Below are 72,089 nucleotides of genomic sequence, written 5' to 3'. Positions count from 1 at the left end.
AATCATTGGATGCCATGTTTTCCTGTATTGTGGCACAAATGGATGATGGAGTCACCTGAGTTTTGCATTGTATGTTCTTCATGTTGGATTAATCTTCCAAACAGGTTAGATTTTGTAAAAATGATAGTTAGCCAACCTTTTCCTAGTTGGACAGTATGTTGCTGTCCAGCTCGATTCACCTGATCTAATCAAGTTGCTGCATTTTTCAAGAGGGCCCCTGGTTTCCTCGCGGGTTCCTGTGAAACGGTAACTTGTATTTGTGAAGTACATTCATGCTCTGAAAGAGTGAAGGATGATACACAGTTATTTAGAAATTATTAAGAAGCTGCGTACATGGAATACAAGTAATTCAAAATAAATCGTCAAAATTATGGGTACATGTTTAGATGTGCCATCTACCAAAATGTCGTTGTTTGGATGTTTTCAATATCTTTTTTTTTTATTTTTTTGGGTTAGCTTGTTAGTACACACCCATGTCAGTACACACACTCCATGTTAGCCACCCTGCTAGGGATCGATACCAAGACCTCAAGTGTTGAAACGAGGTATCTCCACTCAGTCCGCCAGTTGAGCTATGGATATGTGTAAACATGGGGGGTTTCGAGCGATTGAATAGGCTCCTTGACCGATCAAATGAACTCCGGATTAGATAAATTGGTATATGAACAGTTTTGGACAAGTTTGATAGACCGACTTCGGAGGTCCAAGCAATCCACAAAATTCAAAAAATCTATATTAACTCTCTGGGTATTTTTGAGCATGTTTGATTGATCAAACATTATGGGCTCGATTGATCGAGGGTTGCTCGATCGATGTTAATTGATTGATGCTTTGATTGACAGTGTGCACGATTTTGTGTAATTGCCTGTTTCGTTTCTTATTCCAAACACTATATACATGTGTGTAATACGAGATTAAGGTAGAACCTATAGAGAACAATGAAGGCTAAGTCGATTCTAGGTTTGGAAGGGAGAAAACAAGGGTTTTCGTATCTATAAGTGATTCCTTCTATTGTACTTTCATTTTTATAGCGGATTTGTTTGTCACTTTGTGTTGTAGTTTTTTCCTACAAGAGTTTTTTATATAATTTCGTGTGTTCCTGTGCATGCTTTGTTTGTGTTTATTTCTTGTCCTGTTATTTGAATTTGGGGTTTGCTTCTGTGATTCCCCAACAAGTGATGTTAGAGTTATACGTTGTGATGAATCTGAAACATGACAATAAATAGATATAATGTGAAGTATGAAATAAAGAAATTTACATGAAAAAATAACTTTGAATTATGAAAGATAAAGATGAAAGGCCTTCTAATTCAACGAAAATTGCAACAGACACTACTTAGTATAATAAAGCGTCCTGCGACTATGAGCGATGAAGAGGAAGATCTGGATGAGAGAGTGAAAACCTCAATTTAATTATGTTTGATGGATGACGTCTTTTTATAATGCCCTTGATTAAGAGAGCATCGTAGGGGTTTGAACGAAATTAGAAAGCTTATACACGACAAAATCTCTCAGTAATCATATGTATATGAAAAACAATTCTATAATCTTAAGATGACGGAATGGTCTGATATTAATAAACACATTAGTATGTTTAATCAACTACTTTACAAATTAACGAGGTAGATATGGAGATTGCTAAAGAAGACAAAGCCCCAATCCTATTGAGTTCTCTTCCAAAGTTATACGAGAGTCTCATTGACACTATGTGCCACAGTAGACAATCCATTGATGTCAAAACTGTTATCTCACTCATTTATTCGAAGCAGTTGGGAAAAGAATGACAGTGGTAGTGGTTCTTCTACAAATGTATTGGTATCTAAAGGAAGAAATTCTAAGAGGGATAAGGAAAATTCACATTCTAGGTTCAAGTTTAAGGGTAATGGGAAGATGAAGTACTAAAACCGTAGAAGGATATGGCATATGAAGAAGGATTATCGAAATCCTAAAACTCAAAAAGTAGAGAAGTCAAAAGATTCGCCAAGGGTGGCCAATTCAACAAAATCTGATGTAGATACGAGTGATTGTGATGTGTTGTCGGTGTCTAAGGTCGAATACTTATACGATGAATGTAAGAATTAGTGAATTTTGAACATGGGGGCATCGTAACACATGTGTCCTCATCGGAATTGGTTCACCAATTATAGCGAGTACGAAGATAGCCAGGTGTTTATGGACAATAACATTGCTTGTAAGGTTGTTGGTGTCAGATCGGTGTGCATCAAGATGTTTGATAGGATTGAGCATGTCCTGAAGGATGTGAGACACGTTCCCGATCCAAGGAAGAATCTGATATATTTGTGATCTCTCAATGTACTAAGGTGCAAACTCACTAGGTTTGATTGTGTCCTAAAAGTTTAAAAAGAAACTAATTGTGATAAAGGCACAGTGGAGAAGTAACCTTTATAAGTTGATTGAAAATACCAAAACGAGTGAAGTTGCAACGCGTTTAGCGAAGTCCACATCGGCACGCTTGTGGCATGCATGCCTAGGCTACATGAGCAAGTTTGGTATGAATGTACTTTCTTATTGTTGTTTGATTCATATATTTAACAGTGTTGATTTTAATTTAAGCGAGTATTATATATGATAAACAATCACAATTGTCTTTTAAGTCTAGAAAACATATAGTAAAATTGTGCTTGATTATGTACATTCAAATGTATGGGGGCCGTTGCCCATTGTTTTTGGATGAGGGTCATCATTTTTTGTTTCATTCATATATGACTATTTAAAAAAAGTTTGGGTTTACTTTATGAAGTATAAATCTGATATTTTCACCACCTTCAAGATGTGAAAGATGATGGTGGAAAAGCAGAATGGCGGAAGTTAAAAGTTTTAAGGATAGACAATGGTGGTGAATTCATTTCTAAGGAATTCAATCAGATTTACAAAGATAAAGAGATCGTGAGTCACAATATAGCGAGTCATACACTAGTTTAGAATGGTATAGCAAAACGAATGAATCAGACTCTCTTGTAAAAAGCTTGAAAAATGTTGAGCAATGCTACATTAGGCAATGTGATATGAACTAAGCCTGTCAATATGGCTTATTACTCAATAAATTAATCTTTATTTATATTGATTGGCTATAACTAAGCTTCACATGCATATATATATATATATATATATATATATATATATATATATATATATATATATATATATATATATACACGTACGTACATACGCAGATACAAAGAGAGACAAGAAGTCATCTAAATTGGAAATAGGTAACAGCATTTCAAATATCTGCCTCAGCATACTTTGACCGAGTTCTTTAAATTTGGAGATGGGTAAAAACATTTCAAATATCTGCCCAACATATACAGACCGCCTTTTTTATCCATATTTTTCACGTGTATTATTTATAATAGGAAGTCTCTCCGGCCGCCCCTGCTACCTTACAGCTACTAGCGTTCGGAGTTACAATTGAAAATTGAGAACTAAAATGTGTGGGAACCACCACAATGTCTGTGTCTGATCCATGCCATATATCACTTTTATCAACTCATTTTATGATATGAGCTCAAAATTGAGAAGGATTCAAAGTGCAAGTGGACCACACCACTTGAAATAGGAGAAGTTGAACGCCTACCGTTGATAGTTTGGCAAGGGCTATAGAAGTTTTGGATGAAGTATTTGTATTTGCCCTTCATCCAAGTCGGTTTGACCTTATGAACAGGCTGGATCAGTACTATATATCAGTGTAAGCCTTTGGAAGCTTTCAACTTTCAATGGTGGACACCATATTTTTCCTGTGGTCCAAATGGAGTTATAATTTGCCTTATTTTTTGGGCTCATGCCTTAAAATGATCTGACAAGACGGATGGACAGTGTGGATTATACACATATATCATCCTGGGACCCATAAATTATTGTTCCTCAATCTTTGTACTTTTTAAAAAAGACAATCTGGATAACCAAAGGCGCGAATAGAAGGCTACTTCCTCATCTATCAACCAAACAAACAACCCCTAGATGAGTAATCATTATTTATAAGTTTAATTCATACCGGCCACCTCACATGAGGTTGACATAACGCATGTTTGCAATACTCTGGCACTGATACTAAGAAATAACAATAAAATCTGTGGGGCCCAACGTTATATATGTGTGTGTGATCCACACCGTCCATCCATTTTAGCAGCTCATTGTGGGGCATGAAAAACGAGGTAGGCCAATGGACCACACCACAATAAACAGAGGGAATTGTAGGCCTACCGTTGAAAACTTCTTGAGAGCCATAGACATTTTGGATTAATCTGATAATTGTGTGTTCCTTTCATCAATGTTCGTGTGACCTTATAAACAGGTTGGATGACAGATACACATTCCTATGAGCCGTGAGCCACGTTTTAGCTTCAACAATGGATGTCATTATCCCATGATTCATGTGGTGTGGTCCAATTGAAAAACCAACCTGCCTCATTTTTGGGATTTTGCCTTAAAATGAGCTGGTAAAACGGATGGACATGGTGGATCAGACACGTACATCGGGCCCACAGGTCGGACTGACCATGCACCAAAATCCTTAGCGGTGGAAAAATCCTAACCCTTCAATCGGTGGTAAAAAAAATAGACTGTTAAAAGAAAATATACAGAAACATTTCACCTTCAACATAGTAAATTCCAGCCTGGAGCCTTTTTTCATGTCATCCAAAGGTGAGGTCTTTGACACCTATGGTTTTGTCCATTGAGCCATAGGCTCACTTTACAAATTGAAACCCAAGTGGTCCGGGCCCACCATAAAACCATGAGCCTTCAATAAATATAAAAACGTCCACATACAATGTTTTCTTTTTTCCCAAATGTACCACTTGTGCAGAAACATCCAATTGGTGTGGTGGGCCACCTATGATGATTAATAATTTCCTTGTCTTCACTTATTGGGAAAGGTCATCTCAATGCCCTAACATACACTGAATGTGGAACCAACGGTCTCATGGCTTTCTAAACCTAGCTTATGCAACCAAAGCCTTAGAACATACCATGGCTCGAATTAATTAGGTGGGCCATACTTATCCATCTAGATGATCGGCTATCCATTGATTTTGGGCAGTAGATTGTGTGGTGACCCAACATCACTGGTGACCGGACTCTGTGGGACCCACCATGGTGTGTATGTTTTATCTATGCCGTTCATCCGTTTTTTCAGTTCATTTGAGAGCGTGAGCCCAAAATTGATGCATATCCAAAGCTCAAGTGGACCACACCACAAGAAACAGTGGAGATAAAACGTCCACTGTTGAAATCTTCCTACGGTCCACTTGATGTTTATTTTCTATCTAATTTATTCATAAGGTCACACAGATCTGGATGAAGGGAAAACACAAATATCAGCTTGATCCAAAATTTCAAGCTTTCAACAGTAGGCATTCAATCCCCACTGTTTCCATGGTGTGGTCCACTTGAGTTTTGGGTATGCTTCAATTTTAGTATCATGCACTAAAATGAGCTGGAAAAACGGATGGATGGTGTGGATAAAACACATGCATCGTGGTGGCCCCACCCTCAACAATGCAGCTTACTTGCTGAGTTGTCTACGCTGAAAATGAAGTTTTGTTTGATGAGCCACCTCACCTAACTATAGTTCACCACCATTTTAAAAGAGGCGGTGGAACTTCATTACGCACAAGGTAAGATTTTATGTGAATCAAAACCATCCGAATCGTTGGGCCATCTATCAATGGAGCACAGCCAAAAATTACATTTAGAAAATTATACTTTCCTTATGATCTTACCCTTGAAATTTGTACCATTCAATATTTTACTTCAAAACCGTCCATTTGATGGACATGAATTGGATGTTCTGAATTGCTTGATTGTGTGGCTTTAGAAATATGCTCCATCACGATGTGGCCCACAATCTTAACGGTGTGGATAGCTGTGTCGCAAATGTGACGAGATGAGTCCGTACATTAAAATCACAGTGAATTGTTGATTGAGTAGGAATCAGCAGTGTTTTTGTGGATAGAAATATGCACGCTACTATGTTAGTTTTACACCATTTAAAAAGTCGTGAGGACACATCTACATCGCATGTGGCACTATTGTAAAGCTATCCAGAGTAACATACATTGTAGGTTCCAAAAGCTGCCCATCTTCAAAAGCATGCTGATCAAGCAATCCAAACCATCCAACTAGTGGCTAGCAAATGGATGGTTAAAACTAAACAGTGAACGGTCTAATTTCAAAGGGAAAATCAGATGGTTATATTATCTTCTCATCGCACGATTTTTTGTTGTGCTCCATCCACACAGTTAGGTAAGCTATTTGGATGGTCAGGATTGCCTGTAAAAGATATTCAACATCCACGTTCGAAGTATTACCACCATTTTCTATATATGCAAAACCAATACAGGAGTCTTGCACCAAAAGCAACACGACCCTACTTTCCCAATTCCTCAAATGCCCTTAAGGTAAATGTAAAATCCTTCATATGTCCTAGATCTGTTACCATGTTATAATCATTGCTATCTATTCAAAGGACGTGGTCGTAACAAAACCAACGATTACCATGTCCCTCATCCAAGCCCACTTGCATACCGCCTCCAACCACTTCACTGTCGCTTCTTTGTGGCTGGGATCTGCTAAAATGCACCGTAGGCATATCAGCATATCAAGATAAGGTGAGATCACCATAGGGACGCCAGCATATCAAGATAAGGTCAGATCTCTCTCACGGTTACTCTGACATGTGTAAAGTAGGTATTATTTCATTTGGTTAATAATCTAATATAATATTTTTTTAATGATTACTCTAATATATATTAAATAAATAATGTTTTATTATCGTATATGAAAAGTAAGAAATATCTGACAATACTAAAATGAAAAATGATTTTTGAATATAATAAAAATGAGAGTGTTATAGGTAAAAAGAAAAAAAAAAAAAAACTCTAAATAGAATTCCACGTTAAAAACTAACTTGAGGGTGTGTTTGGATGCACACCTAATTGAACTTTGAAATTTGAATGTCCAATTAATTTTAGATGAAAAAATGAATCCGTCCTCAAATCACAATTATGTTTCTTAGTAGTTTCACCTTGAAAGTAGAGTGATTGCAAGATAGAACTTAGATACTGGTGTAAACGTTGAGGTAATGACAATTCCAACATTTTTAATTGATTTTTCGGCTCAGGTGTAATTACCAAGTAAATGGGTAATAATTATTTACCTAGATAATTACCACATCTTTCCTAATGCTGACTTGACAACTTACTTTTTTTACACTTTAATCGAGAAATTTACAACATTAATGTGGGGCCCATCGTGATGTATGTTACTTATTCATGCCGCTCATTTATTATGCCAGCTGAATTTATGGCATGAGCAAAAAAATGAAGCAAATCCAAAGCTCAAGTAGGCCACACCACAAGAAACAATGGAAATCGAACACCTACCATTAAAAACTTCTTGGGGCCCTTAAAAGTTTTGGATCAAGCTGATATTTGTGTTTTCCCCTTATCCATGTTTGTGTGACCCTATGAACGGGTTAGATGATGAAAAAACCTTAATGTGGGATGATGGACGAATTAAGGCCACTATTTCTTTTCGTGTGGGCCATTCGAGTGATCTATCTGTCTCATTTTTCGGTTTATGTTCCAAAATGTTCTAATGAAATAGATGGATGATGCAGATATATCATATACATTACGGTGGGGTCCACATATTTAAGTCAACACTTCTGTTTCAATTTTGGAGGTGAAATTACTCTCATATTTTCAACCAAGGTGAAAAAGTAATAATCACTTATTTACCATGATATGCATGTATCATGGAAAATCAAACGAACCTGTTTGGATGGTTAAATGACTGCAATTAGAATACCATGGAATTCAAAATTACATTTGAATATCTATAATTGGAATGCATTAAGTAAATGAATTTTAATACTCAAAACTAGTATACATAATAGTTGATGTAATAATTGTAATAAGCCTATTGAAAGATACTTTTACCAAAATAAGGAAAATTTGAACCTCATTGGGCCATAAAAATAGGTTCACTTAAAAAAAAAATTCTACCGTTTCTCTCATTTGCATAAAATTCTCAGCCTTTTGAGATGATTCTAATTCATATGATTTTGCTGCATTCCATCTCACCTTGATTCCAATTACCCTTGTTTAGCATCAACCAAACAACCCTTTTGCCCACTTGCGTTCATTTGCTACCAATTTCAACCATTTATCATCAATCAAATGACCCTTTATTAGAATTTGATTCAGTAATGCATTGAATCACAACCCGCATTGAATGCCTATAGTTTTATGATGTTGACTCAAGAATCATTATGATAGGATGTTCCAAACCATGTCGGCTATAGAAATTGCATTAGTTGAATGGGAACCAATACTAATTTATGTGGAGTCACCATGATTTGTGTGGAATCCAATCTGTGAATCATATTTGCTGTCTCATGTTCACCATACAAACCAAAAATCAGATCAATCCAAAATTCTGGTGGGCCACACTACACAAACCAATGTAAAATCACACCTAAAACCTTTAAATTCTAAGCGGTGTGGCCCATTTGAGTTTTGAAATTGCCTGATTTTGGGGTGCCCCTTCATCTAGGTCTCACTCATCTGATAAGAGAATTGGATGGTATATAAGATTGTGGTGAGCTGCACAAAAATTATAATTGGTGGGCATCCCACAGTAAATGTCAATCATATGTCATGGTGAGCCCTGTTTTGCTCAATGCCACCACGAAGAGAGTGTTCGAGACTCTTTTCCATCCATGGTGGATCCCATCATACTAGTGACCTGTCTAACCAAAATATGGAGCCCACTTGCACAAGATAGATACATCAGAGGCCATTCATGTTTCAATGGATCAGAACGTTATAATTCATCTTTGATGTCATTATATGGCAGAAATGCCAACACATAACTAGTTAGACCTGGCATTTTTGTCCGATCGGCTAAGCATTTAATAAGAAAAAAAAAAAAAAAAGCTCTCTCTCTCTCTCTCACATGTAAATGCTTTTGTATTAAATATTTTAAAACATATGTACTCTGTGTGTGCCATGAAAAAGGTTTCAAAGATCTGAGCCGCTCATTAAGGCCTACCAAATAGATGTTATATATATATATATATATATATATATATATATATATATATATATATATATATATATATATATATATATCATACTTGTTAAATGAGAAACATCCTGCACATTGAATCTAGATGATTATAGATCAAATATAATAATTATTTTGCATCATTTTATTTGTTTGTTTGTTGGGTTTGTTTTTTTTACACACACCCCACATAAGCAGTCATATCTAGGACTTCAGTGTTAAAACGCAGAGCGTCTACCACTCAGCCATACATGAAGACTTCATTTTCATATGGTTAAAATGTAACCTACCTAATAAAGGGAATGGATCTCTTATGTGTTGCATTACTCAAATCTACAGCTTGTGCATGGCTCCTCACATCTAGGTCACTCTTTGGGAAGGAGAGAGAAGAAAGAGAGAGGAGCTTCTTTTGGAACAAGAAGAGGGGAGATTGGAAAACGCTATGTGCCTAACCCTATGTACCTACCCAAGCTACTTTATCCAGTACAAGGAAAATGACCTGAAATGCATAAACTCCTCTCCATGCATGAGATACACCAACTTATTTAGCCTTATCCCAAAAATCAAGTTAATTTAATACACAGGGCAACTGAAAAAAAAAAAAAAAAAAATTATACCTGAAACCTCTAAATTCACATAGTAAGTGTACCTAAATTTCGGAATACCACGGTGTTTTTCCTGCATCATAATGAGGCACATTAGATGAATGGCTAGGATGACATGTAAATACCATGGTGGGCCTACACAAAAATAATGGTGGGTGTTCCATCTTAAGAGCTTCCTATGTCGCTGCATATCTAAGCTTTGGATGATCATGATTATTCGATTCAAAGGTTAATACGGGGCAGAGTACCTGATGGATGGGGTGGATCTTATGAATGTTCTACTCACATGGCTCTCAGTTTCCAAAAATGAAAGGTGATGCACATGAGAGACGAGGTGGATCTCATCCATGCAGGCCAAAGTAATGTCCCCTTAACTGTATGAAAGCCAGCAAACATTTTTAGAAATCATTTGGAATTAAGAGACATTGAACAAGGTCTTAAATCTAAGATGAGCTAAACATATAACATCAATCTGAACTATACAACTCATGTATAAGAGATACGATTGGTTGTAGCATTTCAAACTTTATTCTTACCGGGGAAAAGAAAGGGGGTCAAAACAAAGATTGTATGATTTTTTATTTGGGAGGATCTGCTTCTATTTTCTTTTTGGTAAGATATAGAAAATGCCTTCATGGTCTCCAATTTCAAGAGTGATTAATTCATGATTTTCATTTAAGAAAATTTTCTTGTATTTTTTAGAAGTTCAGATGTGGTTGTAAGGGCCTGTTTTAGAAGCTTAGATATGTGGGAAGCGGATTGCGTAGTAACTCACTAGGCTTAGCGTGCTAAGTAAACCCTGTGAAGTCCCTCATCATCTATGTATTTTTATCCGCTCCGCCCATCAATTTTACCAGATATTTTTATGTCTTGAGCTAAAAAATGAAGCATATCCAATGTTCCAATGGACCACACCACAGGAAAAAGTTGAATTGAACTTATAGCGTTGAAAATTTCTTAGGGGCCACAGAAGTCTTGGATCATCCATTCATCTATGTCTGTATGATCTTATTAACAGGTTGGATGACAAATAAACATCACTATTGGGCCTAGCATGGTTTCAACGGTGGAGGTCATTATCCCCACTGTTTCCTGCGGTGTGATCCACTTGATCTTTGGATATTCTTCAATTTTGGGCTCAACCCCTTAAATTAGATGAAAAACCGGATAGACGGAGTGGATAGACCACGTATATTCAAAGTGGGCCCAACTGAGTTTACTCAGTACGATAAGAGCACACTGAGTAACTCTGAACGCAATCCGATTTCAGATATGCGCCTGTAAGGTCCTGTTTGGATACCATCAAATAAGTTATTAAATATATAGCTTACGGTAAACACTTCAGCCAAAAAGTCAAAAAACATGGTTAGTTTCCAATATCATAAATAATTATCCCAGCCAAAAAGTCAAAAAACATGGTTGCTTTTCAATATCATAAATAATTATCCCTCAAGTCTGTTTGGTCCCCTCACATCTGCCATCCATCATGTCGAGCCAACTTTTATTGTAGATTGTTCATTGTGTAGGCCATCCATCATGTGGGGCCCATGTGGACAATTCATCTTCAGATGCCTACCTTTAATGTGCGCTGTTCATTATATAGGCCCGCCTTTACCGTTAGTCATCCATCCTGTGGGGATCACCATCAATGTTATTGTCCATCATGTGGGGCCCACCATCAATATCCACCACCCATCATGTGGAGCCCACCTCTGATGTGGATCGTCCATCATGTAGGACCCGCCTTGGATATGTGCCATTCATCATTATGGCCGACCTTTGATGTGGACCGTCCATCATGTGGTGCCCTCCATTATTAATTGCCCATCATTAGGAGCCCACTTTTGATGTGGATTGTCCATCATGTGCGCCTCACCTTCAATGTGGCTTGCCCATCACGTGGGGTTGGCATTGGATCCGGGCCATTCATCATACGGGGCCCCACCTTGATGTGGATCATCCATCATGTGGGGCCCACCATTATTATTTGCCCATCATGTAGAGCCCACCTTCAATATGGATTGTCCAACATGTGGGCCCCACCTTTTATGTGCATTGCTCATCATGTGAGGCTCGCCTTGAATCCGGGCCATTCATCATTAAGGGCCAACCTTTGGTGTGGATTATCTATCATGTGGGGTCACCTCAATATGGGTCATCCATCATGTGGAGCCTACCTTTGACGTGGATTGTCGATAGTGTAGGCTCCACCTTTGAGGTGGGTCGTTTATCATACTAGCCCACTTTGGATATGGGCTATTTATCATTATGGGCCAACCTTTGATGTGGACCATCCGTTATATGGGCTCACACAATATGGGGTCATCCATCATGTGGGACCCACCTTTGATATTAAATGCCCATATTAATATGGGGTCATCTATCATGTGGGCCACATGACTCACAATAATGGTATTGAATGCCTACTGTTGAAACCATACCCATTGTTTTGTGGCCCACTATGATGTTTCGGAGAATCTAACTCATCCACCAGTTTTTCCAGCTAATTTTAATTGGTGGGCCCAAATACAATGAAGATCCAAAACTCAAGTAGACCATGCAGCTTGAGACAATATTATTGAACCCCTGCCATCCCAATAAGGAGCTTAAAAAAATCAAGTGTCCTACCATGCTATTTATGAGAAATCCACCATGTCCACCATTTTTGTCAGATCATTTTAGGATGTGAGCACAAATATGAGACATGTCCAACACTCAAATGGACCACAGTACTTGAAACAATGGTATAAAACATCAATTGTCAAAATAGTCATGAGGCCCATATTGATTTTTTGAAATACCACCTCTCTGCTGGTTTCTTCATATGATCTTATGTGTGTGACCTTATGACCAATTTGGGTTACATATAATCAACAGTGGCCCCTGGAAGATTTCAATAGTGGTGGTTCAATCTCCATTGTTTCCTTTGATGTGGCCACTTAAGCCTTGGATCTGTCTCATTTTGGGGCCCACCTCCTAACATGATCTAGTAAAATATATGGACATGATGGGTTCTTAAGAAACATCATGGTGGACCTAGGCACATGGAGTTGGGTTCACCCACCAATCCACTTCCACAAAGAGGAGGGGATATAGAAGTTAGTCCTATAACAAACTTGTCCACTTAGGCGGTGATTGTGGACCTGCATTGATATATGTGTTGTATATCCATGCCTTCCATCCATTTTGCTAGCTCGTTTCAGGACATGAGCCTAAAAATGAAGAGATCCAAATCTCAGGTGAACCACACCATAAGAAACATGGTGAATGAGAGACTGCCATTAAAAACTTCTTGGAGCTACAAAAGTTTTGGATCAAGTTGGTAATTGTGTTTCACTTCACCTAGGTCTATGTGACCTTATCAACGGGTTGGATGGCAAATAAACATTACAGTAGGCCCTTGGAGTTTTCAAGGGTGAGCGTTCAATCACCCTTGTTTCCCATGGTGTGGTCCACCTGAGATTTGGATCGGGTTTATTGTTGGGACAATACTCTAAAATAAGTTGGCAACATGAGTGGATATCTAACACATACATGAAAGTGGCCCCGCATGGTTACAACATTGCTGGACTGGGTGTTTCAACATGGCAACATGAGATTTTTTTCACATGGTGTTTTAAAAACATGCTCACAAAACATGTTCATCTTCTGAACAAGTAGAAACTAAGATAAGCTACTTGAGGCATAAGTAACTTGCATATAGTAAATTACCATCCAAATGGGTTCTAAGTTAATGTTTTTTTTTTTGTTTTTCATATTAGTTAATTTTTTTAACAAGATTGCAAAAGTAATGTGTAGAAAGCTACTTATTCCCAACATCTCGAGTAATTATCCCTATCCTGATAGTGTGTTTGATTCCCTCATATCCATTGCCCATCATGTGGGGCCAACATTTGACGTTGATCGTTCATTGTGTAGCCCCACCTTTGATGTGGGTCGTCCATCATGTAGGGCCCACCTTAGTTATAGGCTATTCATCATCAGGGCCCAACCTTTAATGTGTACGGTTCATTCTGTAAGGCCCAACTTTGATGTTAGTCATCCATCATGTGGGGCCCACCATCAATGTTATTGTCTATCATAAGGGGCACATCTTCAATATGCAATGCCTATCATGTGGAGCCCACCTTTGATGTGGATCCTCCATCATGCAGGACCCACCTTGGATATGGGCCACTCATCATTAGGCAAACCTTTGACGACGATAGTCCATCATGTGGGGCCCATCTTGATGTGGATTATCCATCACACGGGGCCCACCATTATTAATTGCCCATTATGTGGAGCCCACCTTTGATGTGGGTTGCCCATTATGTAGGCCCCACCTTTAATGTGGGTTGTCCATCATGTGGGGCTCACCTTAGATGTGGGTCTTTCATCATTAGGGGTGAACCTTTGATGTGGATCATTGATCATGTGGGGCCACCTCAATATGGGCTATCATCATGTGGGGCCCACTAGATCATCTACCTATTCATTGGATGATTTTCCACTCTCATGAACTTAGAAAGGGCCACAGAGAGCATATTACCTTAAATAAATTTTCAACTTGCCCATGAAAATGAAGAACATAAGTTAATTTTGAAAGTTTAAAAGCAATAAAAAATAACTTATATAAGATAATTTTTCTAAAAAGCTACCTATTTAACTTCAATAACCAAACTTATTTAAGAAAAGTAATACGTCAGTCAAAAAAGTTATTTATTTGGTAGTATCCAAATCGGCCCTCACCCTCTCTCACTCTCCATATCAAAGGGGGTCCCACATGGCGGATTGTTGACATCAGAGGTGGGCTCACATGATAGATGGTCCACATCAAAGGTGGATCTACATGATTGGATCTACATGATGGCCTGTGAATATTGAAGTGGGCCCCACATGATGGACAATAATGTTGATGGTGGGCCCCTAATGATGAATGGCCCACACCAAAGATAAGGCCCACAGTGAATGGCCCACATCAAAGGTTGGCTCTACAAGTTGGACAGTGGGTATGAGGAGGACCAAACAACTAGATAAATACTTATGATGTTAGAAACTAAATACGTTTAAAAAAAAAAAAAAAAAACTTTTTGATTGATAAGCATGGATTTACTAAATATACTTATCAACTGAATAAGTAAAAATCAAGATAAGCTACTTGTGGCAATAACTTACCTAAAGTAACTTACACAATCAAAACGCACCCTAAAAGTCAACCGGTGGGCCCACCTGCTCAATAACTGCTTTTTTGGATGCCTGAAGATGGTCCTAGTGTTCAAAGCCAACAAAAGTCATGGCATCCACGCGATCATGTCTGCTAATCATTTTTATTTTTATTTAAAAAAAAGCTACGTTGGGTCCACGCACATGGTCTATTGAAAAACACGTAGATCAAGTCACCGAACTGGGTCAAACCCCGGGTCAGTTGTCTAGCTTTCAAACATTACATCCACATGCTTTGTCCAGCTACCAATGGATATGGTTTCCAGAGAACATTAGTAAATGTAAATGGATAAATAAATAAATAGTGGCTTCCATCATTTCAATGATTACTTTGATTTTTCAAAAATTATAGAAGTGCACATGCACAGACTTTTCTTTTTGATACAATGCAATAAGCGCGACGGTTTTGTGATTTTTGAAAATTCTACTTAAGAGTGATAATATTCCAAAATCATAGATTGTTTTTCTCTGCTCCTGAAATGGCGAAGAGGTAAACCCGGCCAGTGGAATTGATCTATTCCTTGCCCACATGGTCAGAGCCATTTGAAGTTGACTCTGCATTTATTAAATCCAGGTGGGTTGACTATGAATTTAGCGTCAGCTCGGGCCGTTTGCAAAGTCCATGTTGACTGAGATATTGGACATTGTCATGAATCTTGAAAAGTGCATCCCAAAATCATCGGAGTGTTTGACCTCTACCACGATGATGACTGGGCCGCTGCAGATGAAGGTCAACAGTGTCATGATAGGAAAGAGCATTGGAACAGTTGACAACTGAGTCCTGTGTGCGAAGGTCAAAGTGCTAGAATAAAAGGAAAAAAATGATTTATTTATTTTTTTTAAATTTTTGACTTTGGTTGACAAGCTTGTTTTAATTGTATTTAGTTTAGTCCATATTGAAAAGTTGTTAAAAAAAACTAAGTCTTTTTATTAAAACTCCTTGCTAATCATTTGTTTTGGAAAACAAAGGTATGCTATGGGAGCAACCTTGCATGCGCGCATGGGCTGTAGTCATGGTCACGGTTGTGTCGTGGTGCAGTAGAGTAGGGTGTGTCTTTGATTGGATACTTTTATTTTTTTGCATAGATTTTATCCTGGTCATGACATGAAGACAGAGTCAATGTGCACCGACATAATATTTAATGAATTAGTATGTGCCAACATGTATTTATTACGTTGCTCGCATGCACCTCGAGCTCTAACGGCAATCTACCTTTTATTTATAAAGGCTTCTTTTTTCTAATGAAAATATCATATGAAAATTTCTCCTCTCTAATTTTCCTGAGTTCTTTCTATAACTTCTATTTGAGCAAAATAGTACGAACATTCTGGGATTCATGTAGCTGAGATTATGAGTGCACCTGATCGACACTGTTCATCTTGGATGAGAGTTATTGTATCCCGGTGTAGGCTTGCTAGAACCCAGTGCATTAGGAATCTTCCTGTGGGAACAAATCTGTCTTTAAGATAACAATTGTAACGCGCCTTAGTTCTCTAGATTCTTCTTTTATTATTTTCGATTTTAATATTTTTGATTTTTTGTTATATTTTAGTATATTAAAATCAACAATTTAAAGACAGATTTATCTATAAAAAAATCTTGATATTATGGCAACTGTTTCTGATAATCCTATAATCAAGATTTTTTACAGGAAGAGCTTCACGAGATAACAATAGAAAATGGAGTTCTATTTCACTATCCTCAAATTGATTTATATTATCAAAGAATTTGTCCCATCACTTGAGGCAAATGAACCAGCGATATTTTTTTATCAATGAAAATGGAAGAACGATAACTATTTATGTTGAAATTACATTCTTAATGATATGACAAATGAAAACTATGATATCAATTGTCATCTCAACATTGCCAAAGATTTGTGGGGTCATCTTGAAAAGAAATTTAGAACGGATGATGTTGGAACAAAGAAGTGTTTTGTGAGTCATTATATTGATTCTAAAATGTTTGATTATAAGTCTGTAGTAGATCAGGTACATGATTTGCAAAAGATAGTTAATGAAATATCATATGAAGGTATGGTGATTGATGAGGCTTTCCAAACTGCTGTAATAATTAAGAAATTTCCACCATTTTTGAAGAAGTATAAAAATTTTATGAAGCATAAGAGATGATATTAGCTTGGATGGTTTCATCCTTCATATACAGATTAAAGAGATTGCAAGAAATCATGATAAACATTTTCTAAAATTAGAATTTGTAACTAAGGCCCACTTTATTGAGAATAACCGAAAGGGTCAAGAAAACTAAATGTCTGGACCACCGAAGAAAAAGCATCCACATGGCTAAAGGAACAAGAATAATATACAAAAATAATAAGAAGAATGAATGATATTATGTGTGTTGGGAAAATGAATACTTTGCTAAGGAATATAGAAAACAACAATAAAAAAAGAGAAAGACCATGCACATGTTACCGAGGAGTTTATGGGGGGTATAATTGAAGCACGTATTGCTTGTAATACACATGAGTGATTGATAGACTTAGGAGACACCAAACACCTGTACTACAACCGATGTGCCTTTTCCTCATATGAGAAGGTAGAGAATGCTAAAGACATTTTCATGGGAAATTTGTCTAAGACAAAGGTCGTTGACAAGGGAAAGGTGAGCCTGAATCTTACTTCTAGAAAAGTGTTAAGTCTTCTGGACATGTTGCATATATCAAATCTTCAGAAAAATCTTGTCTCTGGCTCTACACTTGACAAAAATGGGTTTAAGTTAGTTTTTAATTTAAAAAATGTATCATTTCTAAAAATGATATATTTGTTGGAAAATGTTATGCATTTGATGGCTTTTTCAAACTGAGTTTTATGAATGATAATGGTGCTAGTTTTTTTGCTTACTTGATTGAGTCTCTTGATATGCGACATGCTAAATTTGGACATGTGAATTATCATTATCTTAAAAGCATGATTAATATGGGGCTTATTCTTAGAGTTGAAAGGGAAAACCAAAATAAATGTGAAATACGTGTACAATCTAAGCATTTCAAAAAATCATTTAAAAGTATTGAAAGGACTAATCAAGTCATGGATGTAATTCACAATATATGTGACTTGAATAATATTGTAACTGTGGATAAATAAAATATTTTATAACCTTTATAAATGATTATTCTAGATATACCAAAGTATATCTAATCAGGAGTAAAGATAAAGCAAATGATAAATTCATAGTCTGTGTAAATGAGGTGAAAAATCAATTAAAAAGAAAAGTGAAGTTCTTATATCTGATCGAGGCGGAGAAGATCTTTCTCATAACTTCACATCATATTATAAATTAAAAGGAATTATACATGAGGTAACAACACCATATTCACCTCAACAAAAAAGAATTTTTGAAATGAAAAATAAAACTCTGATGAACATGGTAAATGATATGCTTTTTAGTTATGTTTTGCCTTTTAATATATATGGAGAAGTCATCCTCACTGGATGTCATATTCTAAATCGTGTATCTCATAAGCATTCTGATAAAACTCCTTATGAATTGTGAAAAAATAAAGCTCCAAAATTGGGTATCTTAAAGTGTGGGGTGCCTAGCCAAGATAGGGTCACATTTACTGAAAAAACAAAATTAAATGATAAAACACTTAATTGTGCATTCATAGGTTATGCATAAAATATTAAGGCTTATAAATTCTTAGTTTTAAGATCTCATAATCATATTAATGCTAATTTTATCATCGAATCCTTAAATGTTGATTTCTTTGAAAATATATTTTCAGTCAAATCTAAGGTTACTTCTTTTGTGGAAGTGGTAGACTCAGCCATAAGAATTGTTGTAAAAAATGATACAATAGAAAAGCCCTTAGAACCTAGAAGAAGTAAAAGAGCCATAGTTGTGACTAGCTTCACACCCGACTTTTACACATTCCTTGTAGAGGATGATCCATCGTCATATGCTGAAGTTATGAGCTCTCCTAATGCAACCTTTTGGAAGGATGCCATTAATAGTGACATGAACTCTATATTGCACAATAATACTTAAGAATTGGTAGACTTACCTCCCGATGATAAACTCATAAGTTGTAAATGGGTTTTTAAGACTAAGCTTTAGACCAGATGGATCTATTGAGAAATTCAAGGGTAGGCTTATGCCTAAAGGGTACAAGCAAAAGGAAGGCGTTGACTTTTTTGACACATTCACATGTCACCAAGATCACTATCATACACATATTGACAGTTATTACTTCCATTCACAATCTTGTGATCCACCAAATGGATGTGAACACCGCTTTTCTGAATAAAGGACCAGAAGAAATTTACATGGACCAACCCGAGAGGTTTGTGATAAAAGGTTACAAGAATAAGGTATGCATTTTTCTATAAGCTCAAGCAAACTCCATAGCAATGCCATGAAAAATTTGATAAAGTATTGTTGTCAAACAGTTTTCAAATTAATGAGTCTGATAAATGTGTACAACAAGTTGTTTGAAAATGTATGCATTATTATATGTTTAAATGTTGATGACATGTTGATTTTTAGTTCTAAAATTTATGTGGTGAATGAAATTAAATCTTTCATTAATTCACAATTCTACATGAAGGATTTAAAAGAGACATAATTCTTGGAATTAAAATTTTGAAAGATTCTAACAGAATCGCTTTATCTCAATTGCACTATGCGGAGAATATTCGAAGAAAATATAATCTTCTAGACCGCATACCTACAAGTACTACATTTAATTCTCATATGAAATTGTGTAAAAATAAAGGTGATAGTATTCCATAGCTAGGGTATTCTAGTGTCGTTGGGCATTTAATGTATCTAATGAATCATACTAGACTTAATATTACATATTAAATTAGTAAGTTAAGTAGATACACTAGTAATCCTGGATAAGATCAATGGAACATCGTATATAAATTACTAAGATATTTGAAAAAAACCTATAACTATGGTTTTAAGTATACTAAACATCCAGTTTGTACTAGAGGGGTACAGTGATGCAAATTGAATATCAGATTCAATGGAATCCTAGTTTACTAATGGTTATATGTTTACTCATGGAGGAATTGCAGTATCCTAGAAGTCTAAGAAGCAAACCTCTATATCTCGATTCACACTGGACTCCCAGTTCATTGCTCTTGGAACGGCAGATGAAGAAGCCAAATGATTGAAAAATCTACTTTTCGATATACCCTTGTGGGGTAAACCAATGACAACAATTGTGCTACATTGTGATAGCTAAACTGCGATAGCTAAGGCAAACAATAGAACCTATAATGGGAAGTCCAAACATCTACTCTGAGACGTAACTTAGTCAAGCAATTAATCCGAGATGGGATAATTGCAATTGACTTTATTAGGTCAAAAGAGAATCTAGAAGATCCACTTACTAAAGCACAAGTCAGCTTCCCATAGAGCCCACCAGAAGTGAAAGAAACTTATGATGAGTCATTCCTAACGTCAATGCACTTGAACGAGTGGGAAAAGCAACTCCTCTATTCCAATTGCAGCTATTGATGCATTTTTCTCTAGTATTGCCAATTTTAAACCAGAAGCTGCAGGATATGGGACAAGAAAAGGTAGAAAAGCTATTTAATAAACCAAAGCAACTAGGAGTCGTGAGATTCTGAAGAGTGAGCAACACCCCAAGTAGAAGATTCAGGCAGCCATACGCATTACCTCATAAACCATCTTCTTCAGTTTGCAGTTGCAGCCAATTGATTTGTTCTGCCTCCATGTATCCAAATCGTAGCTTTCCACGCATCACTTGATCATCTTAACCTTCCCACCTTGTGGCCCACATAGGCTGGCAGCAGAAATAGGAAGTGATGATTGCATAAGCATAAAGCAATACAACCTTCTCTCAATCTTCCCATCTCCTGCTTCAAGTTTCTCTCTTCTAGTGATCAACCAACAAGGAAGACAACAAATTCATGGGTTAACTGGTCTTGCTGAGGGCCATTTTCTGGTAGACAGACCAAAGGGAGGATCCATGCCTCAGCTATCTGGGATCCGCCTCCAATTCGAAACAGGACTTCTAATGATTTGTTTGGCAGAATTATTAGCTGCCTGCCTAACATCAACCTTCTTTACCTGGGTTGTGACTGGCTGATGCATCATCACCAGCAAGCACAGCCATGTAATTCTGTGATGCAGTTGGAAAGATGCATTTGGATGTGGGTTCAAAAGGGGCATTCTGACAACCATAGGAGATGCTAAGGACACCTATCGTAAGGGCATAGGTTTTCAGCACAGGATAGTAGATTCCACATTTGAATTTCACACGTCTGATGCGATCAATACATACATGAAATCAATACATACATATACACAAACTTCAACTCATGTCCAAATTTTCAATTATTTCAAAATGCATTTGCAAATTTGGAGGTCTATCAGGAAAATAGAATCTCTCATGCACCTGTAATTTGCCTCCACTCCTATGAGCTTCCTCTTCTAGTAACTGCAACAACCTATCCTTTTCATTCCGGATCCATGGCCGGCTGCTGTCACACCATTGTCGGGGAGTGCCATGAAGTACAAAACGCATTCCATCAGTGCCCCGTGAAAGGTGTTCAGAAATTTTCTTGATCACATTGGCATCAGTCAAATATGCTTCCTTAGAGTTTAGGCCAACATCAACATAGTGAAAGTCGGAGATGCTTCTCAAGAGGCTGTTTTCCGAACTAGGGAAGATGGCATTCTCTTCCCAGATCCTGGCAGGTTCATGTTTTAAGTGGGCGAGTTCAGAAAGCAGCTGGTTGAGCACCGTCCCACCCTTGCTAAACCCAATGATGATTGTTTTGGGCTGATTGGGGCATGGTTCAGATGCCACATAATGCATGTTGGCCGGAGATGGTTCTTGTTGTCCACTTTGGATCACTTTTTTTGCCTGCTAGTCAGCCAAAAGACAATGTTCAGCAAAAACATACATCCACTTCAAAAAAAACAAATACTGTGGAGAATATAATAGAGATATGGTAATTGACAGAATTTTACTTCTTAATACTTTTAAGATGTTTTCAGATTCCTGTTTGGAACACAGGATTAAATCGTATGGAATTGCATTAGATGGAATTAACACCAACATTGCACAATGATTGCATGTCTGGAAATACCATGGTATTTTAACCGTCCCATCCCACATTTAGGATCAAATTCTTCCTTCGGGAAAAAACACCGTATTAAGTGAAACCTGTGTTTTGTGGACCATGGAATTGTAATCAACGGACCAGATTTCACAACTGATGCCGGTCACCTGTATGCATATGCAGCTCAAATGTCACACCTAAAGGGCACATATGGATGAATAGCATAGATTGAACACATGCATCAACAAGGGGCCCACAGATGTAGTGGATTTCAAAATCCCACAGTATCTACTATTGAGAGTCTGAGACTGGATGATATGATACCTAGATTAATCCAATCCTTCCTGTTGCTTCCAAATGCATGGAATTTGCATGGGACCAAATGCGATCCATCCCACCTAATCCTACGTTCCAAACAGGCCCTTAGTGCTTTTGTTACTGCACATGAGCTGTCTTTTCATGTCCAAGCTGGCTGTGAATGTGAATGGGAAAACTATGATACTCTGCAGAGTGTGATGAATTCAAATTAAGTCATCTGAATTTTGGGTAATGGTTTAGATGTTTCATGAACCAAAAATTAACCTTATTTGATTGTTTTGCATTCAGATTGGTGGGCAACTGGCCATTTAGTGGACAGTTAAAAATTAAAAATATCCAATGGTTTACTTCAGCAAACAAGTGTCCACTGATCAGAGATTATGACTGTTCCAACAATATGATTTTGGTACTGCAACTTAGAGACAATGGGTTCCACAATTTGGTTGGTTCATTTTGAGTTGACATGTCTCGTGTACCATTTCTACATGCCTTCATATCAAGCACCATATGCAGCTGGAGTATCAAACAACTCCCTGCTGTGAATTTGACTTATTAGGGAGGTAATTGAAACTCTGACAGAGTATGAAGCTTGGTACTCATGTACTCAGAAATTGTACACATGGCACACTTGGAATCAAATTTTAAACATACTAAATTGTGGAATCCACTAAGACATACTAAATTGTGGAATCCACTAAGACATAGTCCCAAATTAAATTGGTTGAACAATCCTAGCTCTGATTCATGGATACTTGTTTGTTGAAATCGGGCCATTGAACTAAGGTGGCGACTCATCTTTCTCACATGTGGCACTCGCTTACAGCCATTTGTGGGACAGTGGAGGGCGCATATCTCCAAGGTCATATTGAATAAGAAATCTTAACCATCTGATTTAAACTAAACATGGGCATATTGACCCATATCAGCCTGTATCAGCCGATATGGGACATACAAATCGGTATCGGTGGTGATCAATACAGCTGTTGAAACCGATGTTCAACATTGGAGTAAGCTGGTTCTCCGGGAGAAGTTGCATAGGGACTCATGTACATGACTTGATACTTTGTAAGTAATCGAAGTGTGCATCTCAGTACTTAGTGAAAATCTAAGTGGTGAAGCATGCATCATTGAAACCTTGAGGAAAGGGTTCGAAAGACACAGGAGTTTCTAACAGTGAAGCCGAAGAAGATAAAAAGATGCAAGAAAGTTACGAAAAGAAAAGTGTTATGTTGGTTATGGAAATGAATTTCATCGTGGGGAACTAAAAGGTGAAGCTCGTTCCTGCAGAGTCTACCATAGAAGTTCAAAGCAAGAGGAAGTGACTAATGACGAGTGGGACACTCACGCGGCACTTGCAACTAGGGCTCTCAATGGGCCAAGCCGGCCTGTGGGCTTTTAGATTGGTCAGGCATTTGGGTTGGCTTAGGCATGTCTTTTAGGCCCATGGGACTGGCTTGGGCTTAGATATAAAGCCCGAACAATTTTGGACTGCACTTGGGCTCCTCCCTAGAGCTAGGCATCTGGGACCCGATCCGGTGGATCCGACCCGATCCGACCCGACCCGGTACCGTTCTGAACAGAACCGACGACTCAGATCGGCCTGATCGAGTCTGGCCACCCAGATCCGTTCGTCTTTCGGGACGGGTGCGGATAGAGGTATATCCGGACCGACCCGACCCGGATACCCGAACTGAATAGATCATGCCCGAACCGAACAGACCCGACCCGGCGGGTACTATAAATAGTCATTTTGATTTTTTACCCTAACCCCACCCCTCTTTTCTTTCTTACCCTATCCGATTTTCTTTCTACCGAAGAACGAGCGACTCTCTTTTCTTTCTTACCAAGTTACCCTACCCAATCTTCTTCCTATTTTCTTACCCTACCCGATCTTCTTCCTCTCTAGTCTCCTCTTCTTCTTCGGCGCCCGACGTCCATCACTGTCCCGCCGTCCGTCACAGTGTCATGACTGCCGTCCCTGTCTGCATCGAATCAGGTAAGTATTGTGCGGCCCTGGCTCGACGGTGGTCTGAAAGCATGGCTGTTGTCTATTGATCTAGTATTTTGTTTAACATCGATCTGTTCTTTAAATAGTTTAATAATCTGTTTTTTGTTTTCCTGATGTTTTCCTGATAACCCAATGTCTATTGATCTGTTTTTTGTTTTGATAATATAGTATTTTGTTTTCAAATTGTTGATTGTCTGTTTTCCTGATAAAGAAAATAAAGAAAGCATGGCTGTTGATTGTTTGTTTTCCTGTTGATCTGTTTTTTGGGGGTCAACTGATAGTCTAACAGTAAGCTCAGTTGAATGGCTCACAAGATCAGAAAATGTGAGCATGAGTCGTCCACCATCAAAATCCAGACATAATCAACCATGCCATTAGTAGGAGAAAGAAGATAAGAGAAGGAGCTCATCTAAATTTAGAAATGATACAGCCACTGTTACCGTAATGTAGAGTTGTGCCAAAGGTGGGCCAGTCCAGTACACTGATTCATGCCATTGGTTGGGACTTGGGAAGATGATACATTAGACCTCAAGGAGTGACTGTTTTCTGTGGTTGGTCGGGTTTCAGTTAGGTGACCTGGGTTGGGTCTTGGACTCTTGGTTGCCATCCTTTGTTGAAGCCATTGGGTATTAGACTATTAGGTGCCATCTAGAAGGAGAGAGTTTTAGAGTACAAAGGTTCACTGGTTGTGTGTTCGGATTTTTGTTAAGGAACTCTGCTATGGAAGATTATGATCTAGCATCATGTGTTTAGTGCTTCTGGTGGCCATAGAATGGGCTATTTTCCTTCATGATGGATTATATGGTTGTATTTTATTTCCTATAAATGGACCTCATAATCTCTATTTGTTTTGTTCTTAACATCTACTCTATTTAAGGGATGGGAACGATGTCTCTATAGGCACAGGATTTTTGCTTTCACATCATCTACCCTTACACGCAAAATGTGCCATGATCTGAAACAATGCATCGATGGGCTCTTCGGTGATTGGCCACCAACAAAAAATTGCCTTGTGAACTATCCTAATCATCCGACAGATGAACTTTTTGAAGAATATGAGCCATTTCTGAATTTTGACTTCTAGTTTCCATTTGTACCCCATCAATTGAATTCTTAGAATTGTCCCAACAGTGTGATATGCATCTATGGCACATTCATTATTTGATGAGCTGGATTAATGGTTCCTTGTGTATGTGCCACGTGGAGCAACCCTGGAGGCATGCCTCTAGAGGCACCGGATCAGCTTCTTTATTTTAATTCTATGGACCTCATAGCTGTCTACTTGAGCTCTATCTTTTACATCATTCATGTTTGTGTCAATGTATCGAATATTTATTTTACACATTTTGATTTTGATTTTGTTGACGCAACTAACAAATATAAGATTTTGATTCCTGTCATAGAAAATGCTTTCTACAATGAATCACATACTTTGAAATAACTTGTGATTTTTTACCATGGTTGTGTAACAATTTGTGTACCAAAAAGTAAAAGCTCCCTTTTCTCATACAACACAAGGGAGCTCCATTTTGTGTTGAATTATATGAATGCCTATTTTGTGTTGATCACAGAGCTTGCAATTGAAGCTTGTAAACTATGTTAAAATTAGAGAGCTTTTCCATGATTACAATGCAGGTTTACTCTATTGTACTCTCCTTTCAGGTTTACTCTATGTTAAAATTAGAGAGCTTTTCCACGATTGGCTTTTGAAATATTTTGAGAAATAGAGACATTTTGAGTTTTTTTTTTTGAATGCCATGGGATGCCTTATTGACAGGCAATGACAGGCTATTAATTCATTTATTTCCAAAATTCTAAACGGTGACATGTTGTATTAGTACATTTAGCTTGATTACATTTGGATTAAGACTTCCATATAACTTAACTTACTTGACTACTTTGCATACAATCTAAATATGCAGCACCCAGAAGGGTGGATCTTTCTACCGTAAGACAAATGTATGAGTTATTGTTGGCTAATGTTGGAGTTGGCGCGCAATGGCCGCCAAAGTAAAAATACCCATTGATGAAAAAGAGAAATATCCATGATTGTCTACTTGGCAAGTCCTTGTCAGCTTATGTTGGGTGGTGGTGGGTAATGAGCTGCCTGATTTTTGTACTATTGCTCTATCGTGAGTTTGAGAAACTGATGGACAGAGTGGATTTCTCAAAGGCATCTCAGTCAGCCCACATACCTGACCATACGAGCCAATTCGCCGATCATGATCCTTTAATTATTTACAATTCCATTTACTATAAAAAGGTGTGGATGAATTAAAAGTGATTTGTGAAACTCTATGGGCTGGTAAGTTGTGCAGCTGGTGCATCTTTTAATGTGGATTTGGTGGCTAAGGACCTGTTTTTTTAACCAGTTTCTGGTGTAATATAAAGGAAATGTTTTTTTTTTTTTTGAAAGATAACGTCAGAAAATGTATTAAAAAAGGAAGAAAAAGAAATGTTCAATGGTTATAAATTACTTTATATATCTCCTAACAACAAATGCATTTTACTGTCAAGTCCTGTGTTTGGATTATCGACAGTAAACTTGTAATGATAACATTTTTGTATTACTGTACAGTAAAATTGCAATGATAACACTTTTCCTTTCACTAATCAGGGTAATTTCCAAAACAAGGAAGCGAATGACCGAAAGTTCATGCACAAGCTTTTGGCTTTGCGAGTTTGATTGAATCACTTTCAGCTCTTCCTTTTGGCTATAAATAAGCTACCACCAAAAGCCTTACATGTTGCAGAAACGACCAATAGCATTCCCTGTTGTAGAAAAGGAGCAAGACAATGAGCGGAAGCAAATTTCTCTTGTCCATTGGAAGAAGGTAAGCATCCTGAACTCATCTCCATCAAGGTCACGAGACTCACGACCGGTAAGCTTAACCTACAAACGAGATTTGCGAGGCCCAGAATAATGCGTACATGACAACCAAGTGCCAACCCATCCGTTGCAGGCACTCCCCCAAGTTTTCCTTGGAGCCCAAAAATCAGGCTAATGCAAAACTCATGTCAGCCACATGATGCAAAACTCCCTATTGTCAAATGTGTTGGTGCTACAGTTTGTTCCACTTGTGCTCCAATCTTTAAAGTTACCAATTTCAGTCATTGAGCTTGCAATTTGTTCTAGACACCAATGGATTGGTTGTAAGCCCCGTATCCTAGACCGTACCATTCCATAGGCTTCCGCGGTCTTCCCGGTCGAATTCCGGCAACCTTCGATCCTTAATCGGTATTTGCGCGCGACCTGGATTCTCGTGCTGTCAACCTGAGTCGACTCAACCCAGGGCTTATACCTTAGCGACCGCGTCGTCGCCGCGGTTCCGATGCCGCGACTCGCGCGCTGATGCGATGCTCTGGTCGGGAGTTGTGGGCCAGCGTTCGGTGCGAGGAAACGCCGCGCGTGCGAATCTCGAGAGAATCTCTACAAGGTGTCACATCAATCAATCAATCCCATCAATCCCATCATGTCAAGTACACATCACCTTTCACCCTTTCCCAAGCAAGCCCCAAAAGTCAAAAAGTTTCTTACAACCCATAACTCCTCTTACACCTTTTGCCAAAAAAGTCAAAAAGTTCTTACACTCCCATCCCTCTCTCCCATCCATCACTCCATCACCCATCATTCTCTCTCTCTCTCCCTTACAAGTCTCTCTCTCATTTCAACTCTCTCTTAAGCAAAAAAAATCCATACGTATGAGTCCTCCCATGGTGAGAAATTTCATTTGTGAGGCCCACCTTTCCTACCCCTAGATCTCTCATCTCAACCATCCATTTTTCATCTTCCTCCATCAAAGAGAAGCACAAGGAGCTAAGGAAGCCAAGGGAGCAAGAAGATCAAGTGGTGGGTGTTTTGATAGGGTAGATTTTGATGTTTTTAAGATGGGCCAAGTGAGGCCAACCGATCAATGGTTTGGATCTCACTTTGGACCCTAAGATGTGGCCGATGGCCCACTTGGATCATCATGATCACTCCATGATGGGGCCATTCTCCATAGACCCCATCATGATGTTTATTTCTTTGCATGCTTAGGGTCATCTAGACCGTCTATTTTAGTGGAGAAGGGATCTCCACCGTTGGATTTCGATTTCATGGACCCACAAGTAATGGGACCCACTTGATGTATGATTTAGTGCAAGGGAGGGCCCATAGTGCCGGGGTCCCTCCATCACGCGAATCTCACCCTCTATCTCTCTCTCTCCCTCTCTTTTTCTCTTTTTTTTTCTTTTGTGTTTGATGGTAATGAGTTTGTGTGGCCCACTTGAATGGACCCCACCATGAGGTAAGTGTTTTATCCAAACCATTTATAAGTGGGGCCCATCTTACATGTGTAGTACCCTTGACTTGGTGGCCCACCTAAGCAGGGCCCACCTCCAGCGTATGTGCCAAGTCCAGCGTCCAAGGACGCTGGACGTTTGCTGCAAAGGAACATAAATATCAGCTTCTTCCCAAGCTTGGGGACGGTCCACTCATGTAGGCCCCACCTTGATGCATGTATTCAATCCATGCCGTCCATTCTTTCCCCAAGATTGTTTTAGGCGTTGAGCCAAAAGATGGGACCAATCAGACTTTCAGGTGGGCCATAACATGGTAAATAGTGGGCTTACCATTGAAACATCCCCTATTGCTTCTATACACTGAAACAGGCCCAATATTGGGCTTGTTTTGCTTGTCTTGAGCCGTGGAGGGCCACTGGACGGAGTGGATTGATTGGATGTGGACCCCACCGGTAAAAATCTCAGAAATATTGAAAATAAAAATAAAAAAACTAAGCAGCCGCAGCTGCTGCTGCTGTGTCAGCAACGCAGCAGCGCTGCCTGCGCACTCCACATTGATATTTATTTGTCATCTGATCCATTCATACGGTGGGCCCTAATGCCAGTGGATCACCCTCCAAAAATCAGTCTGATCCAAGACTCAGGTGGCCCACACCGAAGGAAACAGTGGGATTGAGCCTCTACCTTTGAAACCCTTTTCGGGCCCACAGAAGTTTTGGATCAGGGTGAAATTTGTTTTCACCCTTCATCTAGGCCCACTTGGCCTTATCAATGGGTTGGATGGCATAGTAATGTTATGGTGGGCCCCACATGGCACCCACAGTGATGTAAGTGTTTTATCTCCACCGTCCGCCTGGACGGTGGAGCCCACTGTGATGTGTGTGCGTGCGTGTGTGGGTGCGTGCGTGCGTGCGTGTGTGTGTGTGTGTATATATATATATATATATATATATTTATATGTATATAAAAGATTATATTATATATAATATTATATGTACTACATATATATATTATATAGTATATCATATTTAATATACCGGTGGTGGGAGGCCCACCTCAGTGTACTTGTAGCCCATGGTTGAGGCCCACTTTGATGTATATGCAAGGCCCATGGGTCGAGGCCCATTTAATGCATTAGGGGCCCATGGGTCGAGGCCCATTAAAATGTAATGGGGCTAATGGGTTGAGGCCCATTTGATGTACATATGGGGGCCCAATTGGCGAGGCCCATTTGATACACATAAGGCCCATAAGATTAGGCCCATTTGATGCATTCTAAGGCCCACGGGTCATGGTCCATTGCAATGCACATGAGGCCCATTGGTGCGGCCCATTGGTGTAGCCCACTTGATGAATATAAGGCCCATTTGACGTATTTAAGGCCCAATGGGATGTACCTAAGGTCCATTGCAATGTACGATCCCAACATGGGTTATGTAATGATGTTTACATCGGGCTGTACCTGGGGAGCAATGGCGGTTTGACGTCCCCATTGCAAGTATAGTGTTGGTTAAATGTCCGCATTATGACTTTCCCTAGGGCCCATCGTTAGGCTCGTATGTGTAATGTGTAGGCCGTCTAGGCCCGTCTTCGTTATGCACATCATCCATCCTATATAACATGTTTAGTTCCATGATTCATGATCATATGCATCATACGTATGCTTGATATGAGAAATGACTGATCATAGCATACGCCTTCGGGCAGATTGTTTAGGGGCTCCCGTACAGGGGGTGTCGCCCTACATGAGCGCACGATACGCGCAGGATTGCTGCATGACTGAATAGTGTGATTCATGCATTTGCATTGTGTGATATGGTTACTGTACGCCCTAGCGACATCAAGGCCGTAGCCTCCACAGACGTATCGTGGTTGGCAAGATTGGATACCGGAAATACTGTTCTACATGGGGTGCGATAGATATCCCTGGGTGAAAGTCCCTAAACCCTTATGGTACCAGGAGGTTGCTCCAACGTCTAGACCGAGTGGATGCGTGAGCGCTGAGTGCCGATTACCAGACGGTTGCGCTTTCCACTGTGTCGTGGTCGGTTGGAAGGGGGTACGGCCTTACCCGCCCGAGAGTAGGGGGCAATGCTAGGCTGAGTCTGACCAGCTCGAGGAATGAGTCCGCTATTGACGAGCCGAGCCCGATATTGGCAGGCGGATAGTGAGGTCTTTTCCACTCACCTTATTGTGCGCGATGGGGCGGCAATCTGGCTTGGAGTGTACTAGACCTCGGTGATATTCCAGATTTTGAGCTGTATTGATATGTGGACTTATATGAGGATTTGCATGCTTGAGTTGCATTTCGCATTGCATGGCCTTAGTATGGCCGACATCATTCTTTGTACCGCATGGCCTTGGTGCGGCTAATGGTACTCTTGGCATTCATCAGCATGTTCCGCATTACTCTGATACTGCATAGCTGCATTACTACCTTGAGCATACACTTTCACCACCCTTTAAGCTTTCCATAAGCTTATGCACGATCGTTGCGTGCAGGTGACGTAGGATCGCAGCAGCGCTGAGGCTTGGGCGCGTAGCTGATCTTTTTTTTGGAGCTTTTGGTCTATCATCATTGTATTTCCCTTATGCTCATTGTACTTGTAAAGTTTTTGATTATAGTGGAAATGTGATGGAGTTTTTGGTTGTTGTTTGTGGGTTATGTCTTTGGTTATGCTTATTACGAATCAAACTGATATTGAAAATCCTCCTTGTAGCATCTCAGGATCGGAACCCGGCGAATGGGCGCTGGGAGCCGAGAATGGGGTTCTACGGAGGCTGTCGGCGCCAGATTCGGCGATCGGGAATTTTGTGAGCCCGATTTCCGAGTTTGAGGCGTGACATTGGTACCTTTTAAGTTGGTTAGTCATGGTCCTCATGGATGTTTGGGTAACCCCATTCAATCCATGCCATCCTCTTTCCATTTGGGTCGACACGTGTAAAGGCGTAGAAGTCGTTGCCACTAACTAATACTTTTGGTTCTAAAAGTTACAGGATCCAAAAGAAAAGAGCCAATGGTAGCAAAATCAATATATAAACAAAGGTGCATTTGTTGCATAGAAACGGGTGTTACCCACTTACCCTAACTGCGTGGGGCCCAAATTGATGTATTTGTTGTATATCAACACTGTCCATCTTTTTTTCCATATCATTTTAGGACAAGATACCAAAATTCAAGAAGATTCAAATATTAGGTGTACCATTCCACTAAAAACAGTGATGAATGACCATTAAAAACTATTTGTAGGCCACAGGAAAACAGCCGATCCGAACCTGGCCCAATCCGATCCGACTCGGTTTTCCTAACCGAGTCAGAATCAGATTGGTCCAGGGCAGAATGTGTTAGGATCGGATCGAGTCATATGACCCGGACTCAGTCTAGGATCGGTCCGAGTTCGGGTCAGGCCATGCAGAACTTGGACCTGGTCGAGTTGGACCGAATCCGATTCGACTCGGTCCAATGCCCAGCTCGACTCCTCCCTACTCGGCCTGTTCCAGCCCACACCCCATATATATTGGGAAAAGGTACTATGAGGTCAGCCTCATGGGAGCTTCCCATGAGGTCGAACTCCGTGGGCCCCACTGTGATGTGTGTCAAACATCCACTCCAATCAATTGCACCTTTCCATGGTGGGCCATGGGCATAAAATCAGACCAATCCATAACTTAGGTGGGCCACATCACATACAACAATTGAAAGTGGATACCCATCCATTGAACCTTCCTAATTATTTATAGGGTCCATTGAGATGAGGTTCAGACATCCAGCCCATCCATTGTGTGTGTCCCACTTGGATGAGGAGTCACACCAAATTTGAGGCCATTCCAAAACTCAAGTGGGCCCCAGCACAAGGGCACACGCACACATGGGGATGTTAGCAACATCCCCAAACCTTGTAAATGGCACACGGGGTGACCTATGGTCAATCTGAATAATTCATTCAATCATACCATATAGTGGTACAACCAGCCAAGTCTTGTGCTTTGTTCATGTGTTCATTAACTTAGTCTATTAATTATGTTTAAGATACACATGTTATATTATAAGTGAGATATTTTTGGGCACCTAGTGTTGTGCCTTAGTGTTAGACTCTCTGGAGTTTTAGCACAATGTCGCGGGTTCGAGCACCCCTTGTGGTGCGAGTGCACGAGAGTGTGTGGGGTGGGTGTGCATGTGTGAGGGTGCAAGTGTGTGTAAAAATTTAAATATTAAAAAAAAAAAAAAAAAAACAAAGAAAAAAGTGACATGTTTTTGGGATATTTGTTTTTTTAACTTAATATATAAAGGTGGAGGGGCACATAGCCCAAATTCACTCTCTTTTTCTTCTCATTTTCCCATTTCTTGTTCTCTCTCTTTTTAATTTCTTTTGCTTGTACATAATTCTACATTGTATCAGGGCAGATTCATTCTGATTTACACAACTTTCTTCTCTTCTATCTCCTATATCTCACAAATTCTTCCTTCTCTTTTCCTATTTGCTTTTTTCACATCTCCCTTGCACTGAATTTCTCTAAGAAACCTAGGATTTCTTCCTTTTTGGGTATGTTGGGCCTTTGTAATGGTCCGTGTGGTAAAGTGAATGTTGTGTTCGTGGTCATCACTCGTTTTGTGTTCGGTTGGAACATGTACGCTGATCGTTTCATCAAGTGTGGTGTGTACATTATGTTGAGTGTGCAATTGGAGCGATCTTATATCTAGAAGAGTCAACCCTCATTCATGTAAGCATCGTGGTATTCTTTTTAATTTCTTCGAATGGAGACGAAGAGTAATTTAAGATCTAGGTTCCTAAATCCATCTGATTTTCTAGGGGTTCAAATAGACTCCATAAAACTAAATTGCCTCCAGTGATCTGAATCGAGCCAAGTATTTTTTTTACGCCCAAAGGAAAATTAAGATATCTGATTGCAGAGAAACCAGATGAAAGTGTTAACATGTGCGATTAGTGGATCTAGGAAAATGTTCAGATCATGGCATGGTTGTGGAACAGTATGGAAACATCTGTTGGTGAGAATGTGATATTTCTAGATATTGTAAAAGAGGCATGAGATGCATTACAAGAGATGTATTCATATCAATTGTTTGAAGAGATATTTGCATTCCAACAATGAGATAAATCCCTCGGTGAATATTATTCGATATTTAAAAGAACGTGGGAGGAGCTGAATATATATTAGCCACTTAATAGTGATTTGGAGAAACAACATCAGGAACATGCAGAGTTGTTTGTGGCTAAACTTCTACCTAGCTTAAAACCAAAATATGAGCCAATGCGTGTGCAAATCTTGGGTGGCAAGAATATTCCATATCCAAATGCTTACTTTTAACGTATATCTCTTGGCTCTACGGGTGGAGTCACTGGTAATTCTGCTCTAGCATAATTTGTTGGATTAGGCAAAGGTGTTGGTCGTGGTGGCCAGGGTAATCAAGGTGGTTTTGGTGATACAAGAGAAGATTGTGGTAGAAGTCATAGACACAGGAAGTGTACTCACTATGGGCGTACATATTACACTGTTGAGAAATGTTGGGACATCCATGGGAAGCCAGTTTGGGCAAATCATGCATCTTATTCTAAAGAGTGATAGGTCTCATTCTACTGATACTACTACAACTAAGCAACCAAGTACATTTTGTGACATAGTCACACTCACTAAAGATGGGTATTTCAAGTTATTGAAGAATCAACCTATCTCTGATGTTACTCCCACTTCTACAACTACATTCATGAACTTAGGCATGGCTTGTTTAGGGGTCCAAATCCTCTGCTCCATGGGTCATTGACTCTGGGGCCTTTTGACCATATGACAATTGAGTCTAGTGCCTTTTCCATTATTGATAAGTTGTTGTAAAGTCCATAGGTCACATTAGAATATTGTACCCAATCCAAAGTGCATGAATGGCAATTGTTCATCCAAGATCATTTCTTTCATTTGCATTTGTTCTCTATGTACCTAAATTTCCTTTTAGTCTTATATTTGTTAGTAAATTCATAAAATCACTTAACTACTCTCTAACTTTCTATCCTTCAAGATGTGTTTTCCAGGATCTAAGGATAAAGAAGAAGATTGGTGGAGGATATGAAAATGTTGGTCTTTACTATCTTGATCGTGAAGTAGTTGGAGCAGTAGCACAGAACAACCTTTCCTTACCGATGCCATTGTCGCCTTTGGTCACATGTCCTTGAATATTCTCAAAAGTGTAATTCATTCATTATCATTTATGTCATCTTTAGATTGTGAAGTTGGTGAGTCAAGAATCATCGAGTCACTTTCCTGCCACGTATAGAAAATCGTAGTCTAGATCCGCTTTCTTTAATTCATTCAAATGTTTGGGGACCTGTTTAGGTCTGTAGTTAGTCATGGTATAAGTGTTTTTTTTATTATTTATTTTTTGCTTTTGTTGATGACTTTTCAAGAATGACTTGGCTTTAATTAATGAAAGCAAGATTTGAATTCTTCTCTATTTTTAAAATCTGTCATATTGAAATCAATTTATCTTGAAAGTGTGTTTCATTTAAAAAATGTTAAAGAATATACATACATATATATATATATATATATATATATATCCAATTATTTTAGCTTTTATTTATTTATTTATCTAAAAATGATATTTTGCATCAAACATCGTATACCCACACTTCATAACAAAACGGTGTCGCAAAATGGAAAAACCGTCTTGCTTGAGGTGACACATGCCTTGTTAATTCATCTAAATGTTCCAAAAAAGAAAAAAGAAAAAAAAAAGAGTGATGTAGTTTTTATAACATGATACCTAATCAATCGAATGCCCACTACTATCTTAATAGCCCAATCACCTCATGCAGTTTTGTTTCCAGGTTTTCCATTGTTCTCTTTGCCCCTAAGATTTTTTAGGTGCATACGTTTTGTTCATCACTTAGAGCCAACCACGATAAATTAAATCCTATAGAAATTACATATATTTTTCTTGGGTCCTTGTCTTCGAGGACAATATATTTATGCCGATGTTATCTTCTTTTGAATTCACTCCATTCTTCTCAAATGACAGTAGATCTCTCGATTTGGAAGCTTCACCATCAGTGCTTGTGCCCATTCCAGTTGAAGAAGACACTGTTCAATCACCTCCTTCCACTAGTTCGTTCATTCCTATTGTTGCGTTTGTATTCAAAGTCTACTCATGACAAAAATTGGGAATAGTGCCATTAACCATGATGTGACAGTCATCATATCTTCTTCCGAGCTTGTTAATCCAATGACTTCACCTAGATCTCCTGATTCGTCTGATATCCCTATTGCTCTGAGGAAAGGTGTGTGTGTGCGCGTGTGTACTGACCATCCTATCTCCAAATTTATTTCTTTTCAGTGTTTGTCTTCCATATTCCGCAAATTTGACTTGTCTTCATTACCTCATTCTGTTCATAAATCATACCTAGAAGCCTTGCAACATAAGGAGTGAAAGCTATAGAAGACAAAATTGTTGCACTTCATTAAAATAACACTTGGGAGTTAACTGGTCTTCCTACCAGTAAGCGTAATATGGGTTGTATATCATAAAATTTCAGCCTAATGATACACTTGAATGATTGAAGGGTCGCCTAGTTGCTAAGGGATACACTCAAACTCTCGACATCAACTATACCAAGACCTTCTTTCTGTTGTTGTTAATCATGGATGGGATGACTCATCTTTTAGCTTGATGTTAAAAATGTCTTTCTTCATGCTAATCTCACAAACAGGTCTATATGGAGTAACCACTTAGGTCTGTTACTTAAGAGGGAGTCAGATAAGGTTTGAAAACTGAGAAATGAGATTTATGGGTTGAAGCAGTCACCACGTGTATGGTTTGATAAATTCAATAAGGTTTGTTGCTTTAGAGAGTGTTAATGACTGTGGATGTGGATCATATAACTAAGGGGCTGAATAGTGGCATGGCCCACCTGGTGTGCTTTGTCCATGTATCCCCTTAGTCTATGGGGTAAACCTAAAGTACACATGTCATATTGAAAATTAGTGAGGGTTAATTTTGGGATTTTTTTTACTTAAAATATAAAGGAAGAGAGGAGGGGCTGGGAGCCCAAATTCATTCTCTTTATTCTCTTTTCCCTGTCTCTTTTTCTCTCCGTTTTCTATTTCTTTTTGCTTCTACATAATTCTGCACAATCAATAGCATGAAAATTGACAATCAAATAGGTCCAATCATCATCTTAAAGCATTTGGTAGATAGATCCCACCTTGTATTTCTTATGATTCTAAAGTAACACTTGATTTAATGATTCTAACCATGTGATTTATGGCTCGTAAAAAAACGGACAATTGTAACAAATTGGCCCATTCAAAGGGTTACGATCATCTGATTGGCATGATTCTTGCACCATGGCCTTCTCCTAATGAATAAATGGTTGAGATCAACAACAGTTCACCGAGTGTGCCATTTAAAAGGTTTGGGTACGTTGCTGAAGTCCCCGTGTCCCCAAACCTTTTGAATGACACGTGGGATACCCAATCATCGATTGGGATGATTCATTCAATAGTACCAATGGGCACAAGCCATGGTGCAAAAATCACATTGATTGGATGATCTTAACCCTTTCAATGATGCCATTTTTTATTTTCTTTATTTATTTATTTTTTTTTTAAGGCAATTAAACTAGACTTTTATGAAGAGAAGCACGAGGTGGCATATAAGCTATAGCCGAAGCAAAAAAGGAAAATTTACACTACTCAAGGGATTTTGTACAAAAGGCCCATTCTACAACAAAAAGCTTATCCTTACAAAGACCCCCATCACAAAGCTTGATTCATTTCAAAAACATCTCCCATTTCTTTCTCCCCAAACTAACCACAAGGTGGCCAACAAAACTAGCCTCCAAGTAGTTGTCAATTGTTTCCCAAGCCCCACAGCATGCTAAGTCATAAATAAATCTCCAACCAAACCTGACATAACCCACGACATATCGAACAGCCTAAGCATACTACACAACTTCCACGCAACCAGGCAACGGATAAGCAGGTGATCAACTGATTTAGCATCTGCCTTACACATCACAGACACGTTAGGAAGCACCATTGCCCTCCTTTAAAGTTTGTCAACGATCAAGGCTCTCTTCCTCCCAACTAGCCAACCAAAGACCATAACTTTCGAAGGAGCACCATAGTGCCACACATAAGACATATATGCACGACCCATCCCCTGGCGTTGATCGAAGCAGATAGTAGACAGACCGAATCAAAAAGCAGCTCAATTTATCCTCTAACTAGACCATCCTGTCCCGATCTTCTCTCATTCAATAGGTTTCTTCGGCAAAGAGGGGACCAAACGATCACATTGTTGCTGATAGAGAAGTGTCTAGAGACCAAAACATTATCCTCCAGAGATAAATGAGCAAATCTTGGAAACACATGCTGAAGAGGGATTTGCCCTATCCACAAATCCTCCCAAAATCAAATTCTCTCCCCATTACCAAGAGAGAATCGACCCCCTCATCAAACTTATCATTCAAAGTAGAAACCCCATTCCAAATTCTAAACCCTCCAAAAAGAGTAGTTTTTGACCCACCAACCTCCTACTTGACTACCTCCCACCACAAGGACTCCTCTTCCAATCTAAATCTCCACAACATTTTTCCCAGAAGAACTTTATTCAACTTTTCCAGATCTCCAATACTAGCCCCACCTCTTCCATAAGGGTTGCGCACTTCTTCTCAGACTACGAGGTGGAATTTTTTCCTGTCTTCCATCCACTGCCACAAGAAGTCATGCCTCAGCCTTTCCAGTCTAACCAGAACAGGTTTTGAACAGTTGAAGAGGGCATGGAGTATAAGGGCATATTCGACAAAGCTAACTTGATAAGAGTAAGCTGACCACCAAAGGATATGTACCGACTTCCATATAGATAATTTCCTTTCGAACCGCTCTACAACAACTCACACAAATGCAGTGCTTTGCCGGTTTCCCTATGCAAATGGGCAAGCCAAGAGAAGTCGAGGGGGAAATTCCCGCACTGCAAAAAAATAAAATAAAAAATCCCGGTCATCCACCCTACCTTTCCACATACATCCGCACACTCAACCAATTTGTTACAATCATCCATTGTTTATGAGCCATAGATCACATGATTAGAATCATCAAACTAAATTGATATGTTGGAATCATAAACAATGCCGAGTGGGATCTATCTAGTAGATGTTTCGAGATGATGATTGGAGCTATTTTATTTCTCCATTTTCCATGCCATTGATCAAACGCTTAGGTTCATCCATTGGCCTGATTTTTTCACCATGGCTTGCTTGAACAGTTCAGATCAATAAATAGGCTATCCCATGAGCCACTTAAAAGCTTCGGGTACATTACTAACATCCCCATGACGGTGGGGGCATTAGCAAAACCCATTACATATCATATATTGGATATGTGTGTGTTAGCAATGGGGCTTATGTGTGAACTCAATTAAAACAGACATGCGAGATAAAGCTATAGAGCCAACAGGAAGCCCAAGTCTCTCGAAATGAGATCTTTGCCTTTTGGGTCATGTATGTACTAATGTACTTGGGTGATATATGATGCATGATTGACTTGAATTGGAATTGCAAATTTTTTTTTTTTATTTGGATTGAAATAACTTGAGATTCCCATTTGTTTTAGTGTTGCCATTTTAGTTTTATTCATTTGGCATGTGCAAGTGGTAATGGGACGGAGTGGGCTCGTAATAGACACATAAACTGTCATATGGGCTGGGCTTGATTTTATTTTATTTTACTTATTTATTGGACATGGCGAGGCTTGGGCTAGAATAGAGAATTTTAGGCTAGGATTGGGCAGCATGAAGCCCGGCACGACCCAGCCTGTTGACAGCCCTACTTGCAACGGCTGATCCAGGTGGCACTTTTTCATGTCTTTACTACAGAATTGGTAGTTGGTACCGAGGAAGATACACAGACTGTATAAGGATTTATGGTGTCTAACATTGAAGCTAATATACTTTACAAGTTGTGCAAGATTGGAAAGGGTCCTCCAAGAGAAGCTAATACTATTTTTTTTATGGAGCCCTTCGAGAACTAGTATGAATTTACAAATTACAACATGGACATATACATGTGCAACCTAGAACATTGTTGTATGTTCGGAAGCCAAAACTGGAGTACACGAACTCAACATATGCAGGAGCTTTAAAGGAAAACGTAATTCTTTGCAATGCCTTGAAAACCCATGTTATTAAAGAACCAACCAGTGTTTGAAATATCGGTATCGTGTTACGTTTCGCGTCCTTGGGATACAAATACATATCGGTTATCGCACGAGATATATAATTTGTATCGGGAAATTTATCGCGCCTTTTGAAAATCATGGGGAAACATCAGGAAAATGGTTGAACTTTTCAATGAAACTTCACGGATTGTTACCTTAATACACACATTTAAATTATAACATTTCAAAAAAGAACTGCACTCGTTTTTCTTTTCTTTTTTCTTCTTTGAAAGGCAACGAAGAATTCATTAAAAGGAAAGAAAGCAGACCGTTGAGATAGCAAACTGAGAACAGCCAAAAAACAAAGAAAAAACAAAGCACAAAGCACAACGGGAAAGAGAAAAAAGAGAAAAAAAAAAAAAAAACAAACAAACATGGGACTGCCCAACGAGAACGAATACAGAAGAAACAAAAAGAACCCACGAAACCAAAGACCAAAAATAGGGCACAACTACGTCACATTAGACTGAAAGTCTGAAAGAAGAGGAATGTTGCTGATGTTTGTGGAGTTGCAGGCCCATTCAGAGAGAAAGTGCTGGATTCTCTTGATCACATAGATGACGGAGTGGGACTCGTCTCTAAAACAACGGCAATTTCTTTCTTCCCAGATGGCCCACCAAGCAGCAAGAAGAGTGGATCTCCACACCGCAGATCTGTTCTTTCCCAGGGGAACCCCGTGCCAAGCAGCGAGGACGCTATTTGTGGAATTAGGAAAGGACCAGGAAATATTGAATTTGGATAGGATAGTCGACTAAACTGTATTGAAGTAAGGGCAATGAACGTACAGGTGGTCCGTCATTTCTTCATTTAACAGGCAGCAACAGCAGATATTCGTTAATATCATCCCTCTTTTCCTCAGATCATCTATAGTGAGCACTTTTCTCTTTCCGACCAGCCACCCAAAGACAGCAATCTTTGGAGGAACCTTGTATTTCCAGATCTTCGTAGTAGGCACCTCCTCAAAATTTTCTATCTTCTTATCAAGAAATCGGTACAAAGATTTAACCGAGAACAGGCCCTTGCTGTCAAGGGACCACACGAGCTTGTCTTGCTGATTCGGGTCAGGATGGCAGTTCCCTATCCGCTGGAGAAGACTCACATAAGATTCAACTTCCCAATCATAAAGACTTCTCCTGCAGGGAGGAGCCCAGACCACAACGTTTCCTTGGAAGGAGTAACAATCGACCACTAAGATCTTTGGGTGGGCTCTTTCCTTGGAAGGAGCCCACCCAAATATCCTCCCAGAAATCGGATTTTGTCCCCTTTCCCCATGGAGAAACGACATTGACTCTGCACCTCCCTATGGCAGAATAGACTTCCTCGCCAAACAGCAGAAGCGCTGCTACTTGGCACACCCTTAGTCCACTAGCCCTCAGCCAATTTCTCATATTTACACTTGATCAACCTGTTCCATAGGGTCCCTTCTTCTGTTCCAAGTCTCCACCACCATTTGCCGAGAAGGGCACGATTCATGGCTTTGAGATTTCTGATTCCAGCAACTCCATCATGAAAGTGTTTGCACACATCTGTCCAAGCAACCAAATGAAACTTTTTTCTGTCCTCGCTACCATGCCATAGGAAATCCCGTCTGAGCTTCTCGAGGATGTTTAATATCTTTGTCGGACATTTATAAAGGGACATGAAATATAAGGGGAGATTTGAGAGTGCCGCTTTTATCAAAGTAAGATGGCCCCCTAGCGAAAGATATCTGCATTTCCATCGTGCAAGATAGAGCTCGAAACGATTGATGATTTTATCCCAAAACATCATCAGGGGCTTGCCAGTACATAAGGGAAGACCAACGAAACTCGTAGGGAGACTGCCTAGGGAACAACCAAAGAAATCAGCAAAACTACGAGTCTTGGACTCACTGATATTAACACCAGTGTTTTCAGTAGCGTGCGTAGCGTAGCGGTAGCGTACGCTACGTAGCGTAGCGTAGCAAAATCCCTACGTAGCGTAGCAGGTAGCGTATATCCCCTGTAGCGTGCGCTACAGGGGTCGTAGCATACGCTACGGCTTCGTAGCGTGTAGCGCAGGTAGTGTGCGCTACCTGTAATTTTGGGGAGAGCATCGTAAATGCCAAAAAATAAAATATAAAATATAAAAAAAATGTAAGAAGGTGATTTCGGTACCTGTAGAAGAGGTACGCCTGATCGGAAGAAGAATTCGGTGGGCCTTGATCGACAACAGTTGAGTTTCGGTCTTCTGCAGGTACGAAAAAACCTCCCCTTTTTCTTTTTTTTCTTCGAATGGATGAAAATTTTCAAAATCAACGAGAATTCCGACGAATAATCTGCGATCTCTCAGGAATTTTGGTTCGATTCGAACATTTGGGTTCGAAATGGAAACCCTCAGATTGGGATTTGGGTTCCAGAGAGAAACGAGAAACCCTATTCCCCTTTCGAAAATGGCATCGGACCCTTTTTTCAGGCGCGGATTAGCTACTGACAGGTTTAGTAGCTAGACTCGCTACTGAAGTGACGTCACCACGTTCCGTGGGCCCCACCATGATGTATGTTTTGTATCCACACCTTCCATCCATTTGTAGATATCATTTTAGGACAATATCCAAAGAATGAGTTAAATCCAAAGCTTCAGTGGACCCCAACACAGAAAACAGTGGGGACAGTGCCGCCCACCATTAAAAACTTTTGAAGGACACAAAAGTTTTAGATCAACTGATATTTGTTTTTTTGTTTTTTTTTGAAAGGCAAGAAGATATCATTAAAAACAGAAGGGAAAAACAAAAAAAGAGAAAACCCAAACAAAAGAGGGGCTGCTGAGGAGGCAGACCGCCATTACACCCCTAAAAATAAAAAATCATGGCTTAAAAGATCTTTGACATTAGAGGACCACTCAATCATAAGACGCTTGGCCCCTGAAGCTCCTCCAAATGACTATCTTCACCTTTCCTAGATGAACACCCTGCCACGCTTGAAGGAATTGAGTAACTTCACCTGGGAAACACCAAGAAAGATTAAAGCTGTTCATGATGTCAGCCCAAATGGCTTGGGCGAAGCGACAGTGCAGCAGCAGATGATCGATAGTCTCTTCGGATTGCATGCAGCATAAGCAAATATTGGGGATGATCATCCCTCTCTTCCTCAGATTGTCTACCTTTAATATTTTCTTTTTCCCTACTAGCCATCCAAAGGCAACGATTTTGGGAGGAGCAGCATAATTCCACAGGAAAGAAAGATTTGGCTTAGGATCAGCCTGTTGAAAGTGAATGTGGTTGTAAAGGGATCGAACAGAGAAGAGGGAAGACTTGTCTGGTTTCCAGAAAATGTTATCATCTAATGAAAGCGAGGGGGCTGCAGAGTAGAGAGTTTGAAGGAGATCAGTAAACTCTGGGATCTCCCAATCCTGAAGCGCTCTTCTGCACGTAACATTCTAGACGATTTGCCCACCAACTTCAGAATAGTGATTAGCAACGAAAGATTTTTTGGAAGAGGCAATGTGGTAGGAGGTGGGGAATCTGATTTTAAGCGGATGATCTCCGATCCATATGTCTTCCCAAAAACGAAGTTTGGTACCGTTGCCAAGCACAAAACCAACATTAGGAAGAACTTTCCGTTCCATTTTCATGATTCCCTGCCAGATATAAGAAACTTTATGTGAAGGCAAATGTTTAACCCACCAGCCCCCAGTGGATGTGCCGTACTTTCCTTTGATTATGGAGCTCCATAAACTGTCTTGATCTGCCGCTATACGCCAAATCCATTTTCCAAGAAGAGCTTGATTCATAACTTTCAAATCTTTAACTCCCGCTCCCCCATCAGCGAACCGAAGGCATACCTCTGACCATTTTAAAAGGTGAAACTTTTTCCGAACTTCCTTACCTTGCCATAAGAAACCCCACCTCGCTTTATCAATTGCTTCTCTAACTGGGGTCGGACAAATGAGGAGTGACATGAAGTAAATCGGAAGATTGGAGAGGGTAGATTTTATCAGTGTTAGACGGCCGCCTAAGGAGAGGTATCGACTCTTCCATCTAGACAGGTACGATTGAACTCTAAAAATCACTTTGTCCCAAATGGATATTGGGGGATGACCAGGACAAAGCGGTAAGCCGACAAAATAAGACCGCAACGAATCCGCAGCACAGCCGAATAATTGGGCGAAACTTTCGACTTCCGATCTTTCCATGTTTATCCCAAAAATTTTGGATTTAGCCTAATTCACCTTTAAACCGGAAATAGCTTGGAAGCAACAGATAGAAGTTCAAAGATTGGCCACCTTCTCGACCGAGGCTTCAGAAAAAATTAGAGAATCATCAGCATACTGTATGTGTGTGATAGGCCTTGGCATCCCTTTGATGTGAATCCCTTGAAGAATGCCCTCATCTTGCCCTCTTTGAAGCATTTTGGACAAAGCCTCGCCTACCATGAGAAATAAGAAGGGAGAGAGAGGATCTCCCTGTCTCAAACCTCTAGAACTTTCGAAGAATCCTTTTGGGGAGCCGTTTAATAGTATGGAAAAGTAGGCTGATCCGGTGCATTGACGTATCCACCCTCTCCATTTCTCTCCAAATCCCATCCGCTGCAGCATATATTGTAAGAAATCCCAGTCCACATGGTCATAGGCTTTTTCGATGTCCAGATTACAGATAATACGCTTCCGACCCGATTTGACGCTCGCATCCAGAACTTCGTTCACACTGAGGGCTGCATCTACAATCTGCCTACCTGCAATAAACGCACTCTGGTTATCTAAAATAAACTGCCCCATTACCTTTGACAGACGTGAAGCCAGAACCCTGGCCAGGATCTTGTAAGGCCCCCCTAGTAAGCTAATGGGCCTGAAATCTTTAGGAGCAGCTGCACCCGTCATTTTAGGAATCAAGGCTATAAAGGTAGCTCCTAAGCTAATTGAGATTCTGCTTCTGTTGTGAAATTCATTGAACCATTCCAAAATATCAGTCTTGATAACCTCCCAAAAGTGAGAAAAGAAAGAGATCGGGAAGCCATCCGGGCCCGGGGCTTTGTCTGCCCCTAAGGAATCGATAGCCCGTTTAATTTCTTCAATAGAAAAAGGGGCCTCTAAAGATACCGATTCCTCCGCTGAGATAGCATTAAATTGGATACCATCGAGCTTAGGCCTGCACCATTCTTCTCCTTTGAGAAGGGACCTAAAATAGGCAATCATTTCCTCTGCAATTTCATCTGTCTTCTTTTCGAATTCCGTTCACCAAAATACTAAAAATTCTGTTATTTGAAGCATGCATATTAGCCATTGAATGAAAGAATCGAGTGTTCCTGTCGCCTTCCTTTAACCACTTCAGATGAGCCTTTTGTTTCCACGAAATTTCTTTTTGAAGGAGACTGTTAGAAATGCCTTGAATCAGCTGAATTCTTCTGGCCTGTAACTCAGGAGCAAGAGGGCAATTTTCCGCCTGGGCATCGAGGACCGACAATTCTGCTATCAGCCTGTCTGTAACCTGTTCCTGATTTCGAGATTCTCTGATATGCCATTGTTTTATCTCTTTCTTTAGCAACTTTAATTTAGATGACAATCTGAAGTCTGCTGAGCCGTTGACTTGGAAATTTGTCCACCAATCAGCAACCATTTTGGAGAAACCCTCTGTTTTCAACCACGATAGATCAACTGATATTTGTATTTTCCCTTATTTTGTGTTTTTTGGAACATTTGAATAGGTTGGATTTCAAGTAAACATTATGGTGGGCCTAAGGATAGTTTCAACGGTGGGAATCACTTTCCCTACTATTTTCAGTGGTGGGGTCCACTACAGCTTTTTATCTGCCTCGTTCTTTGGTTCATGCCCTAAAATGATATCTCAAAATGGATGGACGGTGTGGATACAACACATACATCTTAATGGGGCCCACAGAACTTGGTGACGTCACTTCAGTAGCCCACTCGCTACTCAACCTCTCAGTATCTAATCCGCGTCCTTTATTTTGGGGATGCTACTCATGTTACAGTCGTGAGTCGCAGCGTCATGGGCCCCATTATGATGTAACGTATTTTATCTGCTCCGTCCATCTATTTTGGACACTCATTTTATGGAATGAGCTAAAAAAAAAAAAAATGAGTTAGATCCACATTTCAGGTGGACCACACCACGGGAAACAATGTGATTGAACGTTTGCCATTAAATTTTTTTTTAAGGCCCATTGTTCGTTTTTTTTGAATTTTTTTTGATGTGGAGACAAAATAACTTGGTATTTTCAGTTTTTTCCTGATTTTTTCCCTTTTAAAATGCCGATTACTGTCGGTTTTATGTTCTTTATACTTGTATTGTACTTAATGCTCTTAACTTTGGGATTTTTATTTTGAAGAATGTGACATTTATATATTTTTCTTTTTTCTTACTATTTAATATTTATCATATATATATATATATATATATATATATATATATATATATATATATATATATATATATATATAATTTTAAAAAAATAGAAGTATTGTGTAGCTTACGCTACACGCTACGAAGGGTTGAACACTACGCAACACGCTACCGCTATTTAAAACACTGATTAACACCTATCATTGTCAACTTGCTGAGGTTAACTTTAAGGCCTGAAATCGCTTCGAAACAACGAATGGTTGTACGCAAATTACCCACTTTATCCCAGTCGGCCTTGCAAAAGAGGAGCGTGTCGTCTGCAAATTGGATATGAGAGATGGGGTGTTCCATATCTTTAATCTGAAAACCCCCTATAATACCTTTCGCCTGCCCTTTCCTCAACATACGCGAAAAAGCCTCGACCACGATGAGAAAAATGGACGGGGATAGCGAATCTCCCTGCCGAAGACCTCTAGAACTTTTGAAAAAGCCTTTTGGAGATCCGTTGATGAGGACCGAGTATATAGCTGAGCCGACACAAGCCTTTATCCAATTTAACCATTTGGTACCGAATCCCATCCGTTGTAGCATATACAGAAGGAAATTCCAATCAACGTGATCGTAGGCCTTCTCTAGATCCAGTTTGCATAAGATTCCTCTTGACCCGGATTTATGACTAGAGTGCAGACATTCGGCAGCCATGAGAGCACTATCAATAATTTGCCTACCCTGAATGAAGGCGCTTTGGTGGTGAGATATAATCTTGTCCATAACTCCTTGAAGGTGATTGGCGAGAATTTTGTATGGACTACCGAGAAGACTGATAGGACAGAAGTTATGGAGAGAGTCTGCCCGCTATACCTTCAGAATAAGGACAATGAAGGTAGCCCCAAGCGCGTTTGATAGATGGCCTCTTTCATAAAATGCATTAACGAAATCGAGGATGTCCCCCTACAGCAACTCCCAGAAATGCTGAAAAAATAAGATAGGAAAGCCATCTGAGCCCGGGGCTTTGTCCCCTGCCAGGGATTGAATCGCCAGTTTTACCTCATCAAAAGAGAAACTAACTTCCAGGGTAGCAACATCTAGCACAGAAATCCGATCCATAGGCAGAAAGTCCAAATTGGGTCTGTGATGGGTGTCTGACTTGAGAAGATTGGAGAAGAAAGAGATGGCCTCATCTGAGATCAGTTGCTTATCTTCTGTACGCTCCCCATTTATCGAGAGACAGTTAATCTTATTGATTCTTGCCCGAGCACTTGCCATAGCATGAAAGTATCGAGTGTTTTTATCACCTTCCTTTATCCATTTACACTTAGCCTTCTGCCTCCAAGAGATCTCCTCCTCTAAAATCCTAGCTGAGTAAACATTGATGAGCTCAGCACGTCTGGACCACGTGTTACAATCTATCGGCGCATCTTCGTTTGCAACATCAATGGAATGGATTTGACCCAAAATGCCTTCGGTTTCGGCCTGCCATTTGAATAGGAAATCCGATTTCCAAGCTTTAAGTTTGATTTTTAACAAGCTCAGCTTTTTACAGAGTCTAAAACCTGCGAAGCCATCTACCTTCAGCTCCTTCCACCAATCAGAAATGAGATTATCGAAACCCTATATCTTCAGCCACGAGATATCGAAACGAAACGGCTTCGAACCCCAATTTTCCTCTTCCATAGAAAGAAGAATCAGCGAGTGGTTAGACGTAGGCCGAGGTAGAGACTTCTGAGTAATATTCGGAAAAGCTTCAGTCCAATTAGTTGATACCAGAAAACGATCTAACCTTGCAAAAGAGGGCGGAGAATGCAGATTTGACCAAGTAAAACTGGATCCGGACAGTGGGATATCTATCAACTCATGATCATCAATTCAGCGAGAACCGAGAAAAAGATTGCATCGCAACCAGGCTGAGAGTGCTCCTCCGCATACAGAGTAATATTAAAGTCACCTCCGATACACCACGGGCCGTCGAAAATTTCCTTGGCAGTATGAAGATCCTTCCAGAAGTCAGATCTCCTGTCAGCATGGTTAGGCCTGTAGACCAAAGAAATGAGAAAGGATAAATTGGATCCAATCTGATTAAGGACCACCGAAACCAAGAATTCACCAATCCGACTACGCTCCATTGACTAGATCTCCGAATTCCAAGCAATAAGAATTCCACCCGCACTGCTTGCCGCGTTTGAAACCTCTCACTTAACATTTCGAGCTTTCCAAAGAGAGTCCAAGAGATGAGCCGAGAAATTCTGGACCTTAGTTTCCTGAAAGCAAATGATGTCAGCTTTACTTCTTCCCGTAATATCTTTTATCAGACAATGCTTCTCCTTGGATCCCACCCCTCTAACATTCCATGACAGAATTTTCATCTTAGAACCGATCTTCCCCTACAACCACCACGGATAACGCTTTCTGTTGGCTCCAAACAATGACCAGGGCAGGTCAGAAAGCTCGACAACTCTCTATTTCTGATGGGCTTGGCATGAAACTTTCTTGGAGCTTTATGACATTTCAAAGGTTTGCCTCAAGCTTCAATGCAATGGAAGAGGGCCAAAAAATCTTCAGGATGGTCTCCGAAAGAGAGACCTAAGGATCTTCCGATGTGGCCCATAGCATCTCGGATCCACTGTTTTTTCTGGATGGAGGCAGCCAGTTCTAATCTTGAGGCCGCAACCTCCGTTTCCGTTTGTTGAGATGGGGATACCATTCTAATTTGTAGCGACTTAGCATCTATAATGTGCCCTCCTTCACCTTCCTAGAATAAGGCAATCAGAGCGGAGTCTGCCATGATTTGTGAGTCTGAGATGGCAATCAGAGCGGAGTCTGCCATGATTTGTGAGTCTGAGATGGATGGCGGCGATGAACCGATCAACGATCTGTAGCATTCAGTCGAGAGGATGGACACAGCGGACGGAGAGTCTGAAAGGTCCCTATCCCCCGGGGGCAAGGATAGAGGAGGCAGCTCGGCCTCTCGCCGCAGAAGCTGGAGGTCAACGCTCCTAAGGAACTCGGGAAGGGACCCCGAAAGATTTGCGCACCTGTTAAGCATGGGGGAGGAGAGGATGGGGAGATTTAGATTGAGGGAGGCATGAAGCGTGGGAGCCCGGTCGTCCGTGATAACTGGGTCCAGAGGAGCGAGTCTCGGGGATGCGCGAGGAGTCTCCGGATGAGAGCCATCTGTCAAGTGAAAATCCTCACGTGCGGAATGTGTAGGATCGCACGAGCTTTCCGCATGCTTACAATCGAGGTCCGAGGGCATCCCTGCCGTCCATATGTTGCCAGCTTCTTCTGGAAAAGTCACCCGACACGTGTCGGGTGCGCAGACAGTGGTTGAAACACGCTGCCCGAGGGTCTCTGCATCGTCCACGTAAGGATCACAACCGTGATTTTCACGCCATCTTTCAGTCGCTTGGTAAGGTGAATCTGCAGAGTATTGGATTTGGCGGCCCTTCAGGATTGGTACTCCAGCGAAGTATATAGTCCGTGCACCATCGTCCGCCTCTCCATGCACAACACTGACAGCGGCAACCTTTGCCCCTTCTCTAGATCTCCATAGATCTCCCCATCTTGGAATCGGATCGTTTCTGTGTTCCAATTGAACTAGAAGATGGAGACAGCGATCTTCAGTCTATATCTGAATTACAGATGGAACTGGCATCCCCTTTTTCCTATGAACCAACACTCTGATTACTCCCATCTCTTCGTCCAACATAGTTTTGGGATCCACCTGAATGAGGATTCCAAGCCCGGCAGCCTCGGCAAGGAAAAATCCTTCGTTCCAAAGCTCTAAAGGAACCGACCATATCAACATCCAAACCTCTTCATATCCGAACAAGGAAAACTCCTCCCAACTCTGAATAGAGGCTATCGACCCGTCCTTAAATAACACTCCTGCCATGATTAATAGGTCAATGTTATACTCAGGCTTTACCCTGATCCATAGCTCATTAAAACCTAGTGGCTCGATCATGTAGGAAGATTTTGGTATGCTGCAGCTCTCTCCTAGCCAACGAATGACTTGAGACATAGAGGCGCCCTCCCTGGTTATAGCTACCACCGAGTTTAAGAGATTTTTTTTGGCTTTCGCAATAACCATAGAGTCAACGAAAATGCAAAGCTCTCTTCGACGAAAATGCAAGTGCACTCTTCAACTTCTTCTTCGCTTTATGTTCCCCTCGGATGAAGCTGACACGTTGGTTTGGAGCAGCCATAGTTCGGGTCAATTTACAGTGAAGTCCTTTTATTCAATGCTATGCCCCCAATCATCATGTCTTGAAGGTCCCTTCACCTATCATTTTTGGTCCTTCGGGGCTCCTCTTACGGTGTTGGCTAGAAGGAATGTTTTGACAATCAACAACCTCCATAAGTGTGGGATGCCCATTACAAACAGGTGTTATCTATGCAAACAAGATGAGGAGTTAGTTGATCATCTTTTTGTGTTTTGTCCCTTCACCTTCAAAATCTGGATGCACTTCATAGCTCTTTTCAGGTTACAGTGGGTCGTGCCAAGATTAGTTGGGGAATTGCTTTGGTCATGGGAAAGGGGAGGAATGGCCAAGGAGGCTAAAGGTGTGTGGCAGCTGATTCTTCCCGCAGTTTGGTGGGCTGTTTGGGGAGAGCGGAACAATCATTGTTTCCGAGATATTGAAGGATCTTGTGAAGTGGTGATAGCTCGTGTTAGAGCTCCAGTTCATGGGTGGGCTTTGTCCCAAAATGTTGCTAAGGATGATGTTTCTAGGGTCCTTAGGATATAATTTTTTCTGTTTCCGTTTGTATTCTTTTCCCGTTGAGGTCATCTCTAGGCTTTTATAAATTTTCTAACCTTCAAAAAAAAAAAAAAAAAAAGTGCACATAATAGATTTCCTTCGTATAGGGTCCTAAGTTATGTGTTGTCTGACTAAACTAATGCAACTATATTCAAATTGAATGCACAACATTTAGAGTGTATGTGATGATCATTTCATCAAACACTCCTAAATACTTCGAAATTAGTCTCAATTGACAGCGAGTTGAAGAGAAATATATATATATATAAAATTTATTAATTTTTAATTAAAAAAGTTTTTTATTTTTCGAAAATTGACAAGGACTTAACAAATCAATAGATCAGCCTTCGTACATGCTTGATTTCATGTTTAGAGAGCAACATTGCAAGCAATTTGGAAGGAATCGAGGAAATTTCAAAATTTCTCCAATTTTCCCAAAATCGGACCACTTACACTCAATTTTCAAAATTAGAGTGTATGTGATGATCATTTCATCAAATACTCCTAAATACTTCAAAATAAGTCTCAATTGACAACTGGTTGAAGGAAAAATTCGAAAAAAAACATGGAGAACATGAAGAACCAATAGATATCAAAATTAAAGGTCCAACTCCATGACTTTTCATGCAAAAAATGAAGAACCAATGAAATTGTAACTATTTGACACTAATTTAACATAATTTTAACCAAAAAAAAAAAAAAAAAGAAAGATCGGAAATTGAAAATGTCACCAGATCAAACATGTGGGATATATCGGCACTACCTGTGCGTTTCGTATCGGACAGGTGCGATACAAGACATATTGTGGGATATATCGACCGGTGCGATACAAGATATATCGTAGGATATATCGACCGATATCATTGATATTTAAAACATTGGAACTAACAACTTTTAAAGCTGTAAAAGAGGTTTAGGAGCGGTAAGTCATGATGCGCAAGGAGATCGCTGCCTTGGAGAAAATGAGACATGACAATCGGTTCCATGTCCAACTGGTGTTAAACCAAAGATAATTGCAATTTAGAGCTCAGGCTCTCAATATGATTACCAAAGAAGGATACTGCAATATAGTTATTTCCACATTCTCAGCCTGGCAAGTACAATTCAGTTAAATAATGCATCCAAACAAATCGAAAACTAGCAAAGAAATAAAATCACTAAAATAAGCATTCCGTTTCTCTTGTAATTGGGAAATGAATTCCCCTCCCTCGATTTTTTTTTCTCCTCTTTCTGAAGAAAATATAGCACTATCATTAAAAAGAAGTCACTAAAGTAATTGTATAAGAAAATGATACCTCTTCGAGGAACTTTGAGACAATCGAAGCAATCGAAGTAGACGCTGGGAATCCATTGGGTTTGTAAGACTTCGGCTCTCCCCAAGAATTCACTGATGGGATGAATTCCTGATAAACAGCAAACGGTCCATTGAAAACAGAAGCCTCGATGACCCAAGCATTGACAGAAGCCCCCAATTTGGAGACCAGGATCTCAGCTATGTTCCGGCAGTCCGAGAGTTTCTCAATGACGGGATTCCCGGTCCCTTGGACTCGATCCCCATTGAAGAAGACAGCATTTGCAGAAGGCGACTGGTTTTCAGAGAGAGGGAGAGAGCTAAAATTAGGGTTTCTGAAGAGAGGGATCAAACGATCCTTGATCGCAGGGTGTGGATGGACACTACACTCAGGTTCTCATTTTGTGAAAGTGGGGACAAAGTGATCCAGACTGTTGGTCTGATGCAAGCAGCCATGGATGGAACCTGCCCAGCAAATCTTAAGGATTGGATAATCCTAGCAACTGGTTTGGGGGCCATTTCTCAGTTGAATACAAACTACTGCTGTATTTCTCTACTGAGGTGCGCTCATATGGTCCTGATACAGCCATAATTTGTGTTGGTACCTGGCTGCTGTGGGACCCACGTCAAACTGTACATCCTATCCATCCGTCCTTCTTGATCAACCCCTCATGCTAACTATAGAAACCAAAAATCAGGCCAATCAAAAACTTAAGTGGGCCACAACACAGAGAACAACGTAAAATCATGTCTAAGTCCTCTAAATTCACGTGGTGTGGACCACCTGGGTTTTGGAATGTCCTGATTTTCGGTGTGTCCCTTCATCCTAGTGGGGCGTGTCTGATGAACGGATTGGATGGCATATACACAAAACGGTGGACCCCAAAAACAGTGGAGAAAGATTCATTGGCTGGGCGTCCCTCTAACGGTTCCTTGTGGTATGGCCCACCTGATTTTGTCCCCTATGACCTAACATCGAAGGGCATATATAATGGACGGGGGTGGATCTGATGCACAGTTGAGGTGGGCCCGACAACAGCCCGGTACCACCACAAGTTCTGGTGGTACCGGTAACGTATGACCGCACTTCTTCTCTACTTAACCCTCAACTTCCGCTTCACAAATTGAAAGATTTTCTTGGGGCATGGTACATACACTGGGACGCCCACCAGATCAGTGGCATAGGTCGCTGATATGGGCCCCACTGGCGTAGAGAGAGAGAGAGAGAGAGAGAGAGAGAGAGAGAGCTTACGGTTAGGGTTTTAGAAGAAGATGAGAAGCAGAGAGAGGCTGCGACCCTGACGTAGGAGGATGAGGTTTTGTTGCGGCGATTGAAAGAAACCCTCAGAACTCCACTCCACCGTTCCATTCCCTGCTTTCTTTCACCGCAACGTTGCACAGTAATACGCCTTCACTCCTGCCCAATTGTATGTTTTGTTTTATTACTTATCCCATGTCCATTCATGTTGTTGTGATGCATTTAATGAATGGCTCTGGTAACGTAGAAGGTGTACAAAAATACATTTATAAAAACAATTAAATAGTGCATTATAAACCATGAGTCAAATATGGAAACAATCAAAGGGTTCCAGGTTCGGTTGTATGGATTGGATCTACAGTTCAGTTCTATGGATCGGTTCAATTCTACATATTCTCAAACTGAGAACCGAACCGATGTAATCGGTTCTTTGATTTTTGAAACCGGAACTGGAACCGGTGCACTTTAGAACCGGACCAAACTGGACCATTTGGTTGGTTCTGGTCTAGTTCTACGGTTCTACCGGTTCGATGTGCACCCCTAAACAAGCCTAAGCCAGACCCTTGATGTTAAATGCAGGGCTCGAGCCAAAATCTAGCCCCAGCTCACCCCAGCCACCTACCTTTGTTCAACATTTGATATGCATATTAAGTGGACTTGGACACTTAAGGGTCGTTTGGCACCGTGGTTGTTTGGCAGCATAAAGTAACCGAGGGTTTCAAATCCAAGGGGTTTCCAATCCCCTCATTGAGGGGTTTGTAATCCAAGGTGAGAGCTTTAATTACATCTAAAATCATTTCAATAGTTGCAGGTGTAACATGTACGTCACTATACACTATCATTCTATTCGGCGCATGGCCCACTAATGATGATCAACGCCGTCCAAACATTGTTCATGTAAATCAGCACCATCCAAGCATTGTCCATGTAAATCAAAGATTAAAAATCGTTGGTTAATCACTCGGACATGATCTTGTACTTGTGGCCCATCCGAGTCTTGGAATTTCATCATTTTCGGGCAAAGCATATATTTCAACGGGCTTATCACAGCCATTGTGTCAAAAATTACATATCTCACTAATTAGAGATATTAAAGTTGATTTAATAATTAAATTCAAACCCCCGTAAATATACCATGGGTAGGTACTTTTGAATCAAAGTAGATTCACACTCTAGGTGCCAAACACACCGGAAGGATGGCAAATCCAAGGGATTTCAAATCCCGGGGGTTCGAATCCAGGGGGTTACAAATCCACGCTCCCAAACAGCCCTTAGTTGAGCATGGCACAGCTTAACTCAGCCCAATCATTGAGCTTGACTTTCCAGCTTGGCCCAATTTAGTCAGCAGCCAGCTGGAGCCAAGTTTGACTTTGTGCGATCAAGCCAAGTTAAAGTTTGATCTATTCAATTGAGTTTGAATTAATTAAAACAGACCGAATTGCCATGAATAATGGCCAGCCAGACAACCAAATACAAAGAGAGGAAGGGAGGAGAGAGACAACAACGTTGTACCACTCGGATGGATGAAGAAGGGAAGTCGGGTGCGGACGCGGTTCGATTTAATAAAGGGCTTGGGCTTGATGCTCACTGGCTTGGAGGGAATGGCCAAGTGCCGGGTGATTTCGGACAAGAGCGTGCGTACAGATAGGGAGAGGGACTTATGATTAGGGCCAGCGAAGAGTTTAGACAGAGAGGAGGAAGGGAAGATTTTAGAAAATTTTAAATTAAGCATCAAGCACTCTACGACTGGGTATTTATATTAAACCTGGTTAATTCAAACAGATCTAAGTCAAGTTTGAACCGTAGGTCGAGCCGAGCATAGCCCAGTCGAGCTCAATCCAGCTCAAACTCGGCTCAAATTTTTTCGATCTCCCATTTTTCAGCTCAACTCGAACCTAATTTCAAGCTAAGTTGAGTTCAGCAAGTTAACCGAACTGACTTGGTTCGTGTCCAGCTGTCATTAAGTGTGCCTCACTGTCCATGATAAATGACAAAATTGCCCTTGATATCCCAAACTGGCTGGGGCTGTGCGGACGGGCTCATAAATAAATCCTGGCCTAGTTACAAAAAAGGCTCAAAATCCAGGCATGGCCCACACCTCATGCCTAGAATTTCAGATCGAGCCCGTCCCAAAGTGGGCCGTGCCCAATAGGCTAGACGGGTCCCACGTTGTGTGTCCCTTGCTCAAAGATAAGGTCGGTCTACTATTAAGTGGGGCCCACCATGCTGTAACGTCCTCCATCCATTTTTTCAAATTATTTTAGAATATAAACCACAGATGAGGCAGATCCATGGCTCAAGTGGACCATACAAAGGGGATTGAACGCTCAGCATTAAAAACTTCATGGGAGTCCCGGAAGTTTTAGGTAAAGCTTGTATTTTCGTTTTCCCTTCATACGGGTCTATATACATTACCAATAGTTTGGATGAAAAATAAACATCACACTGGTAACTGCAAAGGTTTTAACTGTGGGTGTCATTATCACTGTTGCTTCCGGTGATGTGGTCCACTTGAGCGTTGGATCTATCGAAAAATTATAATAATAATAATAATAATAATAAATTGATGGGCCAGAACGATATGACCGACCTCATGAATGGCCTGGATGTGGCATGCCTCGCTTTGCATTTAGGCCACTTGGACCCCCCGCGGGAACTAGGAAGGCGAAATCTTTCATTGTCAGGAGCCTGGTCTTTGGCAACTTAGCACCGTTGGTATGTCCGCATGGTAGCTAAATCAAGATCGTCCATCTGGTGGGCCCTACTATAGATTGTTCATGGTAGAAATGACGTGCAGACGGTGCAATTCTAGCTGTACGATCCATGTCCCTTGAACGGATGGTAGAAGCTGAAGAGGATCGACAGCCCACACTCAAACCAGCAGTCTGTGAATCAAATTAGAAATCCAATGGCTAGGAATCTACGATCAATGCAGTTTTTTTTTTTAATTTCTCGGTCGACCATTTTAGGTGGGACCCAGCCACTTTTGTTCACCGCTAATGGCAAGGCGGCAATGTTACGAGGAATGCATGATGAATCAGGAAGATTTAATAATTTTGCATGGTATTCGCCAGAAATGATCACATCCAACCAGTTGAAAGGTAAGTTGTTGTAATCCTAGCTGATAGCTTCCAACCGATCATGTGCGTATGACATCTACCCGTCCAGACGTAGGTTGGGCACTACTCCACCAGGACCAAGCTAGAGACGAACGGTCCTATTTGGGGCTTTGTGGGCTCACGGTGATATATATGTTTTATAGTAGATGTCGATCTATTTGGATGGATGATTTAGGGCATGACCCAAAAAGGAAGAGTGGTTCAAGTGGACCACACCAAAGGAAGCAGTGGGGATTGAAACCCGACAGTTAAAAACTTCCTAAGGCTTCCCGTGATATTTATTTGCCCTGCAACATGTTCATAAGTCACATAGACATAGACTAAGTGAAAACATAAATATAAGCTTAATCTAAAACTTATGTCACCCTAAGAAGTTTTCAAGACTTTCAATCCCAATGCTTGCTTCCTGGTGATGTGGTCCATTGGAGCCTTCAATCTACCTCCGTTTTCGGCTCATGCCTTGAAATGATATATCAAAATGAATGAAGTGTGTGAATAAAACATATACATCATGGTCGGCCCCACAGAACCCTTAACAGAATTGTCAATATGGACGTAAGTCCTTGTGAAGGTGTAGTACCCAATTAGCATCTACCCATCCAACAGGTTGGCCCCACCATAAGGATCAACTTATGCAAAAGTCAGCCCATCCACTCATCCATAGAAAATTATGTACAACCGTTGATAAATAACAAAATACAAATATGGTCTGACTAAAGAGCAGATGGGGTGACTTTTGCACCAGGTGATCCTCGTGGTGGGGGCAACTATTTGGACAGGTTGAATGTCACACGCAAATGACATGTTGAAAGTTATCTAACGAGTAGACAATAACTTACCTACCGTCCAATGTGAGATTTTGTCAATGTCGGGACGTATGGCCCAAGCAAAGCAATATGTAGGACAGTGGCGTTGTGGCTAATTTTTTTATTGAAAAAATAAAAACACTATATGTCCCTGAAACCATTATAGGCCCGTAACTTTAATGACCTCTAATTACACCACGATCATTATGGACTATTTGTTGTAACTCGTTTTGTTTTTTCGTCACATGCAATATGTGCGGGCGTGTTAGAATTGATATAGTGGTTCAATTCAAACTGATCAACTTTGATCCTACGAGATTGGTCATCTACTCAACCACTTATAGAAATATATATAAGGATTAGGCAATAATTTGAGGGTAGGGTTCTTCTTCTAAAGATGAATTATACCTTGCCTTTCATAACAAATGACTTTTTATTATATCAATGCAATCAAACAAAAGAAAACGAATTGGTCACCGACGACAACTATAAGAATGTATCTCTTGAAAGAACTGCTTGTATTGGATAAGGATCAAGTTTCGTGTATGAGCATAAACTTGAATTGCAATTAAGAAAATATTACTACTAGATTATCACTACTCTTTGAATAAATTGAACTAAGATAAATTGTTATATTTGATTTGTTTGTTGGATTTCGTTGTGTTGTTGATTATAATTATCTAATTTCCATAGTTAATAGATTTTTCCTGTAACTTCACGATTTTCTCCTCTTCAATTCAATGGTTATAGTCGCTGAGGAGTCGCTACATCAGCCTTCCAGGTCATTCGTTCTCTTCTTTACTTCATCAGTTATTTCAGTTGAATCGTTGCCACGCTAGTCTTCTACATTCTTCTTTCTCTTCATATCCTTTTGACCATTTATTTTCTACTCGACCGCTTTTTCACTTCCAGGCTTCTTAGTTGCATCTTGCCTTTCATCCGAGTTCTACTTTTAGATGTTTCGACTGCATTCGGCCGCATTCCGTATCTGGCGAGTCTCTCGGCCGCAATCTGCTTCCACATCATCCTCTCTCTGCATCTTTCCACTCAACCGCGTTTCTCTCGGCCGTGCCAACTGTCAGTTCGTGGAAAGTGCTCCAATATCTCTAGAGATCTTTTCACAAGTTATATATTTCCCTTGCAATGGCACGCGTCCCTTTCTCATTGGCTTTGCCAGAATTAGGCTACAATATTGCTTTCCACATCTCCTCGCCTTTGGTTGAAAAGGTGAGAGCGATGTTAGTTCATCATTCAGTGGAATAAATGCAACTGCTCGACCTGGTAAAAATATCAAATTCGGTCATCTTGGCCAAAAACATTAAATTTAACCATTTTGATCGAACTCGACCATGTTAATCGAAAAACATCAAATGCGGCCATCTTAATCGCACTCGCCCATCTTAGTTGAAAAACATGAAATTCGATTATCTTGGTTGCACTCGGTCGTCTTAATCGAAAAACGACAAATTCGGCCGCAACAATGGAGATTGTCAGTCAACTCATTCCGGATAAGACTTATGATAAACCGGATTGGTAGTTTAACCGAGAACTTAGCCTGCTATTTCTTGGACCAATTGCATGATTCAATCATAATCCAGATTGTATGGTTCAGCCACTGGTGGTGGTTACAGACCTACTTAGTTTTGTCTTCCATGATATGGTGGATTCTCAAGGAAAAGTTACCCCCAAGATATACCCTGGTTTTCTTATGTAGGAATGACATTTCTGACCTCTCATTCTAGTATCCTAAACTCAACAAATGACGGAAGATTCCGCACTTCCTATACTGGAGTAGGAGGCGTGTTCCATCATAGAGGAGGTACCTATGATATTGGTTGTATTGGAGGTATTGTTGCAATATTTTCGACAAAACTAGTATCAACCTATTGTTAAGATGCTACAAGTATTCTTTCAGTAAAGAGAGTCATCATCTTATTCATATTTTTGACATAACTAGCAATCCATCTACCTAAAGTTTTAGCTTTGATTGTTTGACGAAATGCTGAATTCCTTGTTGCATATCGAGCATTTCGACTGACAAATTTTTAAGAGGATCAACCCAAGACATGGATACCCTATCCGGGTTTAATGGAAAGGGTACCGAATTTGGTAGAAAAATTAATCGATAAAGTGCTTGATGAACTTGTGTTCGGCTCAGCATTTCACAAGATTAATGCACTGGTAAGTATACTAATACTTAATCCTACCGAACATGCCAGAAATTATTGGCACTTTATTTATTTTCTGTCATGTGTGGTGTGTGCGGGCGTGTCATAATCGATATAATGACTCGATTCAAATCAGTCAACTTTGACCCCAATTGCCAAAATAGGCAGATACATCAAATTTTGACAGTATATAACTAAATCTGAGGATATCGATCACCTACTCAGCCACTTGTAGAATATTTGTAATGATCATGCAATAATTGAAAGGTGGGGTTCCTCCTCTGAAGATGGGTTGTGCCTTGCCTTTCATAAGAAAGGACTTTTTAACACACTGGTGCAACTAAACAAAAGGAAAAACTTAGAATCAGTCACTAAGGGCAATTGCAAGAATGTCTCTTAAAAGAATTGCTTGTATTATATAAAGATCAAGTTCAGTATATGAGTATAAACTTGTATTATAACTAAGAAATTACCGCTACTGGATTATCACTATTCCTAAGATAAACCGAGCTAAGATAAATTGATAGATTTGATTTGTTTGTTAGATTTGGTTTTGTCGTTAATTATGATGATATGATTTTTGTTGCTATTTATAGATTTCCCCTATAACTTTCCCTTCAGGCATTTCTCATCTTCAATTCAATGGTTATGGCAATTAAGGAGTCGTCACGTCAGCCTTCTAGATTCTTTATTCTGTTCTTTACTTTATCGGTTATGGCAACTGAATCATTACCATACTGGCGTTCTAAATCCTTCTTTCCCTTCAGATTCTTCTGACTGTTTGTTTCCTGCTCGACTCCCACTTCCAGGCTTCTCAGTTGCATCTTATCTTTCGTCCACATTCCACTTCTAGATGTCTTAGCAGCTTTTCGTTTCAGCCACAATCCGCTTCCACATCATCCGTTCTCCACATCTTTCCACTTAATCACATTTCTCTCGGTCATGCCAGCTAGATGGAATTTGCATGGGACCAAATGCAATTCCATCCCTCCTAATCCTACCTAAGCCTATGTATAAAATAGGTAATAAACAACATTATGCTCAAATTGATTTGTTTGAGAGTTAAGCTTGTTGATGATTTGATTGATCTCCCCATTCAATAAGCTCGTTCACTATCTATAGCTTTTCTAGCAGCATTATGAGAATAAACGTTGCTTACATGGTGATGTAATATATTGTCAATTACAAATTGATGATTGCTTTTAATCATTCATACTTTGCCTTTCGTCAAATGTGTTCTTAACAAATTCGTTGGTTATCAACCGTACCTTGATACTAATGTAATCCTAATAATTTCTCGTTCTTATCTACAGTTTACTTAAGCGATACAACACTTAAAGACCCCATCATCGATAAGTTGTCCTTCATGGATCAAGTGCACTGCATGAAGATCTTGTGTTTGCCACGTGGCTGCATCCGCATCATTAGAGTCGGCCATGCCAAATCTTGCCAAAACATTTGAACAGACAATCTGTTGAAAATCAGTGGTTTTAAAAATAATAAAAAATGAAAATTCAATTTTTTCAAAATTTCGGGATTTTCCCGCCAAAATACTTTTTGAATTTTTTGAATTAAAAAGTGTGGTGTGTGTGCTTGTCCCACATCGGAAATGCAAAGAATAGTTTTCTGGTTTATATGAGATGTTAAGAAGGGTATTCTTACTTGGAGCTTTTTGGAGGAGATGAAACACGGGTTGTGTGTTCTAGTGCGAAGCACTAGAACACACGCACGCACGCGCGCTCGGGCTCGGGCACGGGCACGGGCGAGGGCATGGGCAGTGAGGCAGTGTGGCTGTAGTGGCGCTAGATGGTGCACTTTGCACCGATTCTATGGTTTAAATTTCACTAGATGGCAGGACAAGCTGAAATTCCTGCTGACCGTTCTGAAGATCTTTTACATCCTGGACTCGACTCTCCAGCCTCTACCTGAAGCAAAGGACACTGACACTCCAGAACAGATCGCTGCTAGGATCAAGTGACAAGAAGATGAAGTGTTGTGTCATGGCCACATCCTCAATGCTCTCTCTAATCGATTGTACGATTTGTACACGGGGACCACATCAGCGAAAGAAATTTGGAGCGCACTGGAATACAAATACAAGGCTAAAGAGGAAGGTACACAGAAATTTTTAATTGCCAAGTATTTCGACTTCACGATGGTAGACAATTTACCACTACTTGCCCAAATCCAAGAACTGCAGCTTATTGTAAATAAAATAAAAGTCATAAAAATCGATCTTCCTGAATCCTCTCAAGTTGGAGCTATAATCGCAAAGTTGCCTCCGAGCTAGAAAGACTACGGGAAGAAACTACTGCATAAATTTGAAGAGTTTACCCTATAACAAATCCACAAGTATCTTCGTATTGAAAAAGAATCTCGCAACCGAGACAAAAAGGATGACACTAATGGTGCATGACATCTCAAAATAATACCTATGAGAAAGATGATTCCCTTAAACCTATTAAAGATCAAGGGAAATTCAAGAAAAATGACAAACCTAAGGGAGCTTACTATGTCTGCGGCAAGAACGGGCATTTCGCTTGAGTCTGTAGGGACCGAAAAAAGCCTAAGAAGGAAGCTAATGCAGTAAACGATGAAATTGTAGCCATGGTCATAGAAGTGAACTTAGTTTAAGAGAAAATCCTTGGTTAGTGGTATGATACAGGTGCCACAGTTCATGTATGCAATGATCGATCTACCTTCAAAACTTATGAAGACGAGACCAATGGTCAAGAGGTACAAATGGGAAATGAATGACGATCGAAAGTTGTAAGCAAAGGAACTGTTGAATTACTCTTTACCTCTGGAAAGAAGGTAATTCTGACCAACATACTGCATGTCCCAGACATAAGAAGGAATCTTGTCTCAGGGGATCTCTTAAGCAAGCCTGAGATTAGGGTTATGTTTGAATCAGGCAAGTTGATCTTGTCTAAGAATAAGAACTTTGTGGGTAAAGGATACGCTTGTAATGGGATGATCAAACTTTCTTTAAATGAAAATAATTCTTCTGCTTACATGATTGAGTTTGTAACACTATGGCATGGTAGACTAGCCCATATTGGTTACAGTACCGTAAAACTCATGGCTAAGAACGGCCTAATATCATACAATGATAGTGACAAAGATAAATGTGAAGTATGCATACAGTCTAAAATAATCAATAAACCATTCCTTAGCGTTGAGAGATCATCTCAAATATTAGACATAGTACATACTAACATATGTGAACTAAATGACGTTCTTACCTGTGGAGGTAAAAGGTACTTTATAACGTTTGTAGATGATTGTTCGAGATATGTATATATATATCTGTTAAAATTGAAAGATGAAGTATTTAATGCATTCAAGATCTATAAAGTTGAAGTAGAAAATCAATTAGATAAAAATATTAAAATCCTTCATAGTGACCGAGGAGGAGAATATTTCTCTAATGAATTTTCTAACTATTGTGAAGAACACGCCATAATACATCAGTACACGGTACCTTATACACCACAACAAAATGGTGTAGCAGAGAGAAAAAATAGGACGTTAGTAAAAATGGTCAACTCAATGCTAATACAAGCACAGTTGCCATTAAACCTATGGGGAGAAGCACCGTTAGCTGCATGTCATGTTTTAAACTTAATTCCATTTAAGAAAACCAAGACCTTTCCATACGAAATATGGAAAGGAAGAAAACCAAATATAAGGTATCTTAGAGTGTGGGGGTGTCTTGCATATTGCAGAACTCCGGAACCTAAAAGAACTAAATTATGATCCTTGTAGGATATGCACAACATAGTAAGGCCTATAGACTTCTAGACTTAGACTCTAATGTAATCATAGAGTCTAGAGATGTAAAGTTCTTTGAGAATTCTGTATTCATAGAGAAAAAGAATGCTGAGATTCAATCTCCTAATGAAAATATAAAAGAAACATTAATAGAAGAGAAAACTCCTAGTGAACATCGTAGGAGTCAAAGAACAAGAGTAGAAAAGAGTCTTGATCCTGATCAAATAGACTCTCAACGACTCTCTTTTTATCTAGTTGAGGGTGATAGAGAGAAGGTGATTAGAAAAATACCTATGGTTTTAACTATGAAGATGAATTTAAAACCTTTAGTAAAAATAATAAAAAATGAAAATTCAAATTTTTCAAAATTTCAGGATTTTTCCGCCAAAATACTTTTTGAATTTTTTGAATTAAAAAGTGCGGTGTGTGTGCTTTGTCCCACATCAAAAATGCAAAGAATAGTTTTATGGTTTATATGAGATGTTGAGAAGGGCATTCTTACTTGGAGCTTTTTGGAGGAGATGAAACACGGGTTGCGTGTTCCAGTGCGAAGCATTGGAACACACGCAGGCGCGCGCGCTAGCACTCGGGCACGGGCGTGGGCAGTGTGGCTGTAGTGGCACTAGATGTCGTACTTTGCACTTCGCACGTGTCGCAGAGTGGTCGCTCCCTCGCGAACCGGTGCGATCACGGTGCTATGGGTCTGGTCAAAGCCTTAGAGCGGTGTGGATCTGAAACGTTGAAAATGAGACTGGGTTTTATAGGTGACTGAGAACGGTCAGATCTTAAATCTGAAACGTCCAGCCGTTTCTTAAACGGATGGCTACCTTAAAAGCCACAACGGTCCGAAAACGGACGAGCACCAGAAACGTCTAGGATTAATGGACAACGGCCAGAAACATTTTTCAAACGTTCCGGACCATTGAATACCACACAGTAACGGGTCTAAACCTAAGGCCTATATAAACTGGACCATTCCAGTCCGATTTCATTATCTTAAAACACCATCTCTCTCATCAAATTAGATACAGTCCTGTAACACCCTAAAATCGGGGGTCGGGCATACGCTCGACTCCCGAGTTCCCGAGAGCCACTTTTAACCGATTTTAAAAATACGTTTATTCAGGTTTAGTTGCGCAGCTTGGAAGTTCATGGAGCATGAAACATAACCACACCAGTCTACTGAAATGAGCGAAAAACAAACATACATTCATATACAAGTCCAAAAATACAAAAGGGGTGCATATGACGCTACCCAACAATATCTCAAAAGAATAGCAAGACCAAGAGAATAGGACTGAGCCCCCTGCTCAGTCACCCAAACCCGCCGATCAATCTGGCGGAGAACCCTCCATCAGCTGGAGGTATGATAGCTCGTCCTCCTCGTCCAGGCTCGTCTCGCTAGGCTCCTCCAGTCCCGAGTCACCTGCATCTATGAATGGGTCTGGTTGGTGTTTTAAAACACCGTCCCAGAGTGGGAGTGAGTGATCAACTCAGTGGGTGCTATTAACCTCAAGTTATCATAGGCATCAATTATAATATGATCTTAATGAAAAACACCAAATCACATACGTCTAAGTAATCTTATTAATGCGCATGTATGCAGCATGACATGATGCATGCCCTCACCACAACGCTTCCTCGTGCGACACCATCTAATGATCGCCAATGCCAACACTCCCTCAGTGCGACCTCGACTGCAGAGTCACCACCCTAACTAGTGCGATGCAATGCGATCGTGTTAGCCGTGTGATTAGTTAGGTCCATTCGTCCAGCAAATTTGAGAATCTGGTACACTCTACGTATCAGTCTGGTTCCTCATCCTCGACTTCAAGCATATGAGGAGTGCCGTGAGAAAGGGATCGCTCGCGGTCACTACGGGGAGGCGCGGTACGCCAGCATAGGCCGACAGCTCGGACACAGTGTCTCATTCCACCATGCCCGGCTTACGAGGTTGTGGACCAATTTCAAATGGGTTATTGATGGACTACCACGGTTGTAGGGTATTCTAGGTTCCAAACATGTGTGAGCAAACATGGTTATCAATCAAGGTTGGTCAGACGATAGGCTAGACCTCACGAGTCAGGCGAGCATGAGGCGTGTGACATCGGGCACGAGGGTCCCATGTAGTCGAACTACAGCCACGCGATCACACTCGCCCAAACCCACAAGTCCAACCATAGCGTAGTCCTACCGATGGGACTACCGTCTCTCCTCAAGTTCCTGACCAACCCAAGGGTAGGAATAGCGACTCATAGCATGCCAACAACCAATGTAACATCAAGCATATTCAACACCATGTTCTCATATTGCTCAACATATAATTCAAATTTCTCTAACAAACAAGTATTAATATCATGAATAAAGTGTAGGTGTGTGGTGTGGGTTGGTGAAGAAGTTAAACTTCCTCCATGTTGAGAAATCATATGTACAAGAGCAATAAATCATACATCCTATGAGGCAACAACACATGTGAAAATCACACAAGGCATGAACATGTAATCATCCATACACCAAATCATGTGAGAGGCAAGAACAATCATCATAAGAGTCAAACCAACAATTCCATAGTATTGCAACAAACATACAATTCCTAGGGTTCATCTAATTCTCATAATATGGCATCCAAGCAATCAAAATCATTAATCTCATACTAGAATTGGTGCTAGGCCACCTAAGATTAATAGTCCACACCTTCGGATTGTTGAAGGCTTGAAAGACGACATAGGAAGATGGATTTTTGGGGTTGAACGGCCGGAATCCCTAAAGCAAGCATTTGTATGTTAGAATCCATGTCAATCTCTTCTCAATACATGGATTTCAAGAAAAATGGGTGAGGGGTTTTGCTTAGATGACCAACGGATGATTCTTGTGATTGTAGTGTAGGGATTTCCTTGGAGAATGGGTAGAGAGTTGCAAAGTTGAGCTTCCTTGGGCCCCACTATCAACAACACCCTCCTTCACTCTCTTCTTCCTCTCTCTTTCTCCTCCTTTCTCCTCTTTCTCTTCTCCATTTTCTCTCTTCTCTCTTTCCCTCTCTAGGGCAAAATCGTATGGGGAGAGAGGGTGCCCAAATGAGGCCCTTTTATAATGCCAGATTTGGTGGAAATGGCCCCAAGTGTTGGGTTTTTACTATACTAGACCTATGGGAGGGTCTTTCTAAGCTCTAGGGCCCACTAAGAGGTGTACATATTGATATACACCGTAGGATAGTTAGCCCTAATGATGATCTACGTATGAACATGATCGGCCCTCCATTTGGATGTGCCAATCGACAGATACGATTAGAAGTCTTTTCAACGGTCACCGATGGTCGATCGGGGCCACGACTATACGGATATGAGCAGAGAAATATCCTTACTCCACGTGTGAAGTTTGGTCGCAAACCGACGGTCCGAAATCCTCAACTTTGCATAAGAGTGGATGACTCAATTCACTTAAGTTCCAGTTCCTTTCTTTAGGGTATTTGCGCTTCTCATGCACTCGTCCTTCAGCTCAAGTTGAGCGGTTCTAGACACTACCCAGGTCTGACTCCCGTGATGGATGTCGAGCCTAGTAAGATGAACATTACTCTATAATTTTGGAACTAATGGCCCACCAACGAGCGGTCTGGAGCTTGTTTAGAGATTCGGGGCGTTTCTGAAATGAATTAGGTATTGAGATTTCTCATGGGCAATGATCAGGGTTTGGATTAAATATATTTATAGGGTGGCCTATTTATAACTAGTGGAAGTGGAGATTTGGTCATGATCACTCTAAACCGTCGGTTTTAGGCTAAAAGAGTAATGGGGTTGATTTGGTTTATTATTCAAGATTCGGGCCTTATCTGACTCTGCCCCGGTTAGATCTTTAATTTAGTCATGCTTGCTTTGATTAGTTAGCGAAGGGTCGGTTAAATTTAGGCCCTCTAGCCTTAAGTTTCAATGAATTCCCACAATGGCCCTCTAGGATTCCTCATTGGCTTTGGGTTGGACCCAACACCCCCTTGGCCATCAAATTTGGTGTGTAGGTGTCTTATGGCCCAATGAGGGGTCATATAAAATTTGGAAACAAACGGATAAACGGTTATTGGGTTTGAGTAAACGGTTCCAATCTTCAAATGACCCTATGGTGTCCATTTTGGTGATTAGAGTGGTTCTGGTGGCCCTCTGGTTATGAAATTCATAGGATAGTTGCTCCATGACCCGATGAAGGGCCACGCAAAATTTGGGGACGATCGGATCTGGAGTTTGGTCGCACGGGCCTGATTTGCGATCAACGGTCACCGTTCCACGATCGGGTCCCAGAGTTTGTGGACAGGTGTAAGAAAATTCATTAGACCTCCCCTGAAAATGTAGAAGAGATCCGACGGCTGGATAGCCTTGTATCTCAGCTTCATTTGCGAGCGCCAGATTCCGGTCCTGGCATAAGTGGGGTGCATTTAGTCAGTGTCAAATCCCACTTCTAGGTGTCCATTGGGTCCGTGGTCCGCGATGGTCCACAAGCCCAGTGAGCTCTATGGTTTCCTAAATTTTTAGATTTTTCTGACCTTCCCGCGTCGCGATACAGCTAGCACGGACTGTCGCTAGGTGTAAACAGCTATCTGACTTGGAGGCCCGCACCAAGTTCTATCAGGATCCGTCTGGCCTAATCAATTGGGCAAATCTTAGTCTAATTTATTTGTGATACCTCACTATGAGTAGCTTAAACGAACTGTCTTCTAGCAAATCCTACGTAAACGCCCTAGGACACTGTTCTGGTTGGGCAGGACGTTACACTACACCTGATGTTCAAGTGATCGGACGGATTCATTGGCTTCCTACGGCTGATTAATCGGATTGGTGCAGTTCTTTACTGGTACTACCTCTGTATACACTAACATTGAGTGTTAATGGTTAATAAGTAATATTATAAGTTAATTAAATTAAAAAAAAATTAAGAAATTTTGGAAATCCAAAACAATGAAAATCGAAGATGTTACAAGTCCATAGCTTCATTTTAGAATATTGTTATCATCTCCATCGTCTAAGTCTGCCAGAAGAAATCTACTGCGTTAAAACTGTTCCATAGTGAACCTATCGTGATTGCTGCACGCTGGATCCAGATAAGGCTTGTCTTATCCTCGGAGCAATTCACCTGTAACCCATCAACAATTGATAAGGGGGCGAATTACGCTTTAAGGACAGCGTATTTTATACGTGATTCAGTTTAGTAATAATTTTTATTTTTCTATTTTTTTTTTTTATAGTTTCGATGTATCTAAAAGAAATTTTCTAACACAATCTTACACGTGGACTACTGAAAATTTTTTTTTTTTTTTTTTTAAAAACCTCTTTTTCAAAAAATCATACACCAAGATCATCTTTTCAGCATGATTAATTACGGGATCTTGGCCAATCTACAACCACCCAAATGATGGATGACAACGACTGCATGCAGATCTCATGGCACGAAAAATGCCAGTAAGTCGGAGTGAACACCTCAATAAGGTAAAATAAAATAGAACTAAAGCACCCTTCTCATTCAGTTTTTAATGATGTTATTAACGCAATTCTTCTCTTAACAGAAAAATGGGCCTGCACAGTGCCATATGTTAAGATATAACATTTTTACATTCCAGTAATGTGTAATTCAATGGAACATCCAAGCCGTGAAAAGGGTGTGGACCATTCTTTGAAGATTATGTGGATCAAAAATCGGAAACAATCCACTCATCAAGTTTGCTACACACATACAGTAAGTTAGACCATCAGCTTCACATTGATTTCAACAGTGCCATACTCCTGATGAATGGACCATCCTGAATTTCGTCTTAGGTAATGTTTACAACACGGTCCACCTTTCTCACGGCACGGATGTTATACAAAAGTGACATATAAGCGGGGAATAAAATAAATAAATAAAGGTTGTAACTTGCAACCTCGCATGTGACCATCTCTCCCGTTTTAAACAAACTATTCAATAATAATAATAATAATAATCATACACTTTCTCGGAGTAAGACTGAAAAATCTGTTGCATATGAAACATGTGATTCGTTACCATTTGCACGTGGAAGGAAGATGCATTTATTTATGATATTTTACACTTTATTTTTTATTTTTATTTTTTGTGTACTTGTTTATGATATCTTTTGAAATTATTCAAGAGAGGACAAAAATAAGACCATACCTGACCGCCATGGAATGTTGGCCATGTGACCTAACATGTCGCACGTGTACCACATCTGGCAGGTGGCTCACCAGGGATATCACCTGCTGCAAAAGTCGGGCTCCTCCGTTGGGGCCATGTACAAAAATCACCAACATTTTAAACCGTTAACCCATACATTTACGAACGAGTACCTGGGGTGGGCTCGCCAATTTTTTTTTACCGGAAGTTGATTGCGTGGTGTGCCATACACCACCCACTTCGATGGTGTGTTGATGTCACCAAGTTATATAGTCCTACCTTGACGTATGTGTCATATCCACACTCTCTTTCCATCTCGTGAGATTATTTTATGGCAGGAGCTAAAAAATGAAGGCTATCTTTAAAGCTCAAGTGGACTATAGAACGCAATGAGAACAGTAACACCTGCAGTTGAAACCGTCATAGCTAGGGCTTATTATGATGTTTATTTTCCACCCAACTTTTCATAAGGTTACGTGAACCTAAATGAAGGGAAAAAACAAATATCATACAAACTTCGACGATTTAAAAACATAAATATCAAATTAATCCAAACTTTTGTGGTCTTAAGACGTTTTCAATGGTATGCAATCAACATCGACCACTTTCTATAGTGTGGTCCACTTGAGTTCTATATTTGTGTCATTTTTTAGCTCATGCTTTTTATAGTGTGGTCCACTTGAGCTTTCTATTTGCATCAATTTTGGGCATATGCCCTGAAATGATCTAAAAAACTGGATGGGCAGTGTGGACAAAATGCATACATCATGGTGGAACCCACCCAATCGGCTTCCTTTTTCACCATGTGATCTCTGCAGGTTAAATCAACATGTACCAGTTTTGGTGGTTCAAGGCTGTCATGGGCTGATTGTGCTGAAGTCACTAAGTTTTGTGGGCCCCACAATGAAGTATTTGTTCTATCCATCATCCGTCCATTTTGCCACATCATCTATCTACGCTATCAGAACAGTGTAGCATTAGTGTTTATGATTGGCCAATGCTAATGGAAGTTTTGGATCAAGATGATATTTGTGTTTTCCCTTCAGCCATATCTGTTTGATCTTATAAATAGTTTGGATGCCAAATAAACATCATGTAATGTCACACCTTGAAATTCGGTATTCGAGTTGGCCAGACTCGACTCCGAATCCTAGGTCATGATTTAATATTAAACATTCACAACCGCATTTAATTAAAAAAAATAAAAAAAATCGTTACGATACACAAACGTTCATCCAATACAAGTATAACACTATCAGTTTAGACTCACTTCTAAATTTCTGCTATAATTTATTTTTATTTTTTTCCAAATACAAATAGAAGGGTAACTACAACTAAGCCAATTGTTAGATCTTTGCTCCGCTTTATCCTCATTAAACTCTGATCCCTGAAATACTGTTATTTTGGATATGAGCATAACAACTCATGGGATCTTATCTAACCAAAATATGAAATTTATAAAATAAATCATATGTATTAACAATGAAATATTTTGCTTAAAGTTCATATCAAAACATGAATCAAATATAAATCTTAAGAATACCATGTATGCAATGTTGGAATCATAAAGATTACTCTAAATACCATACTTTATATGAATTCCATAAATAATGAAATCAAGTAACCATCTTCTCTTACAACGCCGTACCCAAGTAGATGGTTACGTTACATTAACACCCACGCACTGGTACCTCATGGTGAGGGACTCATTTATACGTTAGCTCGTTAGACTACTGCTCCAATTGTACCTCTAATGTATCTACTCGCACACAATTGTACTCATACGTCGTACATAAAGAAAACTCCGAAGGATCCAACGGGTTATAGAGTCTTTCACCTAAGGGACACGATTGCCCTACTTACTAGCTTTAGGGTCTCTCAACTAAGGGACACGATTGCTCTATTTACTATATTTACGGTCTTTCACTCAAGGGACACGATTGTCCTACTTATTTTTAACATTCACTTTCTTTTCTTCTTCTTTTCTCCACAGTTTCATAATAAATAGAAATGCATATATGTTATAAATGAACTCAAAATCATTAATGAAATGATTCAGTAAATTATCTTTCCTTTCAATAATGCAGGTTTTATACAAAATTTGTAGAAATTCAGTGTTGTTAAAATTAAGTCACTTGATTTGCTGAAAATTATAATTAAGTTATGAAATTCTAATTTTTGAGTTAATTTAATTATATATATTGAAATAACTTAATTATTTTATAACTGATTTTAATTTCTCTTTGATAATTCATTGAGAATGTATATTTAGGTTTAATCGATAAATTTATTTAAATTTTAATTTAAACAAAAAATTTTAATTATAAGGAAAAGATTTATAAGTTTTAAATTTAATATTATACTTTATTAAAATTTCAATCTAATAAATTTTAAATATATATTAATCACTAAATTCTAAAATATAAAAATCTAATCAATTTAGCTTCAATTCCAAAATTTTAAAATTTTTCTTAAACTTGAGTTCATTTAAAATTTAAATTAATTAACTCTTTAAAATTTTAGAATTAAAATTCATATTTTAATATTTACAGAAACAAAATATTACATCGATTCCATAAATTTATAACATTAACAATATAATTAAATTATTATTTAATAATTTAAGTTAATCTATCTTAA

The 72,089-nt window shown here is 39.9% G+C and overlaps 1 protein-coding gene and 1 long non-coding RNA gene across 3 annotated transcripts; both read right to left on the bottom strand.

The window, feature by feature from the left end:
• Positions 1-14,540: 14,540 nt before the first annotated feature.
• LOC131232447 (uncharacterized) lies at positions 14,541-20,674 on the bottom strand. Its single transcript, XR_009164838.1, has 3 exons — positions 20,268-20,674; positions 15,048-15,621; positions 14,541-14,948 (listed from the first exon to the last, which is right to left on the bottom strand). It is a non-coding gene; the product is annotated as an uncharacterized LOC131232447 (long non-coding RNA).
• Positions 20,675-21,210: 536 nt separating this feature from the next.
• On the bottom strand, positions 21,211-53,575 carry LOC131232446 (uncharacterized). Of its 2 annotated transcripts, none has more exons than XM_058228678.1 (3): positions 53,427-53,575; positions 52,179-52,469; positions 21,211-21,772 (listed from the first exon to the last, which is right to left on the bottom strand). In XM_058228678.1, the coding sequence occupies exons 1-3, from the start codon at positions 53,541-53,543 to the stop codon at positions 21,215-21,217; spliced, it is 966 nt and encodes a 321-aa protein (XP_058084661.1). In that variant the 5' UTR covers positions 53,544-53,575; the 3' UTR covers positions 21,211-21,214. The 2 variants fall into 2 exon arrangements, with proteins under 2 accessions (XP_058084661.1, XP_058084662.1); XM_058228679.1 differs by having other exon boundaries at positions 21,211-21,769.
• Positions 53,576-72,089: the final 18,514 nt, after the last annotated feature.

The sequence above is a fragment of the Magnolia sinica genome, chromosome 18 (assembly GCF_029962835.1).
Source record: "Magnolia sinica isolate HGM2019 chromosome 18, MsV1, whole genome shotgun sequence".
Lineage (NCBI taxonomy): Eukaryota > Viridiplantae > Streptophyta > Magnoliopsida > Magnoliales > Magnoliaceae > Magnolia > Magnolia sinica.
The sequence above is the reverse complement of the archived record's forward strand: the minus strand, read 5'-3'. Positions and strand labels throughout refer to the sequence as shown.

Bases quoted from the DNA above. Each gene is read 5' to 3' on its own strand.
- LOC131232446 (XM_058228678.1), bottom strand. From the start codon at position 53,543: ATGGAACGGTGGAGTGGAGTTCTGAGGGTTTCTTTCAATCGCCGCAAC. The intron at 52,470-53,426 runs GTAAGCTCTCTC...TCTGAAAACCAG, and splicing joins CTTCTTCTAAAACCCTAACC to TCGCCTTCTGCAAATGCTGT. The intron at 21,773-52,178 runs GTATCATTTTCT...TTGGCTGACTAG, and splicing joins TCTCAAAGTTCCTCGAAGAG to CAGGCAAAAAAAGTGATCCA.